Source organism: Alosa pseudoharengus, unplaced genomic scaffold (assembly GCF_046254945.1).
Source record: "Alosa pseudoharengus isolate Yale_2024_CS ecotype anadromous, Long Island Sound unplaced genomic scaffold, YU_APseudo_1.1 YU_APseudo_1.1_scf_1, whole genome shotgun sequence".
In the NCBI taxonomy this organism is placed as follows: domain Eukaryota; kingdom Metazoa; phylum Chordata; class Actinopteri; order Clupeiformes; family Clupeidae; genus Alosa; species Alosa pseudoharengus.
In genome coordinates, this window is record NW_027468564.1 from 42,635,309 (window position 1) to 42,707,397 (window position 72,089).

Here is a 72,089-nt window from a genome sequence, read left to right on the forward strand (position 1 = left end):
GAAAAGCTCTGGCTATGGTTCCTATATGAGTGACTCCCAAGACCTTTTAAACGTCAGTGACAAGGACAGCCATGGCTCGAACATGAGTAACATCAGTAAGTAGGAAGACGAGATTCCACACACTATGCAGTGGTTTTGTGGGAGGGCCACAAGATGGAAGACACAACAAGCTCTAGACAAGGACTGTTCAGACTACAGCATTGTATGCAATCACTTATGTATCAATTGTTATTCTATAAGAACATAACTGGAATGGATTTATAGTTATACATTTCTCTTAATACATCTGAGAACATTTGTAAAATAAGATGTGTGTTTATATTTTATGTTCCACCCCACAAATTATTTTAAGAGTTTCAAAATTATCTGTAAAATAAAATAGTCTAATTGCTAAAAATATTTTTTTGATCTTTTTGGAAATGTCATATTCTCTTTTATATTTTATGTTGTAACGACTAAAGTGCATCTGATGAAAATATATCAAATAAAATATTGTCAGTTAATCCCCGATTGCTGTATATGAAGCAAACACCCTTTTTTATACATGCACTATCTTCTATGTGGACCACGTAACCAATGGACCAAATTGAAGCCATATCCTGTAGACACTGTGTAAAATTCCATAAGCAGATAACTACAACGCAAACATTACAGATCAAATAAAGAGATCCTACTGTAATAGCTGCATTACAGCCATAATGTAGACTACACAAAACCTATATACATATGTAATATACATTTTGAAATGTTGGCGCTGTTCCCAGTTATTTTGGAATGGCTGTGGAATATGGAACACATGTGTTACATACCCACTTTGGATGTGCATCCCGGCTGTAGTAGCCGTAATTTAACTGCTCTATGAAGGTGGTGGTGAGAGGGTATGAGATATAGGCCGACACTGTGCTTGTGTGCTTAAACAAATATTTTATATTTATTTCGAAAAAAGACCATTTATATTGCCTTTGGCCATAGCAACCATCCATTTAGAACTAGTAACGACAGTTTGTCCTGCAAGTTGAGAAATTAGTGGCGGAAAGAAGTAGTTCTATAAACAAGACCATTTAAGCATTTAAATTATAACAAGAAATATATATTTCATAAATAAAAACACAGGATTGAAGTACATTGATATCATGAACATTAAGGATTTTCAGTTCTTTAAATAAAGGAGTAGATGCAGCACTCCATTCAGAACAGGTTGCAATTCTAACAAAACACTTTTGAAAGACCAGTAATTTGTGTATGATGGAAGGAAAAGTACTTGCCCACACTAAATTACAGTATGAAAGGTATGGGTAAATTAAACTATAATAAAGAGTGAGGAGGCAATTTCTGGAGACAAGATGACTAACCCTCCTAATTATCCCAATTTGATTTATTTACTTTTTTGCTAACCCAGTCTACTTGATCCTTCCATTTTAAGGTTTCATTAACAATAACAATCTGGTGGATGTAACTTGCGGTATCTCTGTAGACTCCATTTTAATTTTACATATGTCATTAGGGTATCCTTTACTCGAGTTACAGTCTAATGCAGGGATTCCCAAACTGAACAACCTGGTCAATAGTGAAAGACACACATGAAGCACGGCTGAAGACACAGTGTCAAGAGATGTACTGTAAGTATAAGTAAGTATATAGGATAAATGTCCTTAGGTTTTTTATTCAGTCATCCGAACAGTAGGTGTGTTGCTTTTTTCAGGCTATTATGTCGATGGTAACCCCTTGTCAGTCAATAGTGAAAGTAATTAACTGTATATTTTGTCGTTGACACCATGGTGAAGTTAGTTTCACTTTGCCTATGAGTTCAAATAATAGACACGAAGGGCAAGAAATAGTGGAAACTGGATCTGCATGCCATCTATCTATCCAAAATATTTGAAAATGTCACCATTGCTAATACATTTTGGCCTCAGTCAGGGGAATGCTCTGGTGGGCAAGATGTCATAAGTCATATGTTCATCATTTTGTGTTTCTCTTTCATTAGACAGCTTGTTTTGACCTGCTGTTGCATGTCATATATATCCAGTTTCCTTGTTTTTTTCTCTGTATAGCATTCTTGATGCCTGTTGGGAAGAGACTCTGTACCAAATGAGCACAGAAAATAGTGTCTTTGGCTGCAGAAAATGGGGATGAAGACCACCAATGTTTCAAAAGAAAAGGTTACATCGAGATTATTGGAGGGAAAAATAAAAAATTCTAGGCCTAAAAATCAGTGGTTACATTTTTTTGTTATTTAAGCTTTAGGCCTTAAGAACAATGATATTATCATTGTGCTGTTTTGATGCCTCTACTCATGAGGTAACACTCGATGAATCAATTATAATGGTATGCTGTATATCCAGTTTCCCCATAATTTCCCTTTTGTATAGTGACATTGGTGTGTGATAATCAAACCAGCTAAGTACAGAACACAGTGCAGAGCTCAACAGACTAAATACAATACCATCAGTAGTTGTAATGCAGGGCTCCAGAGTGCGACCTAATTTTTCAAAAGTGCGACTAAAAAAAATCGGAGGTCGCACCGGTGCGACCAGCTATTCGAGAGAGGAAAAAGTGTCCGCATTGAAACTCTACCTTTGGTTCAATAACAGACACATATTTGGCCAATATCGTGGTTTAAACAAATCACAGATAGTGAAGGGCGGGACCTCCCCTCTGATTGGCCGTGGCCCAGTGCCTGTGTGTAAATTTGAAAATGCGTGTGCTGCAGAGAGAGAGAGGGAGAGGTCAGAGACCCGTCAGATAAACAGAGTGGATGTAGTTGCATTACAGTGTGGTCACATAGGCCGAGATAAATGTCCCCTTTCCCACTGCCTTTCGGCGGCTGGCAGCAGCAAACCGATCAGACGAGCCCGAGATGATCAAGTTTATCGTTGCCTACGATAGGCCTAGTGAAACTAACTTCCCTTCAAGTTCAGTCCGAAATAATTATTCACCAGAAAAATAGTTTGAACGTAAACCCGACGTACAGGAATGCCACTTGCGCCAAATTTATAGGAGTCTTTGCAGATGAAAAGACGTCTTAAAATTGCAAACAATGCATACAAGGCTTTTCCGAACGACAGAGATACAGATATCCAGATATCGCCGATAAGGAGTGCGTCATTGACCGCAGTTACATGCAGGGAGTAACCCGGTTTTCAACAGCAATATTAGTTTTGCGGCGAGTTGTGTAAACCAACTGATGGCATTCATTCTGATGGCATCAATCAATTTAATCCGGTATTTGGCGCAAACCGAATATCGCTGCTACATTTAAAGCCTGAATATTCCCTGCATGTATACTGTGGTCATTGTGTACGGTGAATTGAATGGACACATTTAGTTCGAGCATGGCAACACTGTAAAAAGTTTAACGTAAAATTTACAGCAACTTGCTGGCAGCAAATAACCAGCAAGTTGCTGTATTTCACTCTACAGTACACCTACTGTATATGAAATCACAGTACCTATGCCTGATACTGTAAATGCAAACTACAGTAGTACTACCAGTGCTGTAATGTATACAGCATTGAATTGTCTACCGTATTTTTAATCACAGTACTTATGGATCATACTGTAACTAAGTACAGTAGTAATACCAGTGCTGTAATATTATATACAGTAATTTTGGGAAATTCATATCCTGCTTTATCTACAGCCAGGATAAATTTGGCTAGGCCTAGGTATGGTTTAGGCTACACACACGTGCATAAATAACCATTGACAACTTGTTATCAGTTTGAAAAGCAAGTACATTTATTCACTTTTTTCCGTTTAGAAATTATCGTGTGCTGCATCCTAACGTTAGACCAACGGTTGCAGTCAGCCTGATCCACCACCAGTAGCAGAGTGAAGCAGCACCTAGCAGAAATAGAAGAAAAGATAAACAGTGTTAGATAACAATTTTCAACTGAAACTGAAGGCTACTTACAAGTGAAACTTTAGAATAATCATTTATATATATATACTGTATGTTTTTTGAGTTTACTGTCAAAATGCCAGGCTGAAGATGGTGTTAGCATAACTCAGTTTCGCAAGCTATATTTAACGTTAGCTGCAGTTCCGCATCAACATTCGTACACGAAAACTCGCTTCCGTGCATATAAAATCGTCAGAGTGACCCTTAACAGATTAGACCAATGGACTTTTGATGTGTCATTTACTGGGGGAGGGTGTTATCTTCGTTTCTTAGCTTTGATTGGTTTATGTTTTACCTTTGAAAAGCTCGTAGATGACGATTTCCGTTCAGCGGCGCTGTGTATGGAAGTATGTTACGTGTCATAGGATTTCGTACAATCAGTGTTGGGACCGTAACATGAAACCGTACAATGTTTTCGACGCCGTGTAGGTAGCGTTTTATATACATTTATGTGAATTAACCTAACTTTTGCTGTTTGTTACTACACATGCTGTGTACATTATCTGTTGTTAGGCCGAAATAACCGATTTAGATGTTTATTTAGTTTCAGTATAACCTTTTAAAGCGTCGTCGTTTGCTACGTACAGTATTTTCGACGGCGTGTAGCATCTAGGTAGCTAATGTTTACAACATCTCTTTAAATTGTGCTCAAATACATTTCTATCAGAAAGACTCAGGAAGGTACAATGAAAGATAACACACGTTTTAATCCATCAAAGGATATACAAAAGGCATAAGCAACAATAAGACAGTCTTTGGCATAGGCCCCATCCTCGGTCCAGGTCACCGAGTGTGCAGACCCTTGCAGATCCTGCCGGTATGAGACGGCAGGGGTGGAGCCTACCCCCAAAGAATAAGAAATGAAGATACCCACCAGAATGCTTAGATGGTCATCCTCTCTGAAATAGAGCATAACAATATTAAACAGTGCATTTTGTATTATCCGGTTGAACTCGGGAGATGAATCAGAAAAAGCAAGACAGACAGCAGAGACACATGAAGAATATACTACTAATAAACTGATTTGATGAGGATGATTATAATGATGGATCCAATCACCTGTGACTCAAATTCTATGATTGATTTAAAGTTATGGAAGGGAATCGAGCTTGCAGATGTTCAACCCATTGAACACAACTGCTTGAGTGACTAGTGCTTGCAGAAGCTTAGCTCAAGGGTTAACTAACAACGTGCAGGGTAAACAGATGCTCAGTCAGTGCAGGGGATAGAGCCTGCAGTTGCAGATGCTCAGGGTCAGTGCAGCAGAATAGAGCTCGCAGTTGCAGATGCTCAGGGTTAGTGCAGCGGGATAGAGCTTGCAGTTGCAAATGCTCGGGGAACAATGAGCTTGCAGTTGCAGAAGCTCAGGTTAGTGCAGAAGAAATAGCGCTTGCAGTTAAAGAAGATTATGACCACAAATGCGACCAAGCCAGTACGGGCACCAGAAACGAAGAGATGAGTAATATGATTACATTTAGATAACCACCACCAGACATTTGCAAGAGGAAGTACATTGATTACAAAATGCTCATTACTGCTGAGTGAGTCTTTAGTAATTAAGAACTCAGTAACCATACAGTCCATAGATTCTTGTGAGCCTTGTGACTAGCAAATGGAGTAGCTAGCTCTTAATTGATAAGCAAGTTGATGTAAAATATTACAGTTTGTGAACTCCATTTGTTACAGTTCAATGGTGAACAGAAGCTGCAAGGACAAGATGTACAGCAGATGAAATTAACAGACTACTGTCCATCCGGCAGAGGTAAAGCCATGTTAAAGAAAGCTAAATAGCACAACCAGGGTTTCCGTTGTCCGGTAATTACCGGACATTGGCCGGAAAAAAAATGAAATGTCCGACAAAATTAAATCTCTCCGGTCAAATTGTCCGATTGAAATTGGCTAATAATCCCGTCCCCTAACGCAATCTGAATTTGAGAATAAGCCTTAATATGTAAGCCTATATTATACGTCCTTTGGCTATGTTTTTAAATGAACAGGCTCTACCGTTTGAAAGTTATTAAACAACACGCATAACCTATGCTGCATTTAAAATAGGAAGCGCACGCTTAAAACGTCCATGTTAAACAACGAACAAATGAGAGGCGGTTCAAACATGGCCAGGCCCAGGCAGGCAGACTAGCCTTAAACGTTTTTTCAGAGGCCAGACGCGATGATAAATTGGTAACGTCTGAAGCCTCAGATGTCCGGTCAACTCCATCACCACCAGATAAAAAGCAGAAGTGTCGGGCGTATATCTGTCGGAATCAGTGACATTGGAAGTGGAGTTGCGGGGGGTGCGGCCGCTCCAAGACACTGTCATTCTCCGTGTACATTGGACATGCAAAGTGTTCTTTACCCAAAGCATACAGTAGGTATATGCGTTCTCTGTCTATGATCTGCAGGGTTAGGGCCTCCTCGACGAGGCGATTACTGGTCCGTGGATAATTTCTGGCACAATTAAACGGTATCATTGAACCGCGGCCGAAAAAAAAAGAAACTAAACATTTCCCAGAATAGGAAACATTTCTTAATTTATTGTTATCAAATAAAGAGGCATAGCATTAGGGGGTAGTGGTGTGAGCGCTCATTCTTGTGTGTGCGCATCTGTGTAAGTTAAACAGTCACCACTGAGATAACGTGGGTAGCAGCAACAAACAACGTAGCCTTTTTAAAACAACGAACGAAGCGGACTCTTGCTGTCCGTGAAAAGATACTGGCTAGATCTTGTTAGGCATGTTTAAGTTAGGCTAATGAACATGTTGCATTCTATACAGATTATGTAATTCTTTAAGCTACATAGCCTGTCTCCAGTTTTCCTCAGTTTGACTAATTAAGAAGAGATAATAGGATATTTGACCGGCATATCATCAAAATGTCCGGAAAACGAAACCTCTGCCGGTCACTTTGACCGGCACCATTTTTTTCTAGCGGAAACTCTGAGCACAACGTATAGGCCTACTATTAGGATAGATATGTAAACAAAGCAAGGTTTAGATTAGTGAATTAATTATGTTGACTTACCCAAAATAACAGCACGGTGTAGTGTCCATGACAGATTATATCCGATTTAAGTACGACCCCTATGTGATGACTGTTTCCGTGAGCAAGCCGCATCCTGCAACGGAATGGAGCTAAAGTAGATCCAAGGGCAAGATGAAAAGAGTGAGCCATGCTTTTGCACCTTGCTCTTGGAAAGGCCCAAAATAAAATGAGCAGCATAGGTAACGTTAGCGAAACGAGACAGGAAAACATGAAATAGACATTGTCCATGGGTAATAAGTTCAGAGAGAAAAGGTATAGAGAAACAGATAGAAAGCTTGAGCACTCTCTGGTGAAAAGAAGAAAATGACCAGCATGGTCTGCAGCGATTGCAGCGAAGTCGAGGAGCTTGCACAAGCTCAGAGCTTTCGTAAGCTCGGTTCTTGCACGGCAAGAATGTAATGCAATGTGGTGCAAATCCCCGTGGAAAGTGCTTAATGATCGTTCGGTTCGATAACGATTGATGATTGCGATTTGATTATTGCTATTCGAGTCGACTGCAGAGTCGAGTTGCGTATGTATATGATGAGTGAAGTGGGGTGATGGTAGGATAAAAAAAATTAACTTGTGACGTGAGATTACCCAAGGTTTTGCTTGCAGAAGCTAGACCAAGGGCGGCGGTGCGTAGTGACTAGAATGTATTAACACTTTTTCTGTGCCTAAAGTGCCAGCTGTGCCTAGTGACTGGAGAAGAGTGGCTCGGGTCCATCTTAATTAATATAATGCTTTAGCTGAGCCGAATAACCACCACCAGACCTTTGAAAGGTAGCTTACCTTATTTGACGCTTGCGAGAGCTATTTGCACATCTAGAAGGGCTTGACCCTGAGGTCTTATATAGGACTCGTAAGCCGACGAAGACCATCTTCCGAGCAACTTGATTGAGGATGCAGGTAATCCTAGAGCGGCTGCTGACGTTGCAGCGCCAATGCGAAAGGAATGGCCAGTATATTGGGAGGTTGAAAGCCCGCAGCTACCAACCGCTGTCGACAAGTGGATTCTGAACCATTGTTTAGACATAGATAACCCAGTGGGTAGAAGAAAGAGAGGTGCATTAGGAGAAGTGTGTGGGTGAAGTTTAAGATAGTTGATCATAGAAGTATAGGGACAGAGAGTTATTTACTTTAGAATATCTGATAATGACAAAGACCTGAAGTGTCCATTTTAGAATGTTTCAGAATTACACTATAGAAGTGGGAGGAGAAGAGGATGGCTGAGCAAGCCAGATCCTGAGAAGGGTTAAAAACCTGGCTGTCAGAACAAAATTCCCCAGAGCGCATGAACCCATAGAAAGCCATGAGAAACACATTCGAGGAGTGAATTGATAGGGAGTGAAAAGAGAGCCAGGGTTAACTAACCAGCAGCAGACCTAAGGACACAACAGGACAAGACAAAATACAATCAACAGATACATAGCTGGAGTACACTAGCACTTATGGATGGTCGCTGAGGATGGTTTAGCATATAACTGAAATAAAGACAAGAGATGGAAGAGTAATCCTCATCATGCTGACTGGGTGAAATAAGATTAAATGTGAACAAAGCACTGCTCCAGAGCCAAGAGTAAGTGGGTGTTTAGAATGTGTGAACCAGCATCACAGACCTAGTAAATTAAATAGTTAGAGTGAATTGGTGATGTAGCCTAGTAATTGCTGATTGATTTTATTATATGATGATTGAGAATTATGTGATTGAGATCCGAGGACATATGGATATTCGATAGTGAATAGCGAAATCTAATGATTTAACAGAGCAAGTTCACTAATGCTGCTGCTCCTACTGTGGTGGGATAAAGACATGAAGGGTTAGCGTATAGCTTAGATGAGGAGGTAAATAAGTTAACATCACATGACCTGGATGAAGTAAGATTAAATATGAACCAAAGCACTGATCCTCGATGAACGTTTTGGCTATAGGCCTACGTGAACCAGCCCCGCATCCCTGCATGAAGTAGATAGTTACGGTGAGGGTCAGTACTCCACTGCCGACAGATGCATACCCTTAAATTAAAGAGAGAGGCATTTACATTAAAAGAGGAGCTGCTCCTGAAAATTGAAAGATTATTAAGATGTTAAATAATGAAGAAATGGGAAGAAACCCATCCCTGTGCTTGCGGCTGCCGTGACGTAATGGGAGATTACGAATGACGACAAGCAAAGTGCATTGTGCTTGGAAAAAGTATTAGGGTGAGTGCAGTATTGGCCTGAAGGAGAGTTTGTGCCTGCTAGAGGTGTTGCTCTTTGAGGAAAGATCTTGTTCTAGTCCCTACAGCCTGAAGACCTGCAAGGAATGGAGTGGTTAGAGAGGAGACATAGCATTTTCAAAGGACCTAGCACGCAGGCAAATAAACAGCCATGATACATTATGTTGCCATTACGTTGCCATTAGTTAAATCAACGAACACAATGTATGGGCCTACATATTATGTAGACACATAACCAATGACAGTAACAGACGATGACCGACAATAATGATCAGCCAGACATGAGATAATGAAAATTTGATTAATATGGCCTTCAGGTGCATCGGAAATATTATGGGTTAGCCTAATGACATTAGTAGCCTACCGCCCTGCAGACAATACCAACAGCATCTCTGCGACTAACACTGCAGCCAAGAAGGAAGAGTAGCCTACTTTTGTCCCTGTTGGCCTTCCATACACAACAGCCTGACCAGCAAGACAATTTGCCTAGGATGTGGACCTAGCAAAGCTGTATCATGGCAACTTTGGCAAGGAAACCATCGCGAGTGTCGATAACTGGAGTAGCCTAACTGAGTTTTTTAAAAAGTTCCGTATACATGTATGTTAACAGCGTAGCCTGATAAGACTGACGGTTTTCGTCAGAAGTTTAGCAACCATATTTGCGTTGCGATACGACGTTAACCTCATTAAGCAACTAGGATCTAACACGAGACTAGGGTGAAAGAGAACCTTCAAGCCGCGGAACTTGTCTCTTTCCGTTGATAAGACCGGGTGGACAATCCGAACAGTGGCAACAATTTGGCCTACCTTACTCTCCGACGTTTACAAGCTACTATGCTACATTAATGGAAACCCCCGAGACTTTGGTGAGATGCGTCCAACTCAGTTGAAGCGAACGTAAGGTAGGCTAAGCTACTGGTCTGTGACTGCATCACATGTTAAAGTTGTGGCGAAGTGAATGACTAGCTACCCGTGCATGGATACGGAACATCGAAAATCGGCACCTGAAAGCAACAGGCAGGTGCAAAGTAAAGTGATTATAAAGGCTGATGCAGACTGGTGATTGGTCGGAAGTAATGAATGAATGAGTGACGTAGCATTGAGTCTTCCTGACAGAATTTAACGCTAACGCTTCCATTTCTATGGAAGATGCTAGCATGGCGAGCTGGTTTAGCCAAGGCCTAAAGATCATGAAGGATAGTATGTAAGACATTGAGCCATGAGATGTGCAGTTTGAAGCCCTCAAAAGATGTGCACTGTTAATTTACTCACTGTTATTATGACCGCCGCGCAGCCTAGGTTTAGGCAGATTTTTTTTTTTTTTTTTTTTCGCATGCCCAAATTTCTGTCAATGATTCCCGGGACACTGAAAGACCGGGGTACACGAAACTTGGTGGGCATGTAACCCCACATGGATAGCATGGAACCATCGTTTTTCGTTTTGATCTGTAGCCCCCCCGCTGGACTGGACCCCCCGAAAGGAGGGTAGGGCAGACACAGTTTTCTGTGAATATCTCGAAAACCGTAGGGTTTAGGAGGACCATTTTTTTTTTTGTATGTTGATCTCAAGGGGCCATGTCAACCCATTCCATAACCACTCATTTCATGTATAGCGCCACCTAGTTAAACACAAAAAAGTAAAAATGAGGTGTTGTAATTGAAGGTATCTGTGACCTAACAAAGTCAAAACTGTACAAAATTGGAAGTGTAGGATCATTATGACACCCTCTGTATGCACGCCAAGTTTCGTGGAATTCCGTTCATGGGGGGCCACACAATAAATTCATTTATGTTACTATACATCAACTGGCCTGTAGGTGGCCGGAGACAGTTTTCTGTGAATATCTCGATAACCGTAGGGCCTAGGAGGTCCACCTTTTTTTTTAATCTATGTTGGTCTTAAGGGGGCATGTCAACCCATCCCATTACCACTTATTTTATGTATAGCGCCACCTAGTTAAAAATGAAAAAGCAAAAAATGAGGTGTTTTCATCACAATATCTCTGGCTGACAAGGTCAAAACTGCACGAAATTAAAAGTGTAGGATCATTATGACACCCTCCGAATGCATGCCAAGTTTTGTGTACTTTCGTTCATGGGGGGCCTTACAATAAAATAATTTATGTGTACATTTAGTGACGTACACCAACAAGGATTCCCGGGACACTGAAAGACCGGGGTACACAAAACTTGGTGGGCATGTACCCCCACATGGATAGCATGGAACCGTCGTTTTTCGTTTTGATCTGTAGCCCCCCCGCTGTACTGGACCCCCCGAAAGGAGGGTAGGGCAGACACAGTTCTCTGTGAATATCTTGAGAACTGTAGGGCCTAGGATGACCATTTTTTTCTGTATGTTTGCCTCCAGGGGTCATGTTAACCCATTTCATGTGCACACATGTGCACAGATACACACACACACACACACATACATTCACAGTAATCATACGTATGACACATACTCACACAGTAGACATATGTACGCTTGCATGCACAGGCACATACGCAGGCACAAACACAAGCACGCACGCGCACACACACACACACACACACTCACACACACACACACACACATAACATAAACATAACACAAACAATCAAGAATTTCTCAGAATTATAAACAGGCAAGATGGAGGTGGGGTTGTATAAAATGAATTTTACATGTGAAATCTATGAACTAATCATGTTTTGGTACTTGTTGTCTAGCAGATACCAGTGAGAATTGAGTGTGGATAATGCAATTTAGTGAGACAGTTAGAATCATATAGGCCTTTCAGCGTGATTTCTTTTTGTGGAAAAAATGTGCTGGACTGGGCGCCGCGGCGGTCATATTTTGTACATCTAGTTTTTATTTAATTAATCTTGAGATGTTTTAAGTTTAAATTTCAGCTCAAGCACTTAAAGCACCAACACATTAAGTTACTTTTCTTGTAGAATTGTAAATCATAAGTCATAGGACAACCTATATAGGACAGTAATTAAGGAAAGAAAGTGAACCTGCTGCGGTGTTAAATGCGATGTGGTTGAAAATTTGGGTGCACCTAACTTTTGTGCTGGTGCACCTAAGAAAAAAAGTTAGGCGCACCAGTGCAACCAGTGCAAAAAGTTAGTCTGGAGCCCTGTAATGAGTATTAAAGATTAGCAGAGAGAAACATGGCACACAGGTTGCACAAACAGGACGGTGAGTCGAAAATATCTTATTAACAGAATTGTCAGAAGTTACCACCGTTGGTGTTCAGGTACAGTTTTTTATATGCTGAAAAAATTAAACAATATTGAAGTTATGATTAATTGCAATCCCCAATCATCACCTTGCTGCTGTGCTGTAGCTTTTTGCATTATATAGAGTTTTGAATTCCATAACATACTGTAATTTAATGTAACTGTGTTCTGTACTTGCTTGTACAATTGGACTGTAGGATGTATAGATGTTCTTGCTGTTTTGCTTGTTCACATTTTCACATTTGTGTGAAGTTGCACTTGCAAAACTTTATTCATTTATCTTTCTGAAACATTTTGTGTCTTTCCTCAAACCTGTAAGAGCTATGGGTACAACCGGTCTGGCAAGACCACAATGATAAACACAGTCCTGGGAGTCGGAGCATCTGATCATGGGGAAGGAGCAAACACACTCCGTCAAGAGAGAGTGCGTGGTTGTGGGCAGGAAGGTGAATTTGATTGACACTCCAGGATGGTGTCAGGTAAGAGAGTTATTTAAATAAACTCCTGGTGTATTTGCTGGTGTAACTTTTCAATGCTTCGTTTTATGAGTAAAGAACATAGTTGTACTACTGTAGAAGTTTCGTACCATTCAGGGCATTATTAGTGGGGTAATTTACGAGATAAAAGTTGGTACCATTACGACTGCAGAAACTCATTAGTTTCTGACAGCACTACTCGACCAGGGTTCAACCAAGGGAAAAAAGGTTCTGGGAGGGTGTTTGGCTTGGGTCATGGTGCAAAGGACCCTAGGGTGAAATTACTCCGAACCATCGCTTTAAGTAGAGAAAACGTGGATGTTTTTGATTACTGCTATCTTCCTCTCTCAATGGCTATTTTTTGGCTATTATTAGTTTTGAGTGGATACACTGAATGGACAGGTGGAGGACAGTGTTGAGTAATTCTAGGCCTATTTATCCCAGTGTTAGTGTAGGGGAGTAGAATTGCAGTCTGTGCTTTGAAGTCATATAACAACAACATTGATAAACCACATGAACATGTTGTTCAAAATGTCATCATTGCTCATACATTTTGGTCTCAGTCAATGGACAATTTAGTAAAATGAGCTCATATTCTCTCTGTATTACATTTATTTATTTAGCAGACACTCTGGGATTACATTGTCCCCAGAGCAACTTGAACTTGGTAAAGTGCTTTGCTCAAGGGCACAAACCGCCCCTCCGTCCGTGCATGCCTTTGTCTCTGTGTGTGTGTGTGTATGTGTGTGTGCGTGTGTGTGTGTGCCTGCGTGCATATGTGTATGCGTGTGTGTGTGTGTGCGTGTGCCTGCTTGCATATGTGTGTGTGTGTGTGTGTGTGAACAACAACATCATTAGTGATCGCCAAAGAAACAATATTATTACTGTCTGGACTAAGCTTTGGAAGGGAAATATCTGTGGATGGGAGATGACTGTGTCTGTTGCTCTCTACAGTGGAAGATGTGAACATGATCTCAGAGTAGAGGTGTTGCCTTTCACGTAACCAGTCTGGGGTAGCCTACGTTTCGCGTACAACTAGAGGTCAGCTTTTTACTAACATGGTACGATGCATCGTTCAACCAACCAACATCAAACTTAGAATGGTTTCCCAAAGCTGTCATACTAATGCAGGCTACTTTGTATGTTTGAATTGAACCATGATAGTTCTAGACCAAGGTGGTTAATGGTCAGTGGATCTTCTGGCCAATCGATTTCCGTTTCGGAAATGAAAATTAACAAAACATAAAACGAAGGATTATTTGATTTCCGTTTTAAAATACAAAATCGAAAAACGAGAATCAAGTCGTTTTCCATTTTCCTAATCGGTTTCAAAACATCAAAATACAAATACCGAAATTAGTCTTAAATTTCGACGATCATTATTCAATGAAGCCTATTCGCTAATCTGAGGAGGCCCTAAGGTCGCATCATAGTCTTAGGCTAACTTGGTAAAAATACCTGTTAGATATGGCGGCCTTGGGAAGTGTTGCGAGGGATATAGAAGAGATGGTTAAAAAGGACATGTCTTATGCAGAAAACACTTTAAATAACTTTTGTTCACAAAGAGGTTACTCTGAGAGGAGCATCCGATGATTTTGCACCCAGCATAATTAGGCATCAACTCGGGACCACCTGGGAACTAAGGTGGCAAAAGCAGTTTGCGAGGTAGCCTAGGCCTTAGGGCAGGGGTATTCAATTAATCTTCAGCGAGGTCCAGTTACGGAAAATTTCCTCAAGCAAAGGTCCGGAGCATAATGTTTAACGTGCGTGTTTAGGCTATGTATATGTACAGTATGTATGTATAATATTAGGATGGATGGATGGAGCCTAGTTGTAGATAGATAGATAGATAGATAGATAGATACTTTATTGATCCCCAAGGGGAAATTCAAGAAATAGAAGAGTGTAGGCCTAGGCCTAATGTTTAATGTGAAATAAAATAAGTAGCCTAAAAGGCAACATTCGAAATGAGGAGAAATAAGGCAAGATAAGAGTAGCCTAATTGGGGAGAAAAACTTCAGTAGCCTTGGCTATTAAAATAAAATTTGAGCTGAGACAAGGATGGATATTCCACAGCTGGTTCCTTGAACCCATTAATCAGCAAGTTTAATTTTTTTTTTTTTTTTTTTTTTTATGTTGACCCGAAATCCCTGAAACCCAGGAATATCACGTTGTTGGGCAGTGAATGCATGTAGGCTTAACTAGATTGTGGTGGATCAATCATATTGCCTTATTAAATCGTAAAATATTCTGTGGTCTCAGTTCACTGTTGAATGGGCCTAGCCTACCCTATGCTTGCTCAAAATGCTTTGTCTAGTAGAGGTGCTTCAAATTGGCGCTTAAAATCGCCTGTCTCAGAATATAGAAGAGGTCCAGGGCAATTCCGCGCAAAACTGTCACATCCATATTTAGTTGGCGTTACGGGCGTGACAGTTTTGCGTGGTATTGCCCCCGTATCGTTATATAAAGCTCTCTTCTCGCTCTCTAGCTTTCTCCTCTTTGAGCAATCGATGATTTGAAAATAACTTACTTATCGTTAACTTAGATATCCATCTGATTGTTTCTCGTCCCGTCTCCTCTCCTCGCTCGTTTCAGGCTATCAGTCTCTTCTCCATAGTAGGCTACTACTTTACTCACCGACTCGACTTTATCAGAATTCACAGATTTCACTGGCTGAGTAGCAGCAAGCGAAATGATGGTTCCTGAAGCTCCTCAAGTAAATGCTGTTATCCTAACCAACGAAACATTTAGCGCAGCTTTGAAATCTTACGTGAAAATCTAAATTAGGCTATTATGGTCTGGGTCCGGATAGGATCACGTCACGGTCCGGACTCGGACCGCGGTCCGCCATTTGGTGATGGCTGCCTTAGGGGATGCCATGCAATGGTCCACTGACCGTTAATGATGTGTAATAACATATGGACTGGCACATCTGTAAATAACAGAGACTTAATGATGGACTACCTTGGTTTAACCCGTGAATCATTTATACATATCTAATTAAAATGTGCCCGACCTAGACGAAACCAAACTGAGACCACCTCGAGAGGTAGTAACTGTGCGCGTTGTAGGCCTAGATTTGTTTCATTCGATCTGCTTTCCTTTTACAACCTCGTTATTTGTTTTGGCTATCTTGTCCACCCCATAATAATGCCCCTGCTTGTGGATATCCGTGGTTTTCTACAGAAGGACCCATTGTTTGGAGTGGTAATCCAGGAATGGGAGTTGAGTGGTTTTCCGTTGTGACGTTGTGCAATTTTCTCAGTATTGCATTGGGATTCTATTATTCTTTATTTCTGTAAGAATGTTTGTTTGCTGTAAATGTGTCACTTCTGACTTAACAGTGTCTGCTAAATAAATAAACGTATTAATACAGCGAGAATATGAGCTCATTTTACTAAATTGTCCATTGACTGAGACCAAAATGTATGAACAATGATGACATTTTGAACAACATTTTTGTGGTTTATCAATGTTATATGACTTCAAGGCACAGACTGATATGCTACTCCCCTACACACACACACACAAAGGCATGCACGACGGAGATGGGAGTGACGTAAAGGTGTAGCGTGTTTCAGTTCCTGATGCACACTATGTCAACATGTTTATATCATATATTGTTATATAATATGTTAAATAACCTTTTTCTGACTTCATTTCACGAGCACGTGGACCACATGTGCTATTAATAGTATTTACCTTACCACCGCGGGTCGGGATAACCCTCAGTGTTTACCCTTCCCATGGCTGAATGTCCCTCCTTACCCTGTAGGCCTATCTGTCCTCTAGATCAGGGATTCCCAAACTGTGGTACGCGTACCCCCGGTGGTACGCGAGCTGCTTCTAGGGGGTACGCGAGATGAAAAGGGCTATGGCGGACAGGTGTAAAATGAAAATTTGAAATCTTTTGTAATTAATTCATGAATAAATACATAATTTCGAATCAGGTCATAATGATATGGAAACATGAAATTAAAGGATATTGTAGCGATCTCACCCTCAGACAAGATTCACCTTTGGCCAGGACGGCCATTTATTGGAACAGGAAGACTCATACGGACACAGACAACTACATAGGGCAACACAGGGGTAGTCTCAGCCGCACATGCTACACACAATAAGGGTTTACCACACACATCAACACGAGGATAAGCACATGAGGTACAACTAAAGAGACTAACACGCTAACAAATACACAACATGCTAAACGTAACTACAACTATTATAACCGACATTACACATTCTACCATTCACTCGCACTGCATTCTGGGAGACACTCATTCAACGTTAAACATGTACATCCACCGACGCTACATAACCCCCTCCCGAGCCATTGTCGTCCCCGGCAATGACAGCTCAGCTCACCGCTCGCGGCTGCGTCGGTGTCAATCCCAGTGCTTAGTCCAAGTGACCGGAAAGCCTCCGGCTGCACGATAACCCATCCCGACTGGAAGGGCTCTCGGCTGCCTCTGTCACGTCAGTTCTCCCCCGAACAAGCACCAGAACCGGCCAGACGTGGGTCGTGGTGTCGCTTGGGCCCTCGGTTTCCCGCCGTGCAGCTGCGCTACCTCAAACAGCAGCAAACAGTCCCACTGCAAGCCGAACCCCCGGATACGCTGGAACCCCTGGACGTTCGGTAGCCCCCTCTGGCTACTGTGACAGCTCGTGGCCGTTGCCACCTGTCCACAGTGTGCCGATCTCCAGGCGGTCAGCAGTCCACGTCGAGGTCCCTCCTCGCGCTGCCCTCTTGTAGAACTTTTGTCGGCTGTCTCTCGAGCACAACGATGCTCCACTGTGGCGGGAAATGGAGACCCCGACCCTCTCAGCAGGCTCGGGACACACAGAAACTCACACAAAACATGAAAAACATTGCGCAGACTTGCGTCAACTGGAACGTGCGCACTTAAAATCTCAAACAGTCCACAAAACGATAGCTCCCAAGGCTCTACAGGTCGACGTTACCCTCTTGGTCACTAGCTGGAGCACCGCAAGCTCCCGAACTAGCAGCTATGACTCCATCACACTCTCGACCGGCAGCTGACGCTCTGGAAGTCCTTCCGTAGCTGGCGGTGTAAACCCGGCCGCTGTGGTCGTGTTCCAAGGTCGTCAGAGAGTTCGCGCTCTCTATGGATGAGATCCTCGGATGACGGCAACATCGACATCGGCGTCGAGCCGGGAACTCCTCAGCCGGGGCCGCTTTCTCCAGCGTTGGCAGCTCTCGTCGGCTGTGCAGGGCTGGTCCCGCTGGTCGCCTGCACAGGTCCCGCGCCGGGCCGGAAGGTCCTCCATCCTCCGCAGTGGCGAGCTCAGCGAGCTGGCTAGTCCTTAAAAGGACAATTGGAACATGTGCTGAGGTTCGCCGCCATCTTGCTGGTCTGGTCTTCGGCCTTCTTCTCCATCTTGATCTGGCGTAGATCTTCGCGCCCCGGGAGGGGCCCATCCCACTTCTGACACCAATGTAGCGATCTCACCCTCAGACAAGATTCACCTTTGGCCAGGTCGGCCATTTATTGGAACAGGAAGACTCAGACGTACTCAGACAACTACATAGGGCAACACAGGGGTAGTCTCAGCCGCACATGCTACACACAATAAGGGTTTACCACACACATCAACACGAGGATAAACACATGAGGTACAACTAAAGAGACTAACACGCTAACAAATACACAACATGGTGAAACCACAGAGTGACATACAACTACAACTATTATAATCGACATTACAATTCTAGCATTCACTCGCACTGCATTCTGGGAGACACTCATTCAATGTTAGACATGTACATCCACCGACGCTACAATATTGTATGTGGATGTAGTTAGGCTACTATGCAGGCTACTTTTCATAACTTTTTAACTGACCAAATGCACGCACCTAAAACCAGAAAACAGACAAATATTGTCAACGCGGGGAGGGGGGGGGGGGGGGTTATAGAATGCGTTATGTTTTTATGTGTTTATGTGTCGGATGGTGAGGTACGCGAGCCGAGTCACAATGTAGGCGGTGGTACGTGGGGGGGAAAGTTTGGGAACCGCTGCTCTAGATAGACCTACTCTACCTTTACATAACTTGTCCAGCCAATTTCAGACAATTATCTAAACTGATTCCCCGGTTTCCACTGAGCCTGACCAGAAATATATAGACATGAAATATGAATGCCCGCATGCCTATACTTCTTGGCCAGCTACATAGCTACGGCATCAGCATCATGTTCTCCCGGCCTCCGCCGTAAAACATTCTCTGGTCCATTTCTACAGATCAGGCCAGCAGAGACTATTTTTAGGTCCAAATATAATTGAAACAATTAATTAGTCAGGCACAAGTTACAAATCCTAATTCGTACAAAGGCAGTAAATTAATGAATACTTAAACTCTACAACAAGCAGGGGCGGAGCTACGTGGTGGCCAGGGGGGGCCACGGCCACCACTGGTCAAAGCTTGGCCACCCTGCTGGCCCCCCCAGCTCAGTTCAGTGAAAAGTAAAAAAAAAAAAAAGAATTGCTGCCGTTTTCGACGGCACTTTGCCAACACTTTGCAAATTTGTGATCAAATCGTGAGCAGGCTAGGCCTAGTGCAGCAGCAGCAGCGGTTAAAAACACTTGACAGTAGACTACTACTTAACCTCAGTAACAACAGGTGAGTTGATGATGAGTTGGAACATTAATGCTAATAAGATGTTAGAATGTGTCACGAATCATAGCCAAGTGAGCTGCGTTGGGCTGTCCTTATAGGTTCTGACATTGACGCAGGGCTGATCAGAAATAATTGGATGCCTGCGGTAACGCTGTTACAAAAATATTTCGATAAAATTAGGGTGAAATGCAAGCATATTAGGCACATATCATGGCTCCAATAAAAGTAGGCTAATAGGGCCTAGGCTAGGCTACTTTATATAAAAAACATAATTAGCTGACTACGTGTGGTTCTTGCCATAGCTGGTCAGGCAGAGGCTGCTTTGCCTGAGTTCTTTGTTACATTGCTCCAGAACTGTTCATCGCAGCGAGATGAAACTTTAATTGCGTGACAGAGCAGAAGTGGGGCTTTCCAACGAGACTAAACTCTTGCCTGTGCGATCAAGTATGAAAATAAAAAAAAAATCATGAAATGAAATTGATTCATATTTATAGTTTACCTGCGCACCCATTACTCTCGTTTGAATTACTCGCGAACCCGTGATCACATAGATATGGCAAGCATATCAGAAGAAAGAGGAGACACAGGGCTATCTATTGGTACCAAGTATATCGATGCTTCTGGGCTATAAAAACAGACAACGTGACTGCAAAATAACATGATGTACAAAAACCAACTCTCGTTTGAAGTAGGCCCTGCTCACAAACCCGTGATCGGATAGATATGCCACGCATATCAGATGAAAGAGGAGATACAGAGCTATCATTGGATACCAAGTACATCCTTCTGGGTTATAAAACAGACATCAAAATAATAACTTCATATAGCTCCACTTACCCCACGTTTTTGTGTGTTGTAGTGGCAAGGCATGTTCATAATCCACATGTGTTTCTCTATGGCAAAGTATGTTTGTAGCTACTGCTGGTGTCAATAAAACTTGGTCCACGCTTCATACTGATGTCATGACTCTTTATTTTCTTTGCTCGTCATGAGCACCGTGAAAACTGGCAGACAACAACAACAAAACACATACCATGCATTAATATTAAGCAAGAAAACATACATTAATGTATAAAGAAAATACAATAAATTCAGGCAATTACCGTGTACGCCTTGTACCAGCGGTAGAATCTCTGGAGCGTTGCAAACGCAGTGCACACAAACTCATTTCAGAAGTCCTGACCCTAACGCTTCCAGGTCATACGTTTATTCAAGGTCACATGACATACACGGCTCATGAAATACAACCAAACGATAAATTAAACAAAACCAACCCAAGGACAAAATATAATCATATCCACCCACGCAGCAAAATAAACATACAAAAAAAAGGCAACAAAAACTGACAAACTTTCATCATAATTATTATTCAACAGAGGAATCACATGCTCCCATACAGGCCTATCAACGCCAGTTACACTCCCACCAAATTACCTTGAATTACTACACACACAAAATACATCCAATCAACGGTAATTTCCCAGCATCACAGTACATTAACCCAGCACATAATTGAAAACTTTAATTCATCATTGCATTCTTTATTTAAAATCCACACACCCTGATGTAGGAAAAGATTAAAACATTGCAAACCTTGTAAAATGTATCATTGAAACTCATACAATAAGAAGGCAAAAACACCCATCATAAATTTAATTTACATATCATTAATTACCACACAGGATTTCAGCCTTCGGTTACCAGGACAACCAACTTTTGTATTGGCCGCTCAATAATGGAGGGTTTGGTAATACGCTCACCCCCTTTTCCCAACCTTCGTTCCCCCATCTGTATTACAACCTTACGTACTAGTCCAAAAGTACTCTCTGTCAACTTTGAGGTCAAGTTCTTCCTTCAGCATGTTGCTCATTGCTGCAGATATAACTGCTGCGGTCAATTCTAGTCGAGGTATGGTAACAACTTTGGTAGGCGCGACCCTTGCTTTCCCCATTATCAAGGCACAATGAACATTTTCGTCATTCACTAGCCTGACATATGAGCACTGACCATAGCCCTGGCTACTGGCATCAGAAAAATGGTGTAATTCAGTTCTCAAAACCTTTCCAAAGCCTTCAGGTATGAGGCATCTTGAGATTTGTATTTTGTGGAAGTTCTGTAAATCCTCCAGCCAACTCTCCCACCTTGGCTTCAATTCACTTGGCAGTGGTTCATCCCAGCTAATGCCCTTCCGACACATTTCCTGCAGCACTCTCTTCCCAAAGAGGACAAAGGGGGCCAGGAAGCCTAAAGGATCATAAATGGAGGACACAACTGAGAGGATTCCACGGCGTGTAGCAGCTTTCTCCCCAAGGGTGATTGAGAAGGAGAAGACATTATTTTCTACGTCCCACTTCAACCCCAGCACATTTTGCACAGGAAGATGATCATGGTTAAGATTGACATTCTTCACCTCGGCAGCACGGTCAGTCACACTAATTGTCTCCAGGACACTTCTGTTGTTGGAGAGAAATTTGTGGAGATGTAATTTTCCTTTAGCACATACAGCTTGAGCATCCCTTACCAACTTTATTGCCTCATCAACAGACTCCAGGCTTATGAGTCCATCATCTACATAAAAATGATTCCTGATGAAACTGGCAGCTGATGGGTACTCCTTTTCATTCATGCTGGCAAGCTGCTTCATAGCATAATTAGCACACCCTGGAGAAGATGACGCTCCGAAAAGGTGGACCTTCATGCGATATTCTGTGGGTTCTGCATCTGTATCGCCATTCTCCCACCACAAGAATCGCAGATAGTCCCGATCTCCTCTACGGACATGAAACCTGTGGAACATTTTTTCCACATCACACATGATGGCGATTGGGTGTTTACGGAAACGGCAGAGCACCCCAGTAAGCCCATTAGTGAGATCAGGCCCGGTCAACAAATGATCATTCAAAGCTGTGCCTCCATACTTAGCGGAGCAGTCAAAAACTACCCTGATCTTATCTGGTTTTCTGGGGTGATCTACGCCTTGGTGCGGTATATACCATAGACTGCCTGATTTTACTTGCTCTTCTACCTTCTCCGCATCGCCATCTTCAAGGACTCCTTCCATAAATCTCATATAATCATGCTTGAATTTAGAATCTCTCTCCAATTTTCGTTTTAGGTGTTTCAGTCGAACTAGTGCGAGTTTCTTGTTGTCTGGAAGATGAGGACGTGTTTTGAAAGGTAAGGGCATTTCGATGTGACCACATTCATTTTGGTTGATGCCTTCACTTAAGACCTGAAGAAACTGAACATCCTCCTGGGATATACTCTTCTCTCCCGTTCGAGTATCAGCAAAATCAAGTTCAAGTGCTTTTATGACAGAAGCTGGAGTCACTGGAGGCATTTCTCTGACCGATATGCGATGGCAAAATCCGGTCACACACTCGGGATTAGCATTCTGTGGTACGCTTCCTACAATGCTCCATCCTAAGTCTGTCTTGATGGCGTATGGCTCATAATCACCGCCTGTAACAACTTGCCGTGGTGCCAGAGCTCTAGAGCAATCATAACCTATCAGAAGTCCAACTTCACATTCCATCGGAGCATGCATTTTGTCTGCTATTGGGGCAAGATGTTTCCACCTCTTGGCTGTCTCAGGAGTGGGAATGTGTGCTCGTTCCAGAGGGATGAAATCCCTTGTATAAGAGGGAGGTAAGTGGATGTAACCATCTGATGTAAACCCTCTAACTTTGAGTCCACAAACACGTTGGCTTTGTACAACTGAGTCTACTCCCATCATGGTAGAGAGCTTTAGCCTTACGGGTTCCATCTCTATCTGCAGCTTTTTACACACTTCCTGATCGACAAATGTATGACTGCTCTGAGTGTCCAATAGGGCATACACGAGAATCTCAGACTCTGTATTGGGTGATGAGAGCCAGACTGGAACAATCATTGATGTACTGCTGCCCGCTTTTCCACTAACAGAGCAGGACAGTGAGACTGTTTTCTTCAGCTGGCAGAACTGCTTGTGAAGACTCATTTGCTGCAGGACGATCTTCATGCAATGGTGTGGGGTGACGTTTTTTACATAGTGCACATGTTGCTCTATTCCTGCAATCTCTGGAGGTATGCCCCTTTTTCAGGCACGCAAAGCACAACTTATTATCCAGCACAAATTTTCTTTTCTGCTCTACTGATCTTAACATTAATTTCTCACATTTGTGGGTAGCATGACTTTCTCCACAAAATGCACATTTCACTGGTCTAAAGGCATGCGCCACTGTATTAGAATCTTCAGTGTCACTATCATTGGATTTGGCTGAGGAACAAACTGCTTCAGTAGACCTCACATTTGTTGCAAAGGTATTTGCTCGAGACTGTTTTGTTTCCCTAACCGTCCTCTCCTCTGTATTTTTAATTGCATGCAGTGACGATACTGGATTACACGCTATACGTGCCTCTTTTGCAATGAATGCAGCAAATTCACTAAAGCTAGGATAGTCTTTGCCTTTGTCTAGTTCTTCTGTGACATAACGATTCCACCGACTTGTCACCCAATCAGGGAGTTTAGCCAGCATCTTCTGGTTCTCTTCGCAGTCGTTCAGAACCTGAAGGCCCTTGACGTGGGGCATAGCGTCGCTGCAGGATCGCAAAAAGTCACTGAATTCTCTTAATTTTATATACTCCCTTGCACCAATCTTTGCCCATCTGTTGAGTTTTTCCATAAAAGCACGGTGTACCACGAAGGAGTGACCATATCGCTCATTCAGCTTCTTCCAGGCTTGTTGATATGCCAGCTCATCTTTCCTATAGAAGCTACCTTCCAAAACTGACTTTGCTTCACCGCCAATGTACTTTTGTAAGTAGAACAACTTGTCTGCTGCATTGAAACATCGTCCTTCTATTAGGGCTTTGAAGCTTGTACTCCACTCTATAAACTTCAGTGGATCCCCAGAGAATACAGAGGGTTCTGGAACAGGAAGACGCGTTAGGGCCATTGACTCTTGCAGAGCCTGCACTAGACTTACTTCAGTCTTAGCAGCATGTCCTGTCAGGGAAGCAACACTAGGGGGAAGGGGGTTTAAATTGATCACATCACCTGCTAGGCTACATTGCCTGCTTTGATCTCTTAATTCCTCCTCTTTATATGCTCTGAGTTTTGCTTCCATGACCTCAATGTCTCTATGACGCTCTAGCCTTTTTAATTGTTGACGCTTTGCCTCTATGTCAGCCTCCAATTCCAGTTCAACTTTCTTTGCTGCCAGCTGTGCGGTGACCTCTGCTCTTTTAGCTGCAACACCTCCGGCTTCAGAGGCATGGCCAGAGTGCCGGCTATGGTTTGTGACTTTAGAGACAGTAGATCCATATATTGATCGTGCATATTCATTGTCAAGCAGCAAACACAACCTTGCCTTCTCTGCCTTAGCATCAAAGTCCATGTCATCTTCAGTTAAGCGCACCCCCATTAACTTCAACAGGTCTTTAGTTACTGCTACGCATGCATCAATTTTTCTCCTAATTTCTTGACTTGGTGCCATGATATGCCGTATGTCATCATATAATTCTCTCAGTTCACCCTCTCGCTTCTCCAATTCATCCATCATCTGAAATAAGATTGACTCAGTGCACAGAGTCTTCAACTCCGATCTTACTTCTCTGACTTTGACTTTCCATTTTTCATAGGCAGACTGAAATCTTTTTTCTTTCTGGGAGAGCTCTTGCTCTTTTAGTTCTTGCATCTTTGGCGTGAAATGTCTCTCACGGGAAGACTTTCTAATTTCGCTTGTCTGAATGGCAACACTAGGACCTTTCACTTTGACCTCTGGCTTTTCTGTGCATGACGTACATGAAAAATGTCTAATGGCATTCTCTACATTTTCACCGTTAAATTCAACAACCTCTTTGTTTTGACCACAAATATCACACTTTGTTTGCTCTATAAAGACTACTTCAGTTTCTTTTAACATACCATCACCTGCCTCTGCTTCGTTTTGATTAGACATTTTGTAACACAAAGGGTTAATTTAAAACATACAAACAGTGGTTAAATGGCAGTACAATGCTCATAAACCCATATTTTCATTAAAACCGCTCTTCACACAATCATGACATTTGAAACAAGGATAAAGTTTCAAATTCCCCTTACAAACTGTAAACAAGGCATTGGCAAGGTAGATATGACGAGAAAAGTGTCTGTTGCCTCTTAAAGCGTTTCTAATCACATCAACCAAGGTAGCATTTCATAAGAACGTAGTATACGACCTGTGACACGGCAGATGAGAGCCCGTCGAGTAGCTGTAGCCCACGGCAGGAACAAAGCGAGTCCTCAATTGTCCAACACGATGCGCGGAGCCGTGCGCTGAAGACGCGAAGATTAAATGTCCATTAGTCCACCGAAAAGGCGCGCCCACGCAATTCAGTTTCTTCTTGGGGCGAGCCGACTGCACACGAAGGCCTATCGTGGTGAACAGCTGCACGGTCGCCCGGGAAGGAGGACGTAGAAGGGTGACGACAAGCCAAGGTTTCGCCGACAATCGCCACAGGAACACAGCAATCCTTGGTCAGAGGCGACGTTTTCACTGTAGCTACTGCTGGTGTCAATAAAACTTGGTCCACGCTTCATACTGATGTCATGACTCTTTATTTTCTTTGCTCGTCATGAGCACCGTGAAAACTGGCAGACAACAACAACAAAACACATACCATGCATTAATATTAAGCAAGAAAACATACATTAATGTATAAAGAAAATACAATAAATTCAGGCAATTACCGTGTACGCCTTGTACCAGCGGTAGAATCTCTGGAGCGTTGCAAACGCAGTGCGAGGCATGGATGAGGCCGTGTTCCAGGGCGAGAACATGTTAACTCCACCTCATTAGTATGCGCAAGGTCGCAATGCGATTCGTTCAATTCCTACAGGCTCGTATTTCCGTTTCCTCTAACAATCGCGGCATATTTGAAAATGGCGGATAAAAGAAAACGAGGTAGGATTATATTTTGGCGTGATGGATGTGGTGAATCTCCAAATAAACCTCCCATATCTTCATTTTTGATATTTACAATGAGTCATGGCTTTGTTTTGAGATGTTTTAAAAACGATCGATATCATCTAATAACAATGATATCGTCTAAACGACTAGTGTATTGACACTAGGCCTACTTTACATTGCATTTTGCACACATGAACTATGGGTGATAGGCGTTATATTGAATTAATAAGGCGATTTTTAACTTGACGCTTTCACGTTATTAATAAGTTAAATGTATATTGTAGCCGGTGTGATAATGATAATAGTTTCTGTGTCTGTAGTCTGAGACGTCCTGTGTTTACTTGGTACAGTCAGCCACCTATCTATGATAATACGTGGGGTTATTGGTAACGCAAAATGTGACTATATTCAGACTCATTCACCAAAAGATAATGATAAAATAATTCAAAACATTCATTGATACATCAGCATAACAGTAACTATACATTCAATGATACATCAGCATAACAGTAACTATACATTATCAGTTAGGCATTGAGACATCTCCTACAATGCTAGATTATTTTCAATTGGTAAGATTTAAACTCAGACATAGATTTCTCACAGGTTTTTAGACCTAGACTCTTTTAAAGAAATATTGGGATGCCTGTGTTTAAGGTTGCCTGTAATTACTGAACCCTTTTCTCTTTCAGATATTCCAACCTTGGCGAAAGTGGCCTCTTCATGCTTCACAAAGAGAGACCTACATGGTCTCGATTTGGACCGCATTCCCTCTCTGAAGAGGCATAGACGTCCAGTGAGTAAACCTTATTAAGCATTAGTTGACCCCATAAGTCGTTCTACAATAACTTAAAGATGTTGACAGGATGTCAGTCTGACAGATACTTCGTAAGGCTTGAAGGAGACAGTACAAATCATTTTAAAGTACCTTTGTGTATGTTTAGGTGGAGAACGCCTCACAATTGTGTGTTGCTCTTAAATGAGTGTTATGTAAAGTTTGTTTCATTTCAGGCTGCTTCTGGTCCGATCCCAATTCCCACCCCTTCTACACCCAACCCAATTCCCATCTCTTCTACACCCACCCCTTGCCCTTCTGCCTTCATCTCCTCCGTGACTACCCCACCCTCTGATCCCTCAGTGGTCCTAGGTAAGTACATCTTGCGTTGTTTTTCAAATTGTATCTCAAATTTGTTCACTTTAGCAGTGCAAAATATCAGAAAATTTACTTCATGACCACTTTGTATTCCAGAACAAGATCCTGTGGATGGAGGACCAATAACCTCCCTTTCGAGTGTAATGTTAATTGACTATGCTTACAAGACATTATTTTGGTTACGCTCTTTACATGAGTTTCATATAATATTCCATTTAGATGTCGATATGTATACTACACAACATAGTCAGTTTATTATTATGTCGCTTAAACATTCTTCCACACATACAGGTATTTGTGGGCGTTTTAAGGGCGTTTTTGGGAGGTAACCAGGTACGCCATGCTTTTGGAGGTGCAAACAAACGCTGCATTACCATTGAGATCAAGTAGTAAGGAGCTGGCTCAAGGGTTATAAAAGTATTTTCTCGTGTTTAGTTGTAAAATGAAGGCACAGTTTTTATAGCCATACATGCGTGTTCACTTCTGGCTCCTTGGCTATCAATTTGCTAACGATAAGGCTTTTTGCTATTTGACGTCTTTAGAACACTTAACATATCGGAGATGTCAAATGTTGAGTTACTCCAGTCTAGATTTTTTTGACGTTAATCACTCCTTGTGCTAAAGTGCCTTGGTCAAGGGCGAATGGTGACCGCAGGAATCAAACCCAAACCCCTTTTTTAAAAGTCTATTCTGTGACTTGTAACTGAGTGTGATTGTGATTGCTCAAGTGTGTGTCATGTTGAAGCTTAACAGTTTACATTGTTGTTCTGTTTCCTATTCTATTCTTTTTTAAATAGTCTATTCTGTGACTTGTAACTGAGTGTGATTGTGATTGCTCAAGTGTGTGTCATGTTGAAGCTTAACAGTTTACACTGTTGTTCTGTTTCCTATTCTATTCTTTTTTTAATAGTCTATTCTGTGACTTGTAACTGAGTGTGATTGTGATTGCTCAAGTGTGCGTCATGTTGAAGCTGAACAGTTTACACTCCCACCATCCCCCTCCACACGCACACAATCAACACCCAACACCCCCCTCACTGTGTGTGTTTCACTAATTCACGGATTGGGATAAATGCAGAGACCAAACCCCTGCACACACCATTTCATCACACACACACACCCCTCCCCCACGCACACACACACACACAGCAACACCCTACTCCCTCACACACCCCATTAATCCCCTCTACAATATACCTTTTCAGTTACCCTCCAACACCAAACCATACCCACACACCACCCTCCACCCCATGCACACTCACCATTTCATCATCTCCCTCCCCCCCACATCCCATTACCCCACACACACAGACATCAACACCCCCCCACACACACACACACATAAACCTTTTCATCCCATCCACACACACGTGTACAGCCCCCCTTTCCTCACACCCCCACACACACACCTAACCCGCGTACACACACACACACACACCCCTCCCCCACGCACACACACACACAGCAACACCCTACTCCCTCACACACCCCATTAATCCCCTTTACAATATACCTTTTCAGTTACCCTCCAACACCAAACCATACCCACACACCACCCTCCACCCCATGCACACTCACCATTTCATCATCTCCCTCCCCCCCACATCCCATTACCCCACACACACAGACATCAACACCCCCCCCCCACACACACACACATAAACCTTTTCATCCCATCCACACACACGTGTACAGCCCCCCTTCCCTCACACCCCCACACACACACCTAACCCGCGTACACACACACACCATTTCATCACCCCCACACACACACACGCACACACACACACACACATGTACACCCTACTCCCTCACACACCCCATTAATCCCCCCCCCCCCCATGCACACTCACCATTTCATCATCCCTCACATCCAAACACCCCATTACCCCACACACACAGACATCAACACCCCCCCCCCACACACACACACACACACCTTTTCATCCCATCCACACACACAGGTACAGCCCCCTTTCCCTCACACCCCATTACACCCCCCCCCTCCCACACGCACACACACACCATTTTATCACCCCCCCTCCCACACACACACAAACCTTTTCATCCCATCCACACACACAGGTACAGCCCCCCTTCCATTACACCCCCCCACCCCACCCTCCACACACACACACACACACACACACACACACACACACACACACACACACACACACACACACACACACACACACACACGCGCGCGCAACCCGCGTACACACACACACACCATTTCATCACCCCCTCCCACGCACACACACACACACACATGTACACCCTACTCCTTCACACACCCCATTAATCCCCCCCCATGCACACTCACCATTTCATCATCCCTCACATCCAAACACACAGCATACCCCCTCCCTCCACACACACCCCATTACCCCCCCCATACACACACACAATATACCTTTTACAATATACCAATTACTACTTTTGCTGAGCTGTTTTAAGTTGAGCTGTCTCTTGAACAAACAGCATTACTTATAATTTATTTTGAGTACATGACAATAAAGTACTTGAACTTGAACTTGTTTCCTATTCTATTCTTTTTAGTGGTCTATTCTGTGACCTGTAACTAAGTGTGATTGTGATTGCTCAAGTGTGCAGCATTGTGAAGCTGTATGTACCTCGTACTAAATAAAAAAAAACGTTTATAAGTATAAAAATTATGAAGTCACTTAAACGGAAGTGCTTGCCACAAGATTGCCTGGAATCAGAGTGGGAAGGCTTGGCACAAGGCCAATCAGAGGTGCATCAAGGTGTTGGTCGTATGACGGACCCCCCAGGAAATGTTGGCCCCTGAGAGCCACTCTAGAGATGGTTAAAGCGGGGTTGCCTGAAAGGTGCCTGAAATCATTAGTGTGTGGGTCACCTTGGCATGGGTGAAGTACGACGGGGGTGCCTGAAACGCACCAGTGCCCTTTCCGAAGGGGAGGGACGTGCACTCCACCATACCATGGGGTCTGGCTGTTTGACATGGAGGACAAGCTGTTGGTCCATAGGACTGCCCTCCCTTTGCTACAGAAACATTTACAAGTAGGAATTTATAGAAACAGAACATGGATTAGTTCCACATCTTGGCACTATCACATTAGCTTCCAGAAATACATAGGCCAGGTGAGGTTATTGCGCTCTCCCTTTCCCACATACAGTGCAAGAAATGTGATGATTTGTTGGATCTGAGGCATGCTACAAACATGTTAATGTTCAGCAAAAAGTTATTGTGTGCACATCCCACCTTCTGGCAGGTGCAGGACAAAAAAAACTTACTCAAATGAAAAAATATAATGTCCGCAACACTGTACAGCAGGCAACGTTTCTTTTTCGACCCTGCTGGGTCTTCTTCAGGCTTCTGTTTATTTATTTATTTTTGCCTGAAGAAGACACGAAACGTTGCCTGCACAAACATGTTAATGCCCAGGCTTGCTTTTAAGTCTCTCACAGTTAAATCTCCCTCCCTTTTGGGGTGCAACAACTGACTAATCATTACCTTAATCTAGTATAGGTCTATAATGGTATTCTGATGTATGTGTATGCTGATGTAATGATGTAGCTTTTTTTACATCAATTTATTATCAACAGTTTGTGGACATACCAGATTTGGAGGTTTACAAGGGGAGGTTGCTGTCAGAGGACATGGTGATGCCATGCAATACATCTGGGTCCATCTACCTGGTCCCATCAAACTCTACAGTGGTAAATAATACTCACAATAACATTCCCATGGCAAAGACAATCAATTCAAAACATCAAATGGACCTGAAATCCTCCCAGCTAAGGTTGATCTACTGTCGATAGATATAAAATTCACACTTAAGCCAGTACACACAACAGTTAGTACAACCCTGAGACCGTGGCCAAAGTAGAAGGTAAAAGCAACACTTGACCCAGTGAAAGAGATGTGAAAATACCCAAAAGATTACAGCATAGTTATAAAAAAGCGATCTGAAACATATGAAATTATGTTTTAGTAGTACAGTATTACATTTGCTTGAATGTGAATTTACTCTATCTGTATGCAATATCTGTTTCCAATATCCCTAAAGCAATAATACAAGCAGTTCCCTTCATAACCACTACAATAGTGCCTTGTAATTTTTTTCTCTGTCTTTACATAAACAGACAACAAAGTATGTGTTTGTCAAAACAAGACACATTCTGTTTCGTGATGGAAGGAATATGGTCCAAACATGTTCCTGCAACATGCAGCGATCAATTTTGATCAATACAACATCTAAAAGCTGCATGTTGTACGAAGGTACATAAGCTTTAAGACTTTTTTGAGTGTATACTGGTAATCGCATTAACTTGTTGACATATGTAATGATCATATATTGTACAGCAAAATAATGAAAAACAACATTTGTTTGTTTCTTTCAAAGACTTCAAAGGAATGCATGGTTCCTGTCTGCATATTGATGCCCTGATCTCAGTCATCATAGCTGAGGGGGCTGAGATCAGGGCAACTGATCATCAGTATGCCTCAGCAGATGTGAGTTACAGAAATGTGATAGATAGATAAATATAGATATATAAACATAGTTCCTAGGTCAATACATTGCTCATTGTCTCATGTGGAATATGGAATGTCTTGTCATATGTTCCTCAGGATGGCGAACACTTTTACCAAGTGCCATTTGACCCAAACATGTTTGTGCTGTGCAGGGGTGATGACTGCACATATTTGTCTGGCAAAGATGGGCGGCCCTATTGCCATATGTGTGCAGATCATCACTCCTGTAGACATATAAAGGGTCTAACAGACGGAACCCAGGTGGAACAAGGAGTGTGGGATGAGTGGGGGGATAGGCTCCAGAGGTCAAGGGCAAGGGGCCAAGAAAATATTCCGACAGCCTTGAGAATTGACCCAATTTCATTCCACATCCCCCCTCACCTTAAGGTATCCACCAAATGGGACTATTATAATGCAATACTTATCTGGGGGTCCACATGTCAGTTCATGTTTCACATACAATTTTTTTGTTTTCAAAGGATCTTTTCTGTAAGGCTCTTTGCAACCCTATGACTCTTTATCCCACAATGGGTGGAGTGTGCAGCTGTGGAGCCCCATACTCCAATCAGAGAATCCTCTCTGGCACCCCAAAGCCACTGTATAGTACAACAGCAACAGTGGCCTGCCAATGTGAGTAGAAGAAAAAGAAAGGAGAGTTCATTTTATATCACTCTTTCGATTTAACTCATATACACTTTCACTTCAATTCCAGCTTACCATTATGCCTGCACAAATGGTTCTTGCGAGGGAAAGCTGCACCCTCAGCACCCATTCATCTTGCAGATGGGCAGTTATTTTGTGCACCACAACCTCCTGCGGGACTACATGTCCCATTTTTTATGTTCTGGGTAAGCAGCAGCAGAGGCAAGCCTTACAGTGCAGAGCAAATATGAAAATGAATACTATCCAACAATCTTCTCTTTGCTCACTTTGTCACATTGCCCTTGTAGAACCTCCATGTACAATTATCATCAAAGCCTGATGATAAATCTTCAGGACTATGGGGTGGTGGAGATAATAACGTACAAGAGGTTTCGGTGGGCATGGCTGTCGTTCCTTAAATTGGTGGACATCCAAGAGGTTGAGGGCTTTTGTTGTCCTCAATGCGGGCCTAATCCAAGGTTGGATTATCATCACCATGATCATCATCATCATCATCATCACTATTGCTATTATTATTATTATTATTAGTAGTAGTAGTAGTAGTAGTAGTAGTAGTAGTAGTAGTAGTAGTTATACTAGTAGCAACATTACAATTGAACACAACTGAACATATAACAACAGGTATGTGCTCCTTGCAGGGCTGTGGTGATGGATGGCACCACGCTTGGTTATCATCGCCGGTTTGCCAAGCAGCCCCAGGCTACACCGCCCACTCAGGACCAAGGGAAAGAAGGAAGATAAGTATTTTTTAACATTGTATATGTATGCAATCCTTCAACTTGTCTGATATATATTTACAAATGAACATCAGTCATAGTATGACATATGTCAAGATTATATTATACAAATATAATTATACAAAATAAATGACAGTCATCAATTTTGCTTTTCATTCCAATAGTCATAGTGATCGAATTTTGATCAAGTCCCCACACCTCAGGGAGGCCCTGAAGAGGTATGGGGAAGGTCTAACTGGGCAAGAAGAATGGGCTCAACTTCTGGTGGTTGCAGAGAAGGAGGCCCCATTTATTTTGCCCCTTTTGAGGAACATGGCTGAGGAGGGCCACAGCATCAAGCCTGATGAACCCTACAGGGCTCTTTTCAAAGAGCTGGCTAAGGCCACGCCAGCTTGTGCTCTGTTTCATTTGGGGCCTGAGATGGAGGGCATTATTAAGTGCCTCATGACAGAGGACAATGTGACACAGTTGTCCTCTGTCATGAAAGCACTGGCTGAGCAGTGTCCCCTCTGGTGGACCATCATCACCACCCTTGGCCACTTCCCCCCCCACTTAAGGCCTCTGCTGGAAGAGGTGTGGAGGGTGGCAAAGGCTCCATTCCAGCAAGTGGCTGAAGAGGACATTATGGAGCCTAATGCTGGTGATGTGGATGATGCCGTTTTCCCCTTCCTCCCCATCCTGAGAGCCAGGGGTGTGTATGAGGCAGATATAAGGAGGAAAAAGGAAAGGAGCTGTAAAAAGATTTCCCCAAGGCACTTTGCCCTCATCCCAGGAATCTTTACAGTGCTGTGCAAGCATGGTGTGTTTTCAAAAATCACATTTCACCATTTAAATGTGGTTAGTTATATTTTGCTCTATAAATTCATGTCATATTTACACTAGGTGTCTGCTATGGCTATGCGGTAATGGAGTCTCCGGAGTCCGTTGACTTGCCATTTACCGCATTGAAGACCAGATGGCTGACCGGTAAAAACTTCCTTCATGTTTTTGGTAGTACCAATTTCGACAAATTTTCTGCAACATCTATTGATTTCTGTCTACATTCCTTATATGGGTTTCAGCACCGGATGTTATCATTTATGATAATGCATGCAAGCTGCACAGCTTCAGCCTTAACAGGGATCCAGCTTTCTTCCAGAGGAGCTGGTTCCTCATAGACCGGTTGCACTGGAGGAATCACAAAGGTGAGCAATGTTCTGCAACGCATTACACTTGTTGTTCACTTGTTGTTCTTGTCAATGCAAGACAACGATACTGTATTTTCTTCAATTGTTTGTGTGTGTGCAGGTTGCAGTGTTGGCTATAATGCTGACAGCTATCCTCAGCTGTCAGGCATAAACACCCAGCAGGCTGAGCAATTTAATGCACGGTTGAAACGGCTGAAGCACCATTTGCCGTACATGACAAGGGAGCACTTCCTGCAGCATTTACGGCTGTATGTTTGGTACCACTCTAGGGTACGGGCTCAACAAACTGTGAAGTAAGGACGCTGGGGCACAGCGCCTCTCAACCCCCCCCCCCCATGAGGTAAGGACGCTGGGGCACAGCGCCTCTCACCCCCCCCCACCCTTCTCCCCCCCACCCTTCTCCCCCGTGAGGCAAGGACGCTGGGGCACAGCGCCTCTCACCCCCCACCCCTCTCCCCCCCACCCTTCTCCCCCGTGAGGCAAGGACGCTGGGGCACAGCGCCTCTCACCCCCCACCCCTCTCCCCCGTGAGGTAAGGACGCTGGGGCACAGCGCCTCTCACCCCCCACCCCTCACCCCCCCACCCCAGCAGCAGCATCAGCAGCATCAGGAGCGGCAGCACCAGCAGCAGCACCAGCACCCCCCCACCCTTCTCCCTCGTGAGGCAAGGACGCTGGGGCACAGCGCCTCTCACCCCCCACCCCTCTCCCCCCCACCCTTCTCCCCCGTGAGGCAAGGACGCTGGGGCACAGCGCCTCTCACCCCCCACCCCTCACCCCCCCACCCCAGCAGCAGCATCAGCAGCATCAGGAGCGGCAGCACCAGCAGCAGCACCAGCACCCCCCCACCCTTCTCCCTCGTGAGGCAAGGACGCTGGGGCACAGCGCCTCTCACCCCCCACCCCTCTCCCCCCCACCCTTCTCCCCCGTGAGGCAAGGACGCTGGGGCACAGCGCCTCTCACCCCCCACCCCTCTCCCCCCCACCCCTCACCCCCCCACCCCAGCAGCAGCATCAGCAGCATCAGGAGCGGCAGCACCAGCAGCAGCACCAGCACCCCCCCACCCTTCTCCCTCGTGAGGCAAGGACGCTGGGGCACAGCGCCTCTCACCCCCCACCCCTCTCCCCCCCACCCTTCTCCCCCGTGAGGCAAGGACGCTGGGGCACAGCGCCTCTCACCCCCCACCCCTCTCCCCCGTGAGGTAAGGACGCTGGGGCACAGCGCCTCTCACCCCCCACCCCTCACCCCCCCACCCCAGCAGCAGCATCAGCAGCATCAGGAGTGGCAGCACCAGCAGCAGCATCAGGAGCGGCAGCACCAGCAGCAGCATCAGGAGCGGCAGCATCAGGAGCGGCAGCACCAGCAGCAGCATCAGGAGCGGCAGCACCAGCAGCAGCATCAGGAGCGGCAGCATCAGGAGCGGCAGCACCAGCAGCAGCATCAGGAGCGGCAGCACCAGCAGCAGCATCAGGAGCGGCAGCACCAGCAGCAGCATCAGGAGCGGCAGCACCAGCATCAGGAGCGGCAGCACCAGTACCCCCCCACCCTTCTCCCTCGTGAGGCAAGGACGCTGGGGCACAGCGCCTCTCACCCCCCGCCCCTCTCCCCCCACCCTTCTCCCTCGTGAGGCAAGGACGCTGGGGCACAGCGCCTCTCACCCCCCGCCCCTCTCCCCCCACCCTTCTCCCCCGTGAGGCAAGGACGCTGGGGCACAGCGCCTCTCACCCCCCGCCCCTCTCCCCCCACCCTTCTCCCCCGTGAGGCAAGGACGCTGGGCACAGCGCCTCTCACCCCCCACCCCTCTCCACCCACCCCCCTCCCCCATGAGGCAAGGACGCTGGGCACAGCCTCTCACCCCACCCCAGCAGCAGCATCAGCAGCATCAGGAGCGGTAGCGGCAGCATCAGCAACATCAGGAGCGGCAGCATCAGGAGCGGCAGCATCATCAGGAGCGGCAGCACCAGCATCAGGAGCGACAGCACCAGGAAATTAATGTTCTGTGTTGCCTTCTTGTGTATAATAAAGTGAATTTTTCCCACCTGCCATCTTTTCTTTGACTTTACACAAAAATATCTATTATATGCTGTAAAAGAAACATAATAATAAGCAGCAGTAGCACCACCACCAGCAGCTGCAATACCAATAGTTAGAATTCCATTGTCAAACTGCTCATACATGTATATATATATATTTATCACCCTGCTGGTCAGTTTTGACCTACGCGACAGCCCTGCAAAATACCATCCACACAGCCAATCGGCTGCATTTTCTAACAGTTTTGGATGCACAAAAGTTCATGGATCAAACCAAGCACCTCATAACATCTATATTGTGCTTTTATCTGATATATGCAAGTGTTTTGATATGAAATAAACATGATTTGCATGACACCACCCTGCTGGTAAGTTTTGACCTACGCGACAGCCCTGTAAAGTACCATCCACACAGCCATTCGGCTGCATTTTCTGACAGTTTTGAATGCACAAAACTTCATGGATCAAACCAAGCACCTCATAACATCTATATTGTGCTTTTATCTGATATATGCAAGTGTTTTGATATGAAATAAACATGATTTGCATGACACCACCCTGCTGGTCAGTTTTGACCTACGCGACAGCCCTGTAAAGTACCATCCACATTCGGCTGCATTTTCTGACAGTTTTGGATGCACAAAAGTTCATGGATCAAACCAAGCACCTCATAACATCTATATTGTGCTTTTATCTGATATATGCAAGTGTTTTGATATGAAATAAACATGATTTGCATGACATCACCCTGCTGGTCAGTTTTGACCTACGCGACAGCCCTGTAAAGTACCATCCACACAGCCATTCGGCTGCATTTTCTGACAGTTTTGGATGCACACCAAGTTGGGTTGATGATGCCATCCCAAACCCTCAGAAGCTCCCTCTGCCTTTAAGTCCATGTGAAATGTTTTTTGCCAAAGTTGAAACTATTGCTTTACGTTCTCATCATGTCATGCTCATCCAAATGTACATGGTCATATTTTGCCCAGTTGAGGAAAAATGAAAATATTCAGAGGGTGAAATAAAATAGCATATGTTGTTCATCCGGATGCAAGGAAGCATCTCCAATAGTTTTTAATGCCCCAGGTACCCCGGTTACCTCAGTAGCGCCCCTCAAAGGTGTAAAAATGTAATATTTTGAGTTGCCAGAATTGTGGAACCACTGGTCAGATTTGTCTGAAATTTGGTATGCTTATTACTTAAGATATGTGTTATAAATAATGTTTCTGTCATTTGTGTACCTCATGTGCAAAAATGGGAAAATTACATTTATTTTAAAATATTACAAATGTTGCAAGCTTTTGACTTCATAGCCAAGCAGGTGATACATCTTAATAATTCAAGCATGTTTCTCATGTTATGTATAAAAATATTTTTGTAATTTTGAAATTATAGCTATTTCTGTAATTAGACTACATGCCCCATGACGTGTAGGTTCATTTCAACGCTGCTTTATAACAATGGCGCCGAATTTGTAGTTTATTAAAACGGTTTTGTATTAAAACATAAACAAAATATTGTTAGGATGCAAAACACTGGAACAGACGACTTTTGCTGGGTATAATATGTATAGAAATAGTTAAAGCAAGTTGGTACATGACTCACGACATTGGCATTAAATGAAAATAAGTATAAATACACAAAATATCGAAAAACGTGTACTTCTGACCCTTGTTGCTAGGCAACGGCCCGTAGGCCTACGTGCTTGGCTGAAGAATAAGGAGCTAGGCTTGTTATCCTAATCTTTGCCGTTCAAAGCAACATAAATAGATAACAATATAACACTTTAATTGAACATGTATCAAATGAAGATGTTGGCCAGACTGTAATTAGGACAATAGCAATAGGCTAATAAACAAATGCCCATTCAATCAATGATATAATAACAAGTTAGCCTATAGCCTAGTGCTTTACTGCTTAATGGACTAAGTGCATGTTGAACAAATGTGCCTTCAGACGCCTTTTAGAAACACTGTAAACTATCACAGGAACAGAGAGCACTGTGCAACTTATTGCATCCACATGGAACCACTGAGGAAGTCTTGAATTTAGTGTTCATGAGTAGGCCTAGTCGACAGAACTCCGAAGACAGCAGTGGGCGGTTGGGGAAGTACATCTTGATCATTGAATTGAAATAACAAGGAGCAGATCCAGTCAGTGTCCCATAGGCCAAAGTGAGAGATTTAAATGTAATGCTGGCTACTAGGCTACAGGGGGAGTGTAGGAGATATAGGCCTAGGAGTGGATATGCATGCCCAATATCCATACCCCATCTTCCTCCTTGCTGGAACAGTTGTACATATAATGTATTTTCACTGTAGGCCTATTAAGACACATTATCTATGTATCTATCTAATTTTAATTATGGTAGCCATAGTACATGTGAGATTACAACAATAATAATGAATGTAGTAATACAAACTAAAATGACTAATGAGTAAATGAATGAATGCATTCTAACTATTGGTAGTGCAGCTGCTGGTGGTGGTGCTACTGCTGCTTATTATTATATATTTTTTTACAGCATATAATAGATATTTTTGTGTAAAGTCAAAGGAAAGATGGCAGGTGGGAAAAATACACTTTATTATACACAAGAAGGCAACACAGAACATTAATTTCCTGGTGAGGGATGAGAGGCGCTGTGCCCAGCGTCCTTGCCTCACGTCCTTGCCTCACGGGGGAGAAGGGTGGGGGAAAAACATAAAAAAAGTTGACCACTCCCACTTCAGAGGTGGAGTTGTGGGTGGTAGCATGGAGCTACCAGGCTGAAATTCAAGTCAGACCTAGGGTACATATGGCGTTGCTAGGGTACATATGGCGTTTACTATGCTAAATACCGTGGTTGCTATGGTGGTTGCTATGGTCATATTATGGTGGTTGCTAGGTTGTTGCTAGGGTAATTTGAATGGTTGCTATGGTGTTGCTAGGGTAGATATGGTGGTTGCCATGCAAAAAAACATGGTTGCTATGGTGGTTGTTAGGGTAAGCATGTTGGTTGCTATGGTGGTCGCTAGCTTGACATTATTCAAGTGGTTGCTAGGGTAATTAAGATGGTTGCTAGGGTGTTGCTAGGGTAATTAAGGTGGTTGCTTGGGTGTTGCTATGGTACATATGGTGGTTGCTATGCAAAATAACAAAGCAGTGGAATTGCTAACGTTTAGCCATTTTTACATTTTTTGCCAAAAAACTCACTTATGTTGGTCCGATAAGTATGAAATCAGAATATGTTGAACAACGGGACATCACAAACAAGCCAGGCTCGGTTTGGAGTCGGTGGATTATTCCCGGAAGGAGATAAACGGTTCGAAACGTACAAGGTTTCTCTCTTCTGGCGCGGTAACGCTAGGGGCTAGAGGGATGGGACCAAGACGAACGGCACCGCCTTGAGGCCCCTGACAACTGTTCCAAAGGTGGGATCTCTGAGACACTCACAAAAAAAACTGTGAAGGAAAAACATAAAAAAAGTTGACCACTCCCACTTCAGAGGTGGAGTTGTGGGTGGTAGCATGGAGCTACGAGGCTGAAATTCAAGTCAGACCTTCTGCACATGACCCTCATGGAGCGTGCAAAGTTTCATCTCTCTAGCTGTAACGCAAAGCATTGTGTCTGCAAAAACTACTTTTTTGGCGATTTAACATTTAGCCATTCTTACATTTTTTGCCAAAAAACACACTTATGTTGGTCAGGTCAGTAATAGCATTGCTAGGGTACATATGGTGGTTGCTATGGTCATATTATGGTGGTTGCTAGGTTGTTGCTAGGGTAATTTGAATGGTTGCTATGGTGTTGCTAGGGTAGATATGGTGGTTGCTATGCAAAATAACATGGTTGCTATGGTGGTTGTTAGGGTAAGCATGTTGGTTGCTATGGTGGTCGCTAGCTTGACATTATTCAAGTGGTTGCTAGGGTAATTAAGATGGTTGCTAGGGTGTTGCTAGGGTAATTAAGGTGGTTGCTTGGGTGTTGCTAGGGTACATATGGTGGTTGCTATGCAAAATAACAAAGCAGTGGAATTGCTAACGTTTAGCCATTTTTACATTTTTATAAAAAAAAAACTCACTTATGTTGGTCCGATAAGTATGAAATCAGAATATGTTGAACAACGGGACATCACAAACAAGCCAGGCTCAGTTTGGAGTCGGTGGATTATTCCCGGAAGGAGATAAACGGTTCGAAACGTACAAGGCTTCTCTCTTCTGGCGCGGTAACGCTAGGGGCTAGATGGATGGGACCAAGACGAACGGCACCGCCTTGAGGCCCCTGACAACTGCTCCAAAGGTGGGATCTCTATAATAAGTTATATTTCACCTTAATGTCCATGAAGAGCTTTGTTTTTACACCTCACTCATACAAAAGACCTTAAACTTCTCTCTGACCATTCCTCGGAGAACACTTAATTGGTCAATTGCTCCAAAAATGTTGTCTTTGAACAAACACTTTTTACATGTTAACTCATCTCAGACTCCCCTAATATAAACCTAATGTCTGATTTTGTCCAGACCCATGTACCTTTCAAAATCTTAACCCTAGGTTAGGTTACAAGGAATCCCTATTTATTGCGTAATTAAAGCAAATTAGCACAGTGCAAGCAATTATCACAAAATCCATCACATATCCAAATAGCTCATATTGCATTGCAGAGAACTGAGTAGAATCTGTTTAAAAATACATTAAACTATATCCTGCATATATGCAATATTTCATGAAGTTACAGGAAATCCCTATTTTTTATTTTAAGATATTCCACGGCAGAAAAACATTAAAATATTTGTGAAGAGGTTGTTTTTCAACACCTGCTGATATGGTTAACAAATCATATAAGTATCATCTAGTTCCCTCCTCTGTAGATCACTTTATTTAGTGAACTTTATTTTAAAAAAGTGAAAAATTAAAAAGTAGCCAAATAAGGATTTTGAATAGGCACATGTTTGGATGGCAAGGAAGATGCCCATGAAATTTTATGCAATTGCCATGTCTAGAAAGCAAAATATCTTTGTCAGATTTTGATTCCTTATAAACACCTCAGACAGAACAAAGGGGGATAACAAAGCCCTCCAAAACTGTAAAAACATTCTTATTCTCTCTTAAAATGGGAGTTTTAGTCAAATAGGGACAATTGCCCATAAATCCTGGGTTCTTTCTTTGTTATGTATAATTATACTTTTTATGTTCATTGCCATGAATTCTACCATTATCAGTTGTAAAACAAATTTAGTTTAATCATTTTAGTGGTTTAAAATAGAAAAGAGAATAGGTTACAATATATCCCTATCTTACAGCTATATAGAGAGAGAGAGATAAAGTGATACAGAAATGGGGAAGTTTTCAGAGTATGGTAAAATAGCCTAAATGAAACAGTAAAACAAACATTCAATGGAATCCGTAGAACTTTAAGTTTTGAATCTGTGCCCTCCCTTCAAAACAGGAAAAAAATCTCTGGATTTGCCACTTAGCCTACATAAGAGAAAAATGACAAATACCTAACGATTTTTCAAAAGTTAAAGTGGTTACGAATATGGGAGTGCCCCCACATAATAGCCTAGCCTATATGGTGTGTCTTCAGGCATTTAAATCTTTTATAAACTTAAAAAAGAAAAATGTTCTTGGATAGAAAATATAGACGTCACGTCATTGACCCTAATATAGACTACCGTCGTCGTAGCCTACTAACGTTTGTTATTATATTAGACTTTTGGAGTCGCTATAACTTAAGTTGTTGTTTTGTTTTGTTTTGGCAATGCCAGCAATAGTGTTGGTGCATACGATTCGAAATAAATTAATACATGGACATAGAATCATAGCAAATGCTCGTACTGTTACCTGTATTCGCCATCTTAACGTTATCCTGTGTAAACATGCGTACGGGGACAGCAATACGCAGGCGCAAACTGTGAACCAATGAACGAGCTCTATTCTTAACATGTTCTCGGAGCCGTGTTCTTCGGTACCAGACATACCTCCGCAGTGCACACAAACTCATTTCAGAAGTCCTGACCCTAACGCTTCCAGGTCATAAGTTTATTCAAGGTCACATGACATACACGCAGGGCATGAAATTGGCACCCGCCCACACGCCAAATGCGGGTAACTTTTGTGATTGGCGGGTGAAACTCTCAATGTACCTGCCACGTTGGCGGGTAGCCAATAAGACAACACAACACTGAGCAAGGAGATGCACTGTTATGGCTCGGAGAAAGCGAGATCAAACCCATTTGCAGGGGTGGGTAGTAGCCTAACGCATTAAAAAAAAAATTCGAGGAACGGCAAACGACTTTCCTTTTTCAAAACGGTAGCCTACTTTTACTCTTACTCAAGTACATTTTTGAGCCAATAATCTACTCTTTTACTCCGCTACATTTCAATTGCCTTACATTACGAGAGCAAGTTTATTATTGGAGAAAGTATCTCGAAGAGGGAAAAGCGCACCTCTCCCTTGGAGAAAAGAAACAGGGCTTCAGAATGCGTTAGCCCACGATTATAAAAGTAATGCCTGGCCTAGCTAAACAGCTCAGTTAACACAATGACGTACAGTTGCTGCATCTTCTGGTGAGGCTGCCAGAGTAGCAACGAGACTAGAGGTAGGCTATGACATGACACGGAAACTTTCACGTATATTCATTTCTGGCCAACATCGTTCAACAATCACATTGGACAAGGAAAGTAGGCCTACAACTTAATTTACAAGCAAATCAAATGCACTGGAAATCGAGCATACAAGTTAGAAAAAGCCTAGCATTCATTTATGTAGCCTCAATGTTGCAGGACATGACATGAGACGGTCGTAACTTGTTAGGCCTACTTGAGTAGTTTATTAACAAAGTACTTTTTTACTTTTACTTGAGTACTGTAATGTGTATTCTGTACAAGTTCAAGAACCATTCTTATGCATTTTCTGAGTCGTTCACCTTTATTTTGGGCACAAAATAATTTTGGCTGGTAAAAGACCACTGTGGCAGGTGGATTTCAAAATTCACCTGCCACAGTGGCTGGTGGCCAAAAAAGTTAACTTCAGGCCCTGCATACACGGCTCATGAAATACAACCAAACGATAAATTAAACAAAACCAACCCAAGGACAAAATATAATCATATCCACCCACGCAGCAAAATAAACATACAAAAAAAAGGCAACAAAAACTGACAAACTTTCATCATAATTATTATTCAACAGAGGAATCACATGCTCCCATACAGGCCTATCAACGCCAGTTACAATGTTCATAATGCGGTTTTGAGATCCCAGCAAATTCCTGCATGGCATCCAATTCGAGACTCACATTGCATCCCAATTTATTCGACAAAGAAACACCTTTTTGCCTTCACTTTGTTCATGACAATGCAGTAAAAAGTTGTTTTAGAATCATGAGTGTACACACAGAACACGCAAACTCGGGTTCAGTCAGGTCAGATCAGTTCGTGTCACAGATATGGAGTGCAGAAAGGGCATTTTTCATTACTAAATTTAAAAAAAAACGCATTTATTTCTGTAAGGCGCACACCACATGTCTGTAAATATGCTTTTTGTCTTTGTATTATTTAAAAATCAAAATTAAATCAATGCAAGTATTAATATGAATTGGTGGCAGATCTAGCCTAGACTGTTCTGAAAAAAAAAAATAGCATGTGTAAATGGCACTTACAATGACCAGGATAAATGCTTATAACTAAAGGTAGTGGAAAAGCCCTTAAAACAGTCTAGGGTTCTAAGGGTTAATTTCTTAATTCAGAGCCATGTTACTTACAGCCAAGTACTTAGAGTGGATATCAGAAAGAAATATAGTTTGGCCATCAGTATAAGATTAAATATCTGAATACAATATTTGTAGTATTTATTATTGTTCTTTAACATCATTTGAATAAGACTGATTAAGTATGGTGCATTATCATAATGTACTTTTTTATAGCATTGGCTTATGGAAAATGATTTGGAGTGGACAACAAACTGACCTGTGTATCAGTGTTGGCTTTACACAATTTATTACCATTATTAAAATAGGCTATCCTAATCTTCAAAACTTTTTTAATAGTTTTTAAATCCCAAGTGCCACCCCAATAAAAAGTCTGGACCCAGCTGGCCCCCCCTATAAAATAATCCTGGCTACGCCCCTGACAACAAGGCTATAAGAAAACATAAGAATACACAAGAGCAATCAGGGAATGGTCCATGCCTGTATCAAAGATGGCTACTCGCACATAGTAGGCGTACGAGGGAAGATCCGATTACGAAATGCTTCCAAGGTTACGAATCATGTACCGGAGATGTGTCTACTCGCTGAGAGAGACCATTTTGAAAGTTGAGGGAGACACACGCCCTAATAACGCCCATGCTTGTGGATATCCGTGGTGGTTTTCTACAGAAGGACCCATTGTTGTGCCTTGAAGTCATAACAACAACATTGATAAACCACATGAACATGTTGTTCAAAATGTCATCATTGCTCATACATTTTGGTCTCAGTCAATGGACAATTTAGTAAAATGAGCTCATATTCTCGCTGTATTACATTTATTATGACCGCCGCGCAGCATGTCGCATGTCCAAATTTCCGTCAATGATTCCCGGGACACTGAAAGACCGGGGTAGACGAAACTTGGTGGGCATGTAACTCCATATGGATAGCATGGAACCATCGTTTTTCGTTTTGATCTGTAGCCCCCCCGCTGGACTGCACCCCCCGATAGGAGGGTAGGGCAGACACAGTTTTCTGTGAATATCTCGAGAACCGTAAGGTTTAGGAGGACCATTTTTTTTTGTAGGTTGATCTCAAGGGGCCATGTCAACCCATTCCATAACCACTCATTTCATGTATAGCGCCACCTAGATAAACACAAAAAAGTAAAAATGAGGTGTTGTAATCACAGGTATCTGTGACCTAACATAGTCAAAACTGCACGAAATTGGAAGTGTAGGATCATTATGACACCCTCTGAATGCACGCCAAGTTTCGTGGAATTCCGTTCATGGGGGGCCACACAATAAATTAATTTATGTTACTATACACCAACTGGCCTGTAGGTGGCCGGAGACAGTTTTCTGTGAATATCTCGAGAACCGTAGGGCCTAGGAGGTCCACCTTTTTTTTGTATGTTGGTCTTAAGGGGGCATGTCAACCCATCCCATTACCACTTATTTCATGTATAGCGCCACCTAGTTAAAAATTAAAAAGCAAAAATGTAAGTGTTTTCATCACAATATCTCTGGCTGACATGGTCAAAACTGCACGAAATTGAAAGTGTAGGATCATTATGACACTCAGAATTTCTCAGAATTATGAACAGGCAAGATGGGGGTGGGGTTGTATAAAATTTATTTTACATGTGAAATCTATGAACTAATCATGTTTTGGTACTTGTTGTCTAGCAGATACCAGTGAGAATTGAGTGTGACTAATGCAATTAAGTGAGACAGTTAGAATCATATAGGCCTTTCAGCGTGATTTATTTTTGTGGAAAAAATGTGCTGGACTGGGCGGCGGTCATATTTTGTACCGCTCTGCGGTACATCTAGTTTATTTAGCAGACACTCTGGAATTACATCGTCCCCAGAGCAACTTGAGGTAAAGTGCTTTGCTCAAGGGCACAAACAGGCCCTCTCTCAGCTTTTTACTAACATGGTACGATGCATCATTCAACCAACCAACATCTGGAGTGGTTTTCCGTTGTGACATGACAGTGACGGTAAGCAATTTGCGAGCTAACGATGGCGTGGGTTTGTTGTGGTCTGCTGGTATGGTGACTCTTTCACTTCCTTTCTCAAGTGGAATACACACAATTTCCTATAAATATGCCCAAGCTCAAGCCCAAGGTGATTCTTGTAGTAGCCTATAGTTTATCTTGACCATCTTAAGGAGCAGACATTAACAGTATGGGCATGGAGGACGTTCAGAGAGCTGTATTTGCGGTACTTCACCGCCACAAGTTCATCTACTTGTTGTGCCTGATAATTGCGTTGGATGTCATTTATCTATCTGAAGGCAAATGTGAGGTAAGGACCATGTCTGTCAAGGCACAGTAGACAGCAATGTCATAACTTTTCACCACATTTTCACCATGCAGTCTTTATTTGTGACTTTATCTAAAATGTTCAGAGTTGTTTACTGACTTGTCATTACAGTTTTTCTCCGTTGATTTGGCACATTTCTCAGATCCAAATTGAAGTTCAAAACCAAACTCAAAACTGTTTGTTCAAACTCCATAAGCTTATCACTTGCATATTATTAAAACGTTTTCTTGCCATCTTGAACAAACAGCAATGCTTTAGTACAACTGATTTTGTATAAATGTCTGCTGTTTTTTAAATAGCTAATGTCATGGTGAACATGCTCTATACTGGTTACCCTCTAAATAGTCCTACTCCATAAAACAAATTGGCCTTATTTCATCGCTTGTGTCATTGCATGGAAATGTGTTGAACTAGTTGCCATAACTATAGATGTCATAGTCTGTCTAGCATAAATATGTGACCTGACAGACAGTGGTGATCATCTCTGACCAAGGGGTGTTTTACTGTATATTAGTCATTTTTCATTTGCACAATGCTGTATAAGCTTTTGTTTATATTATCACGTCTGTCAACAGAAAAAAAAAAAAAAAACTTTGAGTTGCAGTTTCTGTATGAAAAGCAATTTACAAATAAATGATCATTATCATTATTACTAGCTGTTGTGCAAATGTTAATTATTATTTGACAAATGCACCGAAGCGACTGAGACAAATTGTAACAATCTAAGAGGGGTTTTGTCCGTAAATCAATTGTTCAAATTCTACATTTAACCATCTCTGTTACTCCAGATGAATAACTTTGGCCATCTGAGACCTATCTCCGGTAAGCACTTCATATCCAAATGACTATACAATAATACAAATGAATGAATGTAAATGTAAATAGCCTTGTAGGCCTATATACAGTTTAGAGCTTCTTTTGCATTCCCTCACAACGTTTATGTTTCCTCACAGTGGTTTTTCATTCCATGGCAATACTTTTGACTTTGTGAAAACACAAATAATACAAATGTGCCTTATTATGAGATGCTGCTCTCAGCACATAGAAATAAGTTTATTCTTGAAATTGGTGTAATTGTTGTGCATTCTCACAGGCACAATTTATAACCACACTATGGCTTGGGAGACGATGGAATTCGGTAACAGTACCTCCATCGGAAGGAATTTGAAGTACAACCAGAATCAAAGAATGTTGGCAGTCAAACGGGAAGGCAGCTATTTTGTTCTGCTAACACTCAATTTTACGTGCACTGTGTCAGACCATGTCAGCAGCAGGGTGAAAGTGATGGTGAAGTCCGCTACCCTCGTGCTGCTCTCGTGTGAAGTGGAACTGCCGGCTGTCGACCAGTTGGTGATGTCCGTGACAAAGACCTGCTGGACTGTGGTTCCGAATGTGAAGAGAGGCAGCCGCCTGTGTGCTGAAATGATGGTGCACTCGGACAGCGTTTTTGGTTGGAAGATTTCAAGCAATGATTCGGGCTTCTTGATTTTTCTTGTGGATCGCCAGTAAATTTACATTGGATCTGAATAGTAGAGGGTGGTAAGTAGTGTGGAAAACCTAAAATGAAATACATTTTTACAAAGACACCCATCACCATTGGGCCTGTGTGTATCATCACATAAATGTCTGTGCATCTGCTCAAGTTAGAGTTGTGAGGCAGGATATTTTCAATGTAATGTTATCTTTACATTTAAGCTCTTATCTTGGACATTGTAAGGGCCATCTATACATACTGTATCCATTTTTTTAAGGACAGTCATAGGCATTTCCGGGAGAGTATGATGTAATAATACTTGCATATGTCTTATGTCAGCCTTTATATGAAGGAAAAATAATTGCCATCTCATGAATATTTTCTATAGTTTTTTTGGATCCGTGTCACCATACTTTTGTAACCACTTACCCAGTCATGAACTAGCTTTTCATCTCTATGTGTGATATGGACTGGGGATTGATAAACTGACATTTTGTGTTGCCATGTAATTCCATAGCACTTTTTATTGTCTGATTATGACCTTCAAAACCAAATTCAGATGTGCATCACAGGGGTCCATGCATTCTGATATTCCACTCCAATGGCAGGAGGCCAATATGAAGTGTAGAAGGTTATGGTAGTAGTACCGGCAAGAGTTTAAAACGACTTTAAACCACATTAGTCATGACTATTTCCTGTTTTTATACAGTACTTGGGCAAAGCCAGTCACTGCCAAACTTGTTCATAAATCCTAAATCTACATATTCATATACTGTATTTCAAAAAATGAATACTGATTGTAACACTGACATTTGAAGTAAAAATATATACTGAATACTGAGTGATCTCTTGGCATATTGTATTCTCTGCCTCACCATATCTGCAGTTTTACTTTTCAGTTTTTGCTATTTATAAGCTATATTACTGTCACTGTCCATAACAATATCTAACACTTCAATACTTATTTAGCACAAACATTATGGTGTTTTTTTACTTGTCTTAGACTTTACCAGGAGGTGTCACAGTTTCACTAGTTTTTAAAATATGATCTATGTCACTCTGTGGTTTCATCATGTTTTCACATCATAATTGCCAAAATGAAAAAAAACCTAACTATAACAAAATTATTATTGTGTGGCCATAGTAGTAATCCACCGCCACAAAGTCATAATCCACAATTCTGATACTGTCGTGGGATGTACTTGTCATTGTGCTGTTCATTTAACTTGTCATCTGACTTCATTTAATAGCCACATGACATTGCTGGGCCTAGATCCAACCAACTGAGGCAACCCCAGATAATAAAACTATCTCCAGATGCTTGTACTGGGGGGCACTCTGGAGTAGGGTAAATCTGGAGACATCAGACCACATCATCTTTTCCCATTGCTCCAGAGTCCAATCCTTATGCTCCCTCCTGTCACAAATCGTCCAGGACCTTCCAGATCCTGAGCCAGGTTTTCCTGTACCTACCTGGCTGGCGGCACTTTTAAGGTGCTCCATTCCCAGGTGGTCAACTCCATGCCATGTTTTGCTGCTTGACCTACTGCATCTCCTGTCTCCCTGCTCTGCTGCTCAGCACACCTGTGTCTGATTACTTAATCAGGCACAGTATTTAGGCTGGGCTCTTGGAATCCTTCAGTGCGGAGTTATCTTGCTATGTCATCTGGATGTTACGGCTGCTCTGCTACTCTTTACTTGTGGAAATACGTTTTGACCTTTTTGGACTGAACTTTGTTACTGAACTTTGGACTGATCTCTGACCACTAGTGATGGGTAAATGAAGCCTCGAGCGCTACTCGGCACATTTCCCTAATGTGCCGAGTAATGTGTCGAAGCTTCGAAACATGGAAGATAAGGAAAACACAGCGACATCTGGTTGCATAAATCCCCGCAGTCACGGACTAGTGAAAAGAATGCCTACAACGTTCAACACAATGCCAAAGCTTCGAAATGTTCTCATTCATTACATTAAAAGTGTTGCAAGAAATGTGCATTTCTGTTTGTGTCAATTCAATACAATAAAATACGATTAGGCAACATAATCCCGTCACTCGTTATCACGTGAAGATTGGTGTTTCCGTGGAGGCGTGAAATCATGTTATCCCAGTCAATGATCCAATCGGTCTCCCATCCACTTAACGACCGCAGTTGACACTACTTAGCTTCTGAACCAGGACGAAGTATTATCAACCTCAACACGCTATGGACGAGAGTGAAAAGGAAACGACCAGGCGCCTAATTAAACCAAACCCTACATGGCCTGACATAGTTTGACGTTTCATGAATCAAACTTTCAATAAAAGGAAAATATTATGTCAGCCATTATTGTTAGGCCTACATAGAAATTATTAGCCTGTATTGCTTTTAAATGACATGATTGAAGTTGAGACAAGATTGCAACGCAGACACGTTTTAATGTCATTGTTCTAAATGGCAAAGCTTTAGGCTAGGCCTAGGCTATTTCTTCTTTATTTCTATATGTGCATGATATTATGGATTATGGACATTTTCCGGAAAGAAAAGAACGTAAATTCACAAACAGAGAAAGCATCCTATATAAATCAGGGCTACCCACAAATTTCGCCTGGCTCTTGCAATACAACACAACTCATTCCGACACTAGAGCGGGTGCCCTGGTTCGCGCAATTCAAAGCCTTTGAATCAGATTCCGAAGCAGGCACGTGGGTGTGTGTCCCAAACGAAGCTTCAGACGTCACACTCACAAACCGAGGCCTCGTTTGTCATCAGTCACGTGATTTTTATGGAAACGACACAAGCCTCGAACCGGGGCTTCATCTGGCACGCCCCTTTCTGCTCGACACAAGCTCCGAAGCCTCGCTTCATTGGGCACATCACTACTGACCACGATTTTGGATTACTGTTTTTGGATTGTTTGCCCTGGACCTTGTGTGTTGTGCTCACTCATTGACTTTCAATTGTGCTCTGCCATTGCCTGCTGTTGCTTGAAGCAGTTCTTGTTTTTTCACTGAACATTAAATTACAGTTTAACCCGTTAACATTTTTGCTTGTGTCCTACTTCGGGGTCCAACCAGTACCTCTGGCCTACTGGCCGTAACACCTCCCACACAGCTATTAAGTTGAGTTCTTGCTGTATATTGAAACACAGATATCTCACACAGTATTCACTGTAAAAGCCTCTAGAGGCAGTGTTATTTATGATAATGCTACTGTAGTTATAAAATGCATACACACTTAAAAATGTCAGCTGTCTGTTATCTGGTCTGTGAGTGTGTGTGAGGCTCCTCTGGGATGAGCTGTGGTGATGGGCGCACACTCCCCCTGGTGCTGCGGAGGGTCAGCTTAGGAACCACTGCTGCTCTTAGCCTCTGCAGGGTTAAAGAGGAGGACATGGATGAGGATTTTCTTATGTTTTGTATTCCCCCCCATGGTTTATTAGGGCCCGAGCACCGACGGTGCGCGAGGCCGGGATGGCCTTGCGCACCGAGAGGTGCGAAGCCCTATTGTTTTTGAAAGGATTATTATTATTAGGGCCCGAGCACCGAAGGGCGCAAGGCCCTATTGTTTTTGTAAGGATTATTATTATTATTAGGGCCCGAGCACCGAAGGGCGCAAGGCCCTATTGTTTTTGTAAGGATTATTATTATTATTATTATTATTATTATTATTATTTATTATTGTTATTCTACTTTTTTGCTTTCCTGTTTTTGAGGTGGTTAACATGGTCGAAAAATCTTGAAATTTGGCACACACATCAGGTGTCACGCAACGCAGTTAGGTACAAGAGCTTGACCCCGGGCGTGGCCCAGGGACTCGCTAGCGCCCCCTTAGGTGACTGATCCCGTGGTTGGCAAATATTTTGAGGTGGTTAACGTAATCGAAAAGTCTTGAAATTTGGCACACACATCAGGTGTCACACAAAGCAGCTAGGTAAAAAAGCTTGGCCCCGCGCATGGCCCAGAGACTCGCCAGCGCCCCCTTACGCCCCCTTAGATGACTGATCCCGTGGTGGGCATATACTTTCAGCTACACACACCAAATTTGGTAGGTGTTTGTATCTCCCCAAGATGAACAACTTTCGAATGTACAATGCATTAGCCACGCCCAACAGGAAGTGAGGTATTTGGGATTTTGTGCAGACTAATATGTGATGAAATATGTGATGAATCATGATGCCAAAGGAGGTGCTTCCCATGGGTGAAAACGCATGAAATTTGGCACACACATCAAGTGATACAGTGAATAGACAGGGATAAAAGCTTGGCACCGGGCGTTGCCCAGGAACTCCATAGCGCCCCCTTATGTCACTGTGACTTGTGGTTGGCATATAGTTTTAGATACACACACCAAATTTGGTGGGTGTATGTAACTCCCAAAAACAAACAACTTTTGTATTAACATGCCATTAGCCACGCCCACAGGAAGTGAGGTAATTGAGATTTTGTGCATTGTGGACATGATCAATTTTAACGTACTCCTCCTAGACGGTTGATCCGATTCATGTCAAAGTTGGTATACATGACGCCGAGATGTTCCTGATTATAAATTGTGAAGCCTTTTTTTGATATGTTGTAATTTGACGAAATGGCGAAATTATTAATTTTAATACCCTTCCACATAAGCAATAAATGTGTCATAATTCACCATGCATGGCTTGAAATGTTTTAAATTTCACAGGTCATTGAAGACCATGTTAATGATAATATTTACATGCCCATAATTCATGTTTGGCATAGCGCCACCAACTGGCAACAGAAAGAATGACAATTACACTGATGTCACATGATCAATTTTAACATACTGCTCCTAGACGGTTTGTCAGATTCATGTGAAATTTGGCAAACATTATGCCAAGATGTCGCTGATGTTAAATTGTGAAGGGATTTTTGATATGTTATATATTTGATATGATTTTAATATCTCACCACATGAAGAGGAAATGTGTCATAAATCACAGTTCATTGAATGAATGGTCTGAAACTTCTCAGGTTAATAGATATCATGATTATGATGATATTCAGACACCCAATGGGCCTGCCTGGCATAGCGCCACCACCTGGCCAAGCAGGAAATGTGTCAGAAATGCTCTATGCTTTGAATCAATGGTCTGAAACTTCTCAGGTTAATAGATATTATGATTATGATGATATCCAGACACCCAATGGGCCTGCCTGGCATAGCGCCACCACCTGGTCAAGCAGGAAATGTGCCAGAAATGGACAATGCCTTAAGTGATTGATCTGAAAGTTTACACAAATTTTGGATATCATTATTGTGATGATATTCACATGTCTAATTTCCATGTCTAACATAGCGCCACCATCTGGCCAACCAAAATGTGTATCAGAAATGTTCTTTGCTTAAAATGAATGGTCTGCAATTTCTCAGGTTAATATATATTATGATTATGATGACACCCAATGGGCCTGCCTTGCATTGCGCCCCCACCTGGCCAAGCAAGTACATGTGGCAGAAAATAAAATACAAAAACAAATAGCACATGCATCAAATATGTACATTTCACAAATGAACCACGTCGGTGCTTTGTTGGATTCCGACATGTCACGGCTTGCGGCCCGCAGGTGCTCGGGCCCGCCATTGCCGCTTGCGGCTATATTTATTATTATTATTAGGGCCCGAGCACCGAAGGGCGCAAGGCCCTATTGTTTTTGTAAGGATTATTAGGGCCCGAGCACCGAAGGGCGCAAGGCCCTATTGTTTTTGTAAGGATTATTATTATTATTATTATTGTTATTCCACTTTTTTGCTTTCCTGTTTTTGAGGTGGTTAACATGGTAGAAAATTCTTGAAATTTGGCACACACGTCAGGTGTCACGCAACGCAGTTAGGTACAAGAGCTTGACCTCGGGTGTGGCCCAGAGACTCGCTAGCGCCCCCTTAGGTGACTGATCCCGTGGTTGGCATATATTTTGAGGTGGTTAACATGGTCGAAAACGCATGAAATTTAGCACACACATCACGTGGTACAGTGAATAGACAGGGATAAAAGCTTGGCACCGGGCGTTGCCCAGGAACTCCATAGCGCCCCCTTACGTCACTGTGACTTGTGGTTGGCATATAGTTTTAGATACACACACCAAATTTGGTAGGTGTATGTAACTCCCAAAAACAAACAACTTTTGTATTAACATGCCATTAGCCACGCCCACAGGAAGTGAGGTAATTGAGATTTTGTGCGTTGTGGATATGATCAATTTTAACGTACTCCTCCTAGACGGTTGATCCAACTCATGTCAAAGTTGGTATACATGACGCCGAGATGTTCCTGATGATAAATTGTGAAGCGTTTTTTTTATATGTTGTAATTTGACAAAATGGCGAAATTATTAATTTTAATACCCTTTCACATAAACAATAAATGTGTCATAATTAACCATGCATGGCTTGAAATGTTTTAAATTTCACAGGTCATGGAAGACCATGTTAATGATAATATTCACATGCCCATAATGCATGTTTGGCATAGCGCCACCAACTGGCAACAGAAAGAATGACAATTATACTGATGTCACATGATCAATTTGAACATACTCCTCCTAGACGGTTTGCCAGATTCATTTGAAATTTGGCAAACATTATGCCAAGATGTCGCTGATGTTAAATTGTGAAGGTATTTTTGAATGTTGTAATATATTTGATATGATTTTAATATCTCACCACATAAACAGGAAATGTGTCATAAATCACAGTGCATTGAATGAATGGTCTGAAACTTCTCAGGTTAATAGATATCATGATTATGATGATATCCAGACACCCAATGGGCCTGCCTGGCATAGCGCCACCACCTGGCCAAGCAGGAAATGTGCCAGAAATGGAAAATGCCTTAAGTGATTGATCTGAAACGTTATAAAATATTGGATATCATTATTGTGATGATATTCACGTGTGTAATTCACACCCTCTGGCCAAGCAGAAAATGTGCCAGAAATGCTCTATGCTTTGAATAAATGGTCTGAAACTTCTCAGGTTAATAGATATTATGATTATGATGATATCCAGACACCCAATGGGCCTGCCTGGCATAGCGCCACCACCTGGTCAAGCAGGAAATGTGCCAGAAATGGACAATACCTTAAGTGATTGATCTGAAAGTTTACAAACATTTTGGATATCATTCTTGTGATGATATTCACATGTGTAATTTTCATGACTAACATAGCGCCACCATCTGGCCAACCAAAAAGTGTATCAGAAATGTTCTTTGCTTAAAATGAATGGTCTAAAATTTCTCAGGTTAATATATATTATGAATATGATGACACCCAATGGGCCTGCCTTGCATTAAGCCCCCACCTGGCCAAGCGAGTAAATGTGGCAGAAAATAAAATGCAAAAATAAATAGCACACGCATCAAATATGTACATTTCAGAAACTCACCACGTCGGTGCTTTGTTGGATTCCGACATGTCACGGGTTGTGGCCCGCAGGTGCTCGGGCCCGCCATTGCCGCTTGCGGCTATATTTATTATTATTATTATATTAACTTTGTCTCAGAGCGTTTTCCTTTTTTGAGGTGGTTAACATGGTCGAAAACGCTTGAAATTTGGCACACATATCAGGTGTCACGCAAAGCAGTTAGGTACAAGAGCTTGGCCCTGGGCGTGGCCCAGGGACTCAGTAGCGCCCCCTTAGGTGATTGAGGCAGTGGTTGGCACATACTTTCAGCTAGACGCATCAAATTCGGTAGGTATGTGTATCTCCCCAAGATGAACAACTTTCGTATGTACAATGCATTAGCCACGCCCAACAGGAAGTGAGGTATTTGGGATTTTGTGCGGACTAAAATGTGATGAATTGTGATGCCAGAAGACGTTCTTCCCATCGGTGAAAACGCATGAAATTTGGCACACACGTCAAGAGGTACCATGAATACACAGGGGAAAAGCCTTGGCACTGGGCTTGGCCCAGGAACTCCATAGCGCCCCCTTATGTCACTGTGACTTGTGGTTGGAATATAGTTTTAGATACACACACCAAATTTGGTGGGTGTGTGTAACTCCCAAAAACAATCAACTTTTGTATTAACATGCCATTAGCCACGCCCACAGGAAGTGAGGTAATTGGGATTTTGTGCATTGTGGACATGATCAATTTTAATGTACTCCTCCTAGACGATTGATCCGATTCATGTGAAAGTTGGTATACATGATGCCAATATGCTTCTGATTCTAAATTGTGAAGCTTTTTTTGATATGTTGTAATTTGACGAAATGGCGAAACTATGAATTTTAATACCCTTCCACGTTAACAATAAATGTGTCTTAATTCACCATGCATGGCTTGAAATGTTTTAAATTTCACAGGTCTTTGAATACCATGGTAGTGATGATATTCACATGCCCATAATGTATATTTGGCATAGCGCCACCACCTGGCAACAGAAAGAATGGCAATTACATTGATGTTACATGATCAATTTTAACATACTCCTCCTAGACGGTTTGCCGGATTCATGTGAAATTTGGCTAACATTATGCCAAGATGTTGCTGATGTTAAATTGCGAAGGGATTTTTGATATGTTGTAATATGTCATGATTTTAATATCTCACCATATAAACTGGAAATGTGTCATATAATCACAGTGCATTGAATGAATGGTCTGAAACTTCTCAGGTTAATAGATATTATGATTATGATGATATCCAGACACCCAATGGGCCTGCCTGACATAGCGCCACCCCCTGGCCAAGTAGGAAATGTGCCAGAAATGGACAATGCCTTAAGTGATTGATCTGAAACTTTATAAAATATTGGATATCATTATTGTGATGATATTCACACATATAATTCACATGCCTAGCATAGCGCCACCATCTGGCCAAACAGGAAATATGCCAGAAATGCTCTATGCTTTGAATGAATGGTCTGAAACTTCTCAGGTTAATAGATATTATAATTATGATGATATCCAGACACCCTATGGGCCTGCCTGGCATAGCGCCACCACCTGGCCAAGCAGGAAAATGTGCCAGAAATTGGTAATGCCTTTATTGGTTGATCTGAAACTTTACAAAATATTGGATATCATTATTGTGATGATATTCACATGTGTAATTCACATGCCTAATATAGCGCCACCATCTGGCCAAAAAGTGTATCAAAAATGTTCTTTGCTTAAAATGAATAATCTGAAATTTCTCAGGTTAATATATATTATGATTATGATGACACACAATGGGCCTGCCTTGCATATTGCCCCACCTGGCCAAGCAAGTAAATGTGCCAGAAAATAACATGCAAAAACAAATAACACACATATCAAATATGTACATTTTACAAATGCACCACGTCGGTGCTTTGTTGGATTCTGAAATGTCATGGGTTGCGGCCCGCAGGTGCTCGGGCCCGCCATTGCCGCTTGCGGCTATATTTGAGTATTATTATTGTTATTCTACTTTTTTGCTTTCCTGTTTTTGAGGTGGTTAACATGGTCGAAAACTCTTGAAATTTGGCACACACGTCAGGTGTCACACATCACAGTTAGGTACAAGAGCTTGACCCCGGGCGTGGCCCAGGGACTCGCTAGCGCCCCCTTAGGTGACTGATCCCGTGGTTGGCAAATATTTTGAGGTGGTTAACATAATCGAAAAGTCTTAAAAATTTGGCACACACATCTAGTGATGCAGTGAATAGACAGGGATAAAAGCTTGGCACTGGGCGTTGCCCAGCAACTCCATAGCGCCCCCTTATGTCACTGTGACTTGTGGTTGGCATATAGTTTTAGATACACACACCAAATTTGGTAGGTGTATGTAACTCCCAAAAACAAACAACTTTTGTATTAACATGCCATTAGCCACGCCCACAGGAAGTGAGGTAATTGAGATTTTGTGCGTTGTGGACATGATCGATCAATTTTAACGTACTCCTCCTAGACGGTTGATCCAATTCATGTCAAAGTTGGTATACATGACGCCGAGATGTTCCTGATGATAAATTGTGAAGCGTTTTTTTGATATGTTGTAATTTGACAAAATGGCGAAATTATTAATTTTAATACCCTTCCACATAAACAATAAATGTGTCATAATTAACCATGCATGGCTTGAAATGTTTTAAATTTCACAGGTCATGGAAGACCATGTTAATGATAATATTCACATGCCCATAATGCATGTTTGGCATAGCGCCACCAACTGGCAACAGAAAGAATGACAATTATACTGATGTCATATGATCAATTTGAACATACTCCTCCTAGACGGTTTGTCAGATTCATTTGAAATTTGGCAAACATTATGCCAAGATGTCGCTGATGTTAAATTGTGAAGGTATTTTTGAATGTTGTAATATATTTGATATGATTTTAATATCTCACCACATAAACAGGAAATGTGTCATAAATCACAGTGCATTGAATGAATGGTCTAAAACTTCTCAGGTTAATAGATATCATGATTATGATGATATCCAGACACCAAATGGGCCTGCCTGGCATAGCGCCACCACCTGGCCAAGCAGGAAATGTGCCAGAAATGGAAAATGCCTTAAGTGATTGATCTGAAACTTTATAAAATATTGTATATCATTATTGTGATGATATTCACATGCGTAATTCACAGGCCTAGCATAGCGCCACCTTCTGGCCAAGCAGGAAATGTGCCAGAAATGCTCTATGCTTTGAATAAATGGTCTGAAACTTCTCAGGTTAATAGATATTATGATTATGATGATATCCAGACACCCAATGGGCCTGCCTGGCATAGCGCCCCCACCTGGCCAAGCGAGTAAATGTGGCAGAAAATAAAATACAAAAGCAAATAGCCCACGCATCAAATATGTACATTTCACACACGCACCACGTCGGGGCTTTGTTGGATTCCGACATGTCACGGGTTGCGGCCCGCAGGTGCTCGGGCCCGCCATTGCCGCTTGCGGCTATATTTATTATTATTATTATTATTAGGGCCCGAGCACCGAAGGGCGCAAGGCCCTATTGTTTTTGTAAGGATTATTATTATTATTATTATTATTATTATTATTATTATATTAACTTTGTCTCAGAGCGTTTTCCTTTTTTGAGGTGGTTAACATGGTCGAAAACGCTTGAAATTTGGCACACATATCAGGTGTCACGCAAAGCAGTTAGGTACAAAAGCTTGGCCCTGGGCGTGGCCCAGGGACTCAGTAGCGCCCCCTTAGGTGATTGAGGCAGTGGTTGGCACATACTTTCAGCTAGACGCATCAAATTCGGTAGGTGTGTGTATCTCCCCAAGATGAACAACTTTCGTATGTACAATGCATTAGCCACGCCCAACAGGAAGTGAGGTATTTGGGATTTTGTGCGGACTAAAATGTGATGAATTGTGATGCCAGAACACGTTCTTCCCATCGGTGAAAATGCATGAATTTTGGCACACACGTCAAGAGGTACTATGAATACACAGGGGAAAAGCCTTGGCACTGGGCTTGGCCCAGGAACTCCATAGCGCCCCCTTATGTCACTGTGACTTGTGGTTGGCATATAGTTTTAGATACACACACCAAATTTGGTGGGTGTGTGTAACTCCCAAAAACAATCAACTTTTGTATTAACATGCCATTAGCCACGCCCACAGGAAGTGAGGTAATTGGGATTTTGTGCATTGTGGACATGATCAATTTTAATGTACTCCTACTAGACGATTGATCCGATTCATGTGAAAGTTGGTATACATGATGCCAATATGCTTCTGATTCTAAATTGTGAGGCTTTTTTTGATATGTTGTAATTTGACGAAATGGCGACACTATGAATTTTAATACCCTTCCACGTTAACAATAATTGTGTCTTAATTCACCATGCATGGCTTGAAATGTTTTAAATTTCACAGGTCTTTGAATACCATGGTAGTGATGATATTCACATGCCCATAATGTATACTTGGCATAGCGCCACCACCTGGCAACAGAAAGAATGGCAATTACATTGATGTTACATGATCAATTTTAACATACTCCTCCTAGACAATTTGTCGGATTCATGTGAAATTTGGCTAACATTATGCCAAGATGTTGCTGATGTTAAATTGCGAAGGGATTTTTGATATGTTGTAATATGTCATGATTTTAATATCTCACCATATAAACTGGAAATGTGTCATATAGGGCCCTATCATGACATTCTAAAGTGCATCGTCACTCGTCAAAAGTCTATTCAAATTTAGTAGGATGTTCAGTTCACATTGGGAGGGGTATCGTTCTCAAAAGTGGAGCGCATGGCGTAACAAGGTGTTCCTAGGTCTTTTAATCAGTCATATGGGTGTGTTTGGGGCGTAACATCATTTTAAACCAATGAGAATGACATCTGTCATTCCCTTTAACGGCGCAACACGCGATATGTCAAATAAATGCATCGGTATTTTGGCATTCAACGGCGCATTTGAAGGAGGCTGCTTGCGAGACCGTATGGAATAGTCATTCTTAAACCATGCTTTACTAAAGCCTAGCATAGCCTTCACGCATTTGCACTCGTCTATTATTTGAACTCATTGGCAAAGTGAAACTAACTTCACCAAGGAGTCAGTCAACGACAAGACAGTTATATGCAGTTACTTTCACTATTGACTGACAATGGGTTACCATCGAAAACATAGGCTGGAAAATGCAACACTTACCCTAATGTTGCTCAAATGACTGAATAAAACAACATTTATCCTGCAGAGGAGTTGCTTATATCTCGTGACAGTGCGTCTTCAGCTGTGCTCCATACGTGTCTCTCGCCTCTCCCCTAATCACTTTGCAAATGAGGGTGAATAACTACTCATCATGAGATGTACAGTATTTCGTAATATCTTTATTCTAATTATGTTTACCATTGTAATCGTGCAATTTGTAATGCTTTGCATGGACGTGCGCTGGTGTGGATTCATGAATGATAGAAGGATGGTGCGTGCACCTGCCAATATGACTGTTGACATGCGCTCTTAAAATAGCATATGAACAACTCGCCATTGACTTCTGACCAGGTTTAGGTGGTGTATGATAGCGATTTTTAGACAATGCGCCAGGTCCCTCCCTAGGTTGTTAATTGCCACACCCCTGGGCGCAATGCTTAAAAAATAAAGGTGCAAAATAACGAATTCAACTTCGCGCCGGTGAATAACGAACTTTACGCCATGCGCTGGTGACCCAAAATACAGCCCATAATCACAGTGCATTGAATGAATGGTCTGAAACTTCTCAGGTTAATAGATATTATGATTATGATGATATCCAGACACCCAATGGGCCTGCCTGACATAGCGCCACCACCTGGCCAAGTAGGAAATGTGCCAGAAATGGACAATGCCTTAAGTGATTGATCTGAAACTTTATAAAATATTGGATATCATTATTGTGATGATATTCACACATATAATTCACATGCCTAGCATAGCGCCACCATCTGGCCAAACAGGAAATATGCCAGAAATGCTCTATGCTTTGAATGAATGGTCTGAAACTTCTCAGGTTCATAGATATTATAATTATGATGATATCCAGACACCCTATGGGCCTGCCTGGCATAGCGCCACCACCTGGCCAAGCAGGAAAATGTGCCAGAAATTGGTAATGCCTTTATTGGTTGATCTGAAACTTTACAAAATATTGGATATCATTATTGTGATGATATTCACATGTGTAATTCACATGCCTAATATAGCGCCACCATCTGGCCAAAAAGTGTATCAAAAATGTTCTTTGCTTAAAATGAATAATCTGAAATTTCTCAGGTTAATATATATTATGATTATGATGACACACAATGGGCCTGCCTTGCATATTGCCCCACCTGGCCAAGCAAGTAAATGTGCCAGAAAATAACATGCAAAAACAAATAACACACACATCAAATATGTACATTTTACAAATGCACCACGTCGGTGCTTTGTTGGATTTTGAAATGTCATGGGTTGCGGCCCGCAGGTGCTCGGGCCCGCCATTGCCGCTTGCGGCTATATTTATTATTAGGGCCCGAGCACCGAAGGGCGCAAGGCCCTATTGTTTTTGTAAGGATTATTATTAGGGCCCGAGCACCGAAGGGCGCAAGGCCCTATTGTTTTTGTAAGGATTATTATTATTATTAGGGCCCGAGCACCGAAGGGCGCAAGGCCCTATTGTTTTTGTAAGGATTATTATTATTATTATTATTAGGGCCCGAGCACCGACGGTGCGCGAGGCCGGGACGGCCTTGCGCACCGAGAGGTGCGAAGCCCTATTGTTTTTGAAAGGATTATTATTATTATTATTATTATTATTTGTTCACCTTTTTGCTATTTTTGAGGTGGTTAGCATAGATGAAAAGTCTTGGAATTTGGCACACACATCTGGTATTACAATGGCTACACAGGCATAAAGGCTTGGCCCCGGGCGTGGCCCAGGGACTCAGTAGCGCCCCCTTAGGTGATTGATGCAGTGGTTGGCACATACTTTCAGCTAGACACACCAAATTTGGCAAGTGTGTGTATCTCCCCAAGATGAACAACTTTCGTATGTACAATGCATTAGCCACGCCCAACAGGAAGTGAGGTATTTGGGATTTTGTGCGGACTAAAATGTGATGAATTGTGATGCCAAAAGAGGTGCTTCCCATCGCTGAAAACACATGAAATTTGGCAAACACATCAAGAGGTACCGTGAATACACAGGGGAAAAGCCTTGGCACCAGGCGTTGCCCAGAAACTCCATAGCGCCCCCTTATGTCACTGTGACTTGTGGTTGGCATATAGTTTTAGATACACACACCAAATTTGGTGGGTGTATGTAACTCCCAAAAACAATCCACTTTTGTATTAACATGCCATTAGCCACGCCCACAGGAAGTGAGGTAATTGAGATTTTGTGCGTTGTGGACATGATCAATTTTAACGTACTCCTCCTAGACGGTTGATCCAATTCATGTCAAAGTTGGTATACATGACGCCGAGATGTTCCTGATGATAAATTGTGAAGCGTTTTTTTGATATGTTGTAATTTGACAAAATGGCGAAATTATTAATTTTAATACCCTTCCACATAAACAATAAATGTGTCATAATTAACCATGCATGGCTTGAAATGTTTTAAATTTCACAGGTCATGGAAGACCATGTTAATGATAATATTCACATGCCCATAATGCATGTTTGGCATAGCGCCACCAACTGGCAACAGAAAGAATGACAATTATACTGATGTCATATGATCAATTTGAACATACTCCTCCTAGACGGTTTGTCAGATTCATTTGAAATTTGGCAAACATTATGCCAAGATGTCGCTGATGTTAAATTGTGAAGGTATTTTTGAATGTTGTAATATATTTGATATGATTTTAATATCTCACCACATAAACAGGAAATGTGTCATAAATCACAGTGCATTGAATGAATGGTCTAAAACTTCTCAGGTTAATAGATATCATGATTATGATGATATCCAGACACCAAATGGGCCTGCCTGGCATAGCGCCACCACCTGGCCAAGCAGGAAATGTGCCAGAAATGGAAAATGCCTTAAGTGATTGATCTGAAACTTTATAAAATATTGTATATCATTATTGTGATGATATTCACATGCGTAATTCACAGGCCTAGCATAGCGCCACCTTCTGGCCAAGCAGGAAATGTGCCAGAAATGCTCTATGCTTTGAATAAATGGTCTGAAACTTCTCAGGTTAATAGATATTATGATTATGATGATATCCAGACACCCAATGGGCCTGCCTGGCATAGCGCCCCCACCTGGCCAAGCGAGTAAATGTGGCAGAAAATAAAATACAAAAGCAAATAGCCCACGCATCAAATATGTACATTTCACACACGCACCACGTCGGGGCTTTGTTGGATTCCGACATGTCACGGGTTGCGGCCCGCAGGTGCTCGGGCCCGCCATTGCCGCTTGCGGCTATATTTATTATTATTATTATTATTAGGGCCCGAGCACCGAAGGGCGCAAGGCCCTATTGTTTTTGTAAGGATTATTATTATTATTATTATTATTATTATTATTATTATTATTATATTAACTTTGTCTCAGAGCGTTTTCCTTTTTTGAGGTGGTTAACATGGTCGAAAACGCTTGAAATTTGGCACACATATCAGGTGTCACGCAAAGCAGTTAGGTACAAAAGCTTGGCCCTGGGCGTGGCCCAGGGACTCAGTAGCGCCCCCTTAGGTGATTGAGGCAGTGGTTGGCACATACTTTCAGCTAGACGCATCAAATTCGGTAGGTGTGTGTATCTCCCCAAGATGAACAACTTTCGTATGTACAATGCATTAGCCACGCCCAACAGGAAGTGAGGTATTTGGGATTTTGTGCGGACTAAAATGTGATGAATTGTGATGCCAGAACACGTTCTTCCCATCGGTGAAAATGCATGAATTTTGGCACACACGTCAAGAGGTACTATGAATACACAGGGGAAAAGCCTTGGCACTGGGCTTGGCCCAGGAACTCCATAGCGCCCCCTTATGTCACTGTGACTTGTGGTTGGCATATAGTTTTAGATACACACACCAAATTTGGTGGGTGTGTGTAACTCCCAAAAACAATCAACTTTTGTATTAACATGCCATTAGCCACGCCCACAGGAAGTGAGGTAATTGGGATTTTGTGCATTGTGGACATGATCAATTTTAATGTACTCCTCCTAGACGATTGATCCGATTCATGTGAAAGTTGGTATACATGATGCCAATATGCTTCTGATTCTAAATTGTGAAGCTTTTTTTGATATGTTGTAATTTGACGAAATGGCGACACTATGAATTTTAATACCCTTCCACGTTAACAATAATTGTGTCTTAATTCACCATGCATGGCTTGAAATGTTTTAAATTTCACAGGTCTTTGAATACCATGGTAGTGATGATATTCACATGCCCATAATGTATACTTGGCATAGCGCCACCACCTGGCAACAGAAAGAATGGCAATTACATTGATGTTACATGATCAATTTTAACATACTCCTCCTAGACAATTTGTCGGATTCATGTGAAATTTGGCTAACATTATGCCAAGATGTTGCTGATGTTAAATTGCGAAGGGATTTTTGATATGTTGTAATATGTCATGATTTTAATATCTCACCATATAAACTGGAAATGTGTCATATAATCACAGTGCATTGAATGAATGGTCTGAAACTTCTCAGGTTAATAGATATTATGATTATGATGATATCCAGACACCCAATGGGCCTGCCTGACATAGCGCCACCACCTGGCCAAGTAGGAAATGTGCCAGAAATGGACAATGCCTTAAGTGATTGATCTGAAACTTTATAAAATATTGGATATCATTATTGTGATGATATTCACACATATAATTCACATGCCTAGCATAGCGCCACCATCTGGCCAAACAGGAAATATGCCAGAAATGCTCTATGCTTTGAATGAATGGTCTGAAACTTCTCAGGTTCATAGATATTATAATTATGATGATATCCAGACACCCTATGGGCCTGCCTGGCATAGCGCCACCACCTGGCCAAGCAGGAAAATGTGCCAGAAATTGGTAATGCCTTTATTGGTTGATCTGAAACTTTACAAAATATTGGATATCATTATTGTGATGATATTCACATGTGTAATTCACATGCCTAATATAGCGCCACCATCTGGCCAAAAAGTGTATCAAAAATGTTCTTTGCTTAAAATGAATAATCTGAAATTTCTCAGGTTAATATATATTATGATTATGATGACACACAATGGGCCTGCCTTGCATATTGCCCCACCTGGCCAAGCAAGTAAATGTGCCAGAAAATAACATGCAAAAACAAATAACACACACATCAAATATGTACATTTTACAAATGCACCACGTCGGTGCTTTGTTGGATTTTGAAATGTCATGGGTTGCGGCCCGCAGGTGCTCGGGCCCGCCATTGCCGCTTGCGGCTATATTTATTATTAGGGCCCGAGCACCGAAGGGCGCAAGGCCCTATTGTTTTTGTAAGGATTATTATTAGGGCCCGAGCACCGAAGGGCGCAAGGCCCTATTGTTTTTGTAAGGATTATTATTATTATTAGGGCCCGAGCACCGAAGGGCGCAAGGCCCTATTGTTTTTGTAAGGATTATTATTAGGGGTCCGAGCAGCGTAGCTGCAGGAACCCTATTGTTTCTGTACCGTTCATTTTTTGGCCAAAATTCTGTAAAAGTCATACTGCAGCCTAAACCGTAACTCCAAAACTCTTGACATTTTCAGGTATGGTTACCAGTACCCCCCTCTACCCCATAACCCAAAATTTGGGGTACTGCACCCAAAGGTGGCGCTATTGAAAAAAAAAGTTAATTATGCTTATTTCTCCTTACCAGATTCACCTAGACTCAAAATTCTTTCAGAATATTAATCTCTAAACTCAGATGCATCTTTTTGGCCCTGGTCTTATGGTCTACAAATGTTTACTTTTTCCACAATTTCATGGAAAAGCCAAACATTATAAAAAGTTTCACACTCTTCAAAAATAATCGAATCTTCACCAAAATTCTCACAGACAATGTTTAGACCAAGCCTCACAAAAGTTATCGCTCAGAATTTTGATATTTTGTTCCATTTCAGAGATATAGGCCAATAAAGTTAGACCACTTAGGCCTTTTTTCCTAGATCACCTATATTCCTATAAACCGTAAGTCCTAGAAACTTGACATTTTCAAGTATTGTTACCAGTACCCCCCACTACCCATAACCCAAATTTGGGGTACTGCACCCAAAGGTGGCGCTCTTGTCAAAAACGCTTATTTCTCCTTACCAGATTGACCTAGACTCAAAATTCTTTCCTCATATTAATCTCTACATTCAGATGCATCTTTTTCACCCTGGTCTTATGCTCTAAAAATGTTTACTTTTGCCACAATTTCAGAGAAAAGCCAAACATCATAAAAAGTTTCACAGGCTTCAAAAATTATCAAATCTTCACCAAAATTCTCACAGACAATGTTTAGACAAAGCCTCACAAAAGTTATCAAAATAATTTGGATACGTTGTTCCATTTCAGAGATATAGGCCAATAAAGTTCGACCACTCAGCCCATTTCTCCTATATCACCTATATTCCTATTTGAGTAATTTTTTTTTTCTTGGATAACAACCATACAACCATCATTAGGTGGATACCATTAACAGTGCACATTTTCAGATCTGTACTCTTTTTTATAAAGCCCTTAATTCTATTGTCAAATGTATGCTAGGAATTTTCTTGATGTTGTGTGTTTGCCAACACACATTTTCACCATTTGAATGTGACTGCTCAATGTGTATGATTGTCAGTGGCTGAGTGGGATAATGCCTAGTGCTGGTGTTTGTTAGGTTGAGAGTTCGAATCCTGCTAGAGCTTTAGGCTCAAGATGCACATGCTATTGGTTATTGAAGATTCACACTATTGAACAGCACCTGAATGACATCAGACAATTAACATTCACACTCATTAGTTGCCAAGAGTCAGAATGCCGACACACTCTATTACATATAGGGGAACTTCTTTGTTTACTATTTTTCCTTCATCATTAAGTCTATCATATTAATATTTCATCCATTACTGTTCTTCTCTATAAATGTCTAATTGCCCCAGAATATCCAAAAGTTTTCAGGTGTACTCTTTCAGGAAAGCCCTTCATTTTATTGTCAAATGTATACTTGGAGTTTTTCTTGTGTGTTTACCAACACACAATTTCACCATTTGAATGTGACTGCTGAATGTGTATGATTGTCAGTGGCAGAGTGGGATAATGCCTAGTGCTGGTGTTTGTTAGATTGAGAGTTCGAATCCTGCAAGAGCTTTATGCTCAAGATGCACATGCTATTGGTTATTGAAGATTCACACCATTGAACAGCACCTGAATGACATCAGGCAATTGACATTCACACTCATTAGTTGCCAAGAATCAGAATGCCGACACACTCTATGGCATATAGGGGAACTTCTTTGTTTACTATTTTTCCTTCATCACTAAGTCTATCATATTTATATTTCATCCATTACTGTTCTTCTCTATAAATGTCTAATTGCCCCAGAATATCCAAAAGTTTTCTTGTGTACTTTTTCAGGAAAGCCCTTCATTTTATTGTCAAATGTATACTTGGAGTTTTTCTTGTGTGTTTACCAACACACATTTTCACCATGTGAATGTGACTACCCAATATGTAGGATTGTCAGTGGCTCAGTGGGATAATGCCTAGTGCTGGTGTTTGTTAGGTTGAGGGTTGAGGGTTCGAATCCCCGGTAGTGCTTTAGGCTCTAGCTCGAATACTATTGGTTATTGAAGATTCACACCATTGAACAGCACCTGAATGACATCAGGCAATCAACATACACAGTCATTAGTTGCCAAGAATCAGAATGCCGAGACACTCTGACATTTAGGGGAACTTCTTTGTTTACTATTTTTCCTTCATCATTAAGTCTATCATATTTATATTTCATCTATTAGTGTTCATCTCTACAAATGTCTAATTGCCCCTCCATGTTTGGAGTTTTTCTTGTTGTGTATTTACCAATACACACTTTCACCATGTGAATGTGACTGGCCAACATGTAGGATTGACAGTGGCTCAGTGGGATAATGCCTTGTACTGGTGATCCTTAGGTTGAGAGCTCAAATCCCACTTGAAGCATTAGTGGGTTGTGGATGTTAGCATACTACAATAGAATGCTGTTGGGTTGTGGAGGTTAACACACTGTAACATTACAGCTACTTGTCAATATGGACTTGTAGTGCAAGGCAAGTATTACTGTATAATTATAAGCTGTAGCCTATAATTATTTGTTATTCTTATAATATTTGTTATTTCTTATACATATTTAGTCGGCTCTTCCACTTGACAGAACAACTCTATATCGGTTAAGGATGTCACGCATGAAACAATGCTGCAGAAACACGAAAATACGACTTTGAGTTTAGTAGGCTATAATTTTCAGTTCCTGTTTATCTATTGCACAATGGGTAATAATTTAAAGGAATCGTGTTGCAGTCTTGTAAATAGTGACCCTGCAAGATCCCTAGTCATTGCAAAATCATAGTCTGTGACTTAAAACTACTACTTGTCTTTAGATGTGAGAGGGTCTGAGACTGTAGTCTTTCAAAAATCTTTTCCAAATCTTTGCAAATCTTTCCAAAGTTTACCTGCTGAGAAACCCTGTAGCTCCGGAGCAGGGGCTCAGACCAGGATAAATTGTTTGCTCGCCCTCAGTTCGCTCTTTTGTTCATCTCAACCCAGCACTCCAGTGTGTCCGGCTCTGTGTGCGTCTTTGAGTTAACGTAAGTCATCACTTTAATCACCCTCACTATGACTTTTGTGATGTTTATCAGTTTGTAGAGTAGCTCTGCCATCATGTGTAAAGTTAAGGTCTTTGTTTGTTGGTTTGGTGTGTTGGAGTCCCATGTGAGAGATGATTAGGTGATGTTGGTTGACTTGGGATGTCAAGTATTGTTTAGTTGTACCTTATATAGCCATATGATTTCAGTTTATTGTTCAAATGTCAATTGGTTTGTTTGTGAGTTGGGATCTGTACTGATTTACCCCATTTCACTGATTACTCCATTTTCTGTTTGTTTCCTCTTTGATGCAGCACACATACAAGTAAAGAACAAAAGAACAGATGAATTGAAACTCAAATAAAGTTAACTTGTGTTGCACCGAAACCTGCCATCTCCGTGTTATCACTCCATACCATTGAGCCTTCTGACCGAGGCTCTGCCTGCTCGCCACACACTCACTCTACCTCGACCCACATCGCCCCCTACAGTTCCTTCAGTTGGGTTGTGGAGGTTAGCATACTAGAATAGAATACTGTTAAGAATACTGTTGGGTTGTGGAGGTTGGCACACTATAACGTTACAGCTACTAGTCAGGACTTGTCGTGCAAGGCAAGTATAACTGTATAATTAAGTGTGCTTGCAAGCACACTTATTGTTCTTCTTAAGTTTTATTAGGGGTCCGAGCAGCGTAGCTCAGAATTTTGATATTTTGTTCCATTTCAGAGATATAGGCCAATAAAGTTAGACCACTTAGGCCTTTTTTCCTAGATCACCTATATTCCTATATGAGTATTTTTTTTTTCTTGAATAACAACCATACAACCATCATTAGGTGGATACCATTAACAGTGCACATTTTCAGATCTGTACTCTTTTTTTATAAAGCCCTTAATTCTATTGTCAAATGTATGCTAGGAATTTTCTTGATGTTGTGTGTTTGCCAACACACATTTTCACCATGTGAATGTGACTGCCTAATATGTAGGATTGTCAGTGGCTCAGTGGGATAATGCCTAGTGCTGGTGTTTGTTAGGTTGAGAGTTTGAATCCTGCTAGAGCTTTAGGCTCAAGATGCACATGCTATTGGTTATTGAAGATTCACACCGTTGAACAGCACCTGAATGACATCAGGCAATTAACATTCACACTCATTAGTTGCCAAGAATCAGAATGCTGACACACTCTATGGCATATAGGGGAACTTCTTTGTTTACTATTTTTCCTTCATCATTAAGTCTATCGTATTTATATTTCATCCATTACTCTTCTTCTCTACAAATGTCTAATTGCCCCAGAATATCCAAAAGTTTTCAGGTGTACTCTTTCAGGAAAGCCCTTCATTTTATTGTCAAATGTATACTTGGAGTTTTTCTTGTGTGTTTACCAACACACATTTTCACCATTTGAATGTGACTGCTCAATGTGTATGATTGTCAGTGGCTGAGTGGGATAATGCCTAGTGCTGGTGTTTGTTAGGTTGAGAGTTCAAATCCTGCTAGAGCTTGAGGCTCAAGATGCACATGCTATTGGTTATTGAAGATTGACACCATTGAACAGCACCTGAATGACATCAGGCAATTAACATTCACACTCATTAGTTGCCAAGAGTCAGAATGCCGACACACTCTATGGCATATAGGGAACTTCTTTGTTTACTATTTTTCCTTCATCATTAAGTCTATCGTATTTATATTTCATCCATTACTCTTCTTCTCTACAAATGTCTAATTGCCCCAGAATTTCCAAACGTTTTCAGGTGTTCTCTTTCAGGAAAGCCCTTCATTTTATTGTCAAATGTATACTTGGAGTTTTTCTTGTGTGTTTGTGGAGGTTAGCATACTAGAATAGAATGTTGTGGAGGTTAGCACACTATAACATTACAGCATTACAGCTACTTGTCAATATGGACTTGTAGTGCAAGGCAAGTATAACTGTATAATTATAGGCTGTTTATCTTATTGACTCCAACACAGAACCCACCACCACAAATGCAATTCAATTCTGTGGGAAACACTGCCTTCCATTATCAAACCCTTCATCTTATCCACAACAAATAAATAGTCCTGTAGAATCAAGTATTGTTAGAATACTGTTGGGTTGTGGAGGTTAGCACACTATAACGTTACAGCACAGGGTAATCCTAATTTTATGGATCAAATTTATTCCAATCTAACTCAAAAGTTTTGAACAACACAAAGGTTTTATCCAGATCAAAACCAAGAATAGATTATGTGATCTAATCCAATTTCAGGATCCTTGTTTCCTTTTGAACAACCCATTTTCAAGATTTGATCCAATCCGATAGCCGAAATCCGGTAACTGAAATCCGATAACCGAAATCCGATCACATTTCTTTTGAACAATTGTGCCCAAACAATCAAAGCATATGTAAAACTAAAAAGCTATGCTACCTCATGTTCGTTTTGCTCGGACCCCGTAAATCACCGCTTGCGGTTATATTTAGGGGTCCGAGCAGCGTAGCTGCAGGAACCCTATTGTTTCTGTACCGTTCATTTTTTGGCCAAAATTCTGTAAAAGTCATACTGCAGCCTAAACCGTAACTCCAAAACTCTTGAAATTTTCAGGTATGGTTACCAGTACCCCCCTCTACCCATAACCCAAAATTTGGGGTACTGCACCCAAAGGTGGCGCTATTGAAAAAAAAAGTTAATTATGCTTATTTCTCCTTA

General features: G+C 41.9%; 3 protein-coding genes and 1 long non-coding RNA gene across 5 annotated transcripts in view; all 4 read left to right on the top strand.

The window, feature by feature from the left end:
* Positions 1-195, top strand: part of LOC143128544 (GTPase IMAP family member 8-like) — a 4,010-nt gene extending 3,815 nt beyond the window's left edge. For both annotated transcript variants that reach the window (XM_076289854.1, XM_076289855.1), the window contains exon 6: positions 1-195. This exon is cut by the window's left edge and continues 67 nt beyond it. In XM_076289854.1, coding sequence (XP_076145969.1) covers positions 1-103 — 103 coding nt within the window. In that variant the 3' untranslated portion in view covers positions 104-195.
* A 26,133-nt stretch (positions 196-26,328) lies between these two features.
* LOC143142210 (uncharacterized) lies at positions 26,329-29,398 on the top strand. The gene is made up of 4 exons (XR_012990909.1): positions 26,329-26,407; positions 27,106-27,209; positions 27,425-27,560; positions 27,663-29,398. It is a non-coding gene; the product is annotated as an uncharacterized LOC143142210 (long non-coding RNA).
* A 2,215-nt stretch (positions 29,399-31,613) lies between these two features.
* On the top strand, positions 31,614-33,492 carry LOC143142334 (uncharacterized). Its single transcript, XM_076303203.1, has 7 exons — positions 31,614-31,833; positions 31,958-32,067; positions 32,185-32,475; positions 32,568-32,718; positions 32,801-32,936; positions 33,039-33,209; positions 33,390-33,492. Exons 1-7 carry the CDS (start codon positions 31,755-31,757, stop codon positions 33,490-33,492), a joined length of 1,041 nt encoding a protein of 346 aa, XP_076159318.1. The 5' UTR covers positions 31,614-31,754.
* Positions 33,493-33,523: 31 nt separating this feature from the next.
* On the top strand, positions 33,524-34,993 carry LOC143142262 (uncharacterized). The gene is made up of 4 exons (XM_076303082.1): positions 33,524-34,287; positions 34,371-34,454; positions 34,550-34,672; positions 34,776-34,993. The coding sequence occupies exons 1-4, from the start codon at positions 33,618-33,620 to the stop codon at positions 34,970-34,972; spliced, it is 1,074 nt and encodes a 357-aa protein (XP_076159197.1). The 5' UTR covers positions 33,524-33,617; the 3' UTR covers positions 34,973-34,993.
* The last annotated feature ends 37,096 nt before the right edge of the window (positions 34,994-72,089 follow it).

Excerpts from the sequence above, each read along its gene's own strand:
- LOC143142334 (XM_076303203.1), top strand. The coding sequence starts at position 31,755 with ATGGTCCAAACATGTTCCTGCAACATGCAGCGATCAATTTTGATCAAT. Across the intron at positions 31,834-31,957 it reads AAGCTGCATGTTGTACGAAG|ACTTCAAAGGAATGCATGGT; the intron begins GTACATAAGCTT and ends TTTCTTTCAAAG. Across the intron at positions 32,719-32,800 it reads AGCAACAGTGGCCTGCCAAT|CTTACCATTATGCCTGCACA; the intron begins GTGAGTAGAAGA and ends CTTCAATTCCAG.
- LOC143142262 (XM_076303082.1), top strand. The coding sequence starts at position 33,618 with ATGACAGTCATCAATTTTGCTTTTCATTCCAATAGTCATAGTGATCGA. Across the intron at positions 34,288-34,370 it reads TACAGTGCTGTGCAAGCATG|GTGTCTGCTATGGCTATGCG; the intron begins GTGTGTTTTCAA and ends TATTTACACTAG. Across the intron at positions 34,455-34,549 it reads GAAGACCAGATGGCTGACCG|CACCGGATGTTATCATTTAT; the intron begins GTAAAAACTTCC and ends TATGGGTTTCAG.